At 38.0% G+C, this 72089-nt stretch overlaps 2 protein-coding genes across 5 annotated transcripts in view; both read right to left on the bottom strand.

Moving 5' to 3' along the window:
- Nucleotides 1–8755: 8755 nt before the first annotated feature.
- On the bottom strand, nucleotides 8756–36953 carry Ube2v2 (ubiquitin conjugating enzyme E2 V2). 4 transcript variants are annotated; one of them, XM_055599154.1, is made up of 5 exons: nucleotides 36910–36948; nucleotides 36177–36243; nucleotides 24377–24525; nucleotides 21494–21619; nucleotides 8756–9625 (listed from the first exon to the last, which is right to left on the bottom strand). In XM_055599154.1, the coding sequence occupies exons 3-5, from the start codon at nucleotides 24419–24421 to the stop codon at nucleotides 9479–9481; spliced, it is 318 nt and encodes a 105-aa protein (XP_055455129.1). In that variant the 5' UTR covers nucleotides 24422–24525; nucleotides 36177–36243; nucleotides 36910–36948; the 3' UTR covers nucleotides 8756–9478. The 4 variants fall into 4 exon arrangements, with proteins under 4 accessions (XP_055455129.1, XP_055455128.1, XP_055455126.1 ...); XM_055599153.1 differs by lacking the exon at nucleotides 36177–36243 and having other exon boundaries at nucleotides 36910–36953; XM_055599151.1 differs by lacking the exons at nucleotides 36177–36243; nucleotides 36910–36948 and adding an exon at nucleotides 25136–25274.
- A 24718-nt stretch (nucleotides 36954–61671) lies between these two features.
- The window catches only part of Mcm4 (minichromosome maintenance complex component 4), a 14753-nt gene continuing 4335 nt past the window's right edge, over nucleotides 61672–72089 (bottom strand). The window contains exons 8-16 of the mRNA XM_055599099.1: nucleotides 69715–69935; nucleotides 69284–69404; nucleotides 66713–66972; nucleotides 65942–66307; nucleotides 65198–65325; nucleotides 64478–64685; nucleotides 63453–63681; nucleotides 62868–63001; nucleotides 61672–62025 (exon numbers count right to left, since the gene is read on the bottom strand). Of these exons, the coding sequence (XP_055455074.1) occupies nucleotides 61933–62025; nucleotides 62868–63001; nucleotides 63453–63681; nucleotides 64478–64685; nucleotides 65198–65325; nucleotides 65942–66307; nucleotides 66713–66972; nucleotides 69284–69404; nucleotides 69715–69935 (1760 nt within the window). The 3' untranslated portion in view covers nucleotides 61672–61932. The remainder of the gene's footprint in view (nucleotides 62026–62867; nucleotides 63002–63452; nucleotides 63682–64477; nucleotides 64686–65197; nucleotides 65326–65941; nucleotides 66308–66712; nucleotides 66973–69283; nucleotides 69405–69714; nucleotides 69936–72089) is intronic.

The following is a 72089-nucleotide window of genomic DNA, read 5'->3' on the forward strand; positions in this document are numbered from 1 at the left end:
TAGATTTGGAAAAATTTAAGAAAACACAAATGAAGGACATCATGGCAAGGAAGAACTTAGGAAAGAAAACAGGAACTACAGAGGTAAGCATAACCAACAGACTATAAGAGATGGAAGAAAGAATCTTAGGTGTGAAAGATACAATGGAAGAAATCGATGTATCTGTCAAAGAAAATGATAAATCTAAAAAATTCCTGACACAAACCATCTAAGAAATCCAAGACAACATGAAAAAACAGAACCTAAGAATAAAAGGAATAGAGGAAAAAGAAGATTCCTGTCTCCAAGGCCCGGAAAACATTTTCAACAAAATCATAGAAGAAAATTTCCCCAATTTAAAAGAGAGGCCTATAAGCATACAAGAAGCCTACAGAACACCCAATAAATTAGACCAGAAAAGAAAATCCTGGGCTGGAGAGATGGTTCAGAGTTAAGAACACTCGCTGTTCTTCCAAAGGTCCTGAGTTCAATTCCCAGCAACCATATGGCAGCTCATAACCATCTATTGTGAGATCTGACACACTCTTCTGGTGTGCAGGCAGAATGCTGTATAAATAATAAATAAATAAATCTTTTAAAAAGCCCACGTCTTTAAAAAAAATTAAAAAGAAAAAGAAAATGCTCCCGCCACATAATAATCAAAATAGTAAGTATACAGAACAAAGAAAAAAAATACTAAAAGCTGCGAGGGGAAAAGGCCAAGGAACATATAACAGCAAACCCATCAGAATCACACCTGACTTCTCAACAGAGACTATGAAAGCCAGAAGGGCCTAGATGGATATCATGCAGACCCTAAGAAAAAAAAGTACTTACGGTTGGACATAAAAGTTTTGGATGGGTATGCTAAAATTACACTTTGGAACTCACAGCTGGTCAGTGAAAGGGTTACAGAAGTTTGAGAGTTGAAAGGTCTGAAAGAATTTTATAGAGAGAAAAATGCTACAAATGTATGGTGATGGGACAGTTCAAGAGGGAATGCCTTGTCTAAAAAAAAAAAAGAAAGAAAAAGAAAAAAGAAATATCCCTCATGACTTTTGATGAGGATATAAAAGGCATTAAGTGTTTTATCAGCTAAAACTTGTAATTACAGTGTGAACATGTATCTTAGTGCTGTATGTGCTTTCTATTCTGCCTTTTCTTCTATGCATCAAAGTCATTTAACAATGTGTCAAGGTGTTTACTAAAATTTAGTTTTTTTCTTTTTCCTAACCACAGGGAGGGAATAAAAAAATGTACAATCCAAGCAGAGAAAATGTTTAGTGACATGTACTATGAAAAAGAGGAAAATTAAGGTGGGCGTGGTGGCGCATGCCTGTGGTCCCAGGATGAGTTTTAGGTCAGCCTAGTCTACAAAGCGAGTCCGGGCTAGCCAAGTCTACACAGAGAAACCCTATCTGGAAAAACCAGAGGGGAGGAGCATACAAGACTAACTTAAACTCAGAGGTGGGAAAGACGCTGTACTTTAACTTAGAGGGATTGTTGACAACTTCAGCACAGATCGAATCTCAAGTTGTTCCTTAGTTAAGGAACAACTGCCAACTTTTCTCAGTGTAGAGGCTAGTACTAATGATCTATGGGAAATTAATGGAAAACTTGTAACCTGAGACACTATACTTTAAGAGACTGCATTTCTCCCCCACCCCCAATTAAATGAATATTCAAGACATACTAGCAGTTAGCTAGGACTAAGGAAATTCTGAGCAACACTCATTCTGCTAGTGGGAAGTAGGTAGACAGTGACTCTCACATTGGAGTGCGATTTTCCTTCCTGACTTGAAACAAGGAATAAAATCTTGTTAGGGAACCCTGACTGGCCACTTCCCTCTACACATCACTAATATTTGATGCATAGGAAAAGCTGATTCTGTTGGGAAGGAATTAAAAATGATGTTCGTGTTATCTGATTTCGTCTACAATATGACAATTCATTTAACCTACCTAAACCAGTATCAGATGCAGTACCAATAGGACAAATAATACGTACAAAAACCTAGATACTAAAAAAAAAAAAAAAAAAAAAAAAAAAAAAAAAAATCTTTCCTAGAATTAAAACTATCCACTACACATGACATTATACTATGAAATCAACGTGATTAAAAGAAAACCTAGAATTAAAAGATAGTGGAGGAACCAGTGTGGTTAAAGCATGTGATAACACATGCAGAGGATTGGGGAGATGGTTAAAATGCCTGCTTCCTTTATCTGTTGCCTTTATTTTGTTAGGCCATAATGCCTTCTCCAATTTTTTTTTCAATAATGGATCTAACAGAGCTGTTAGATGTAAATGGTCTATAAGATACACAATGGATAGATGTGATGATATAATCCAGGGATTTCTTCTTTAGAGGCTTTATCACTTTCTCTCCTGAAGACTGTTTTCCTCTCTACTCAGCTTTATTTCTAATAAATTCTAGGAAGAACCATCCTAGTATTTTATTGTATCAAACAATATATAACTTCTATATGAATAAAATAGGATGCCTGGCCAATAAAAACTGTGAACTCAGAGAAACTGGAGGTTTGGCAGATGTGCGTGACCATATTAAAAGATTCAACACTGCCAAATAAACTTTTATTATGGCAGACCTAAGCCAAACTATCTTAGACTTTCAGTTGCTTTGAAATATATATCTGAATATACATCTTTAGCTAGCTTTCAGCAACCCAAAAGCTAATTATGTTATCAGGCAGCATCTAACACATACAGCAGAGTATTCCTCATGCTGCTGTTCCCTGCCTAGATGTGGACCCCACTTTATCAAACACATTATTTCTCTAATAAAAATCTATAAGCATTTCCCTCAGTGGAAAATGTCACTTAGGGAAACATGAATTTGTGTTCCCAGGTGAGGCCATGGTCACATATTTTACACCATATTCAATCTTATTTCCTTGAAGACCAGAAGAGTTTTTGCATTAACACGGATGATCATTATTTATGTGACGAGAAGAAAATAAAATATACTTTATCAGTTATTAAGATTTTCTTTTAATTACATGCTGATCGCCTATGAGACTTTGACCCTACCCAAAGAACTACATAGGTAATTAAAGAATGTTGAGAGCAAGAGAAAGTCTTCCCCAGGAAAGAGCACACCAATTGATTACCCAATACTAATTGGTCAGCCTGGAATATAAATAACATTTGAATAAAAATAACACTATACTGAGGAGTATATAAATAACACTAGGCTGAGGTTGTATTTATGTATTTAGGAATATATATATATATATATATATATATATATATATATATATATATGGGTGCATTGTATACATATGTATGTAACAATAAAAAAGGTATTTTTATATTTAGGAATATGTATTTATGTAACAATAAAAAAGTCATGATTTTGAAAGAGAGCAAGGGGTATATGGGAAAAATGGAAGAGGAAAATGACAATTATACAACAATCTCAAAAAACAATTTTTAAAGTCTGATATTAAAGATTACAGAACTCCATCTTGCATATTACAGAAGTATTTACAAGTATATTTATTTAATGTAATAAGTGCCTTTACACCAAAACAAACAAAAACCAATTTTACAGCTCTCTTCTATTTTTAAGTGGAGAGTTAGTTTGTGAGTTTCAGGCCAGCTTGATCAATAAACAAGTCCCAAGCCAGCCAGGGCTACACAGTTAAGACCTTGTCTCAAAAGCATGGATATAAATATTAAAAAAAAAAATTATCTTAGTATGAGAATGTCCTATTAAAATCTTCGTTCACATTATAACATGAACTTTTCCAATCTTTGTAATCTACTGATCTACTGTTAAGCCCGCTTAACAGCAGGCCTGGTAGAACATGTCAATAATCTAAGCCCATCCTCTTATAAATAGGTAATTCAAGGTCCTGTCTCAACAAAATCAAAATCTTAGGGAAAATAAACAGAAATTTCTTTATTTAGCTGCTTCCCTGAACAGTGATTGAAAATTTTCACATGAATTCAATTTTTTTTTTTAACTGACCACAATTTTTTACAACTGGTTCAGTCTCTAAAGCATAAATTAAAAAACAAAAACTTTGCACCGAGATTTTATTTACATAATGCATACAATGTAATCACTAAATTTCTTCAGCACTGGGCATGTGCTTTTCTTCATCTGGGCATCTGAGGTTGAGAGATGCCCTTGACTGGACTCCACATGTTATCTCCAGTGTCTGACTGCTGGAATCCTACACCTGGAGCTGCTCAAAGTAGGTTCTTTCCTTTAAGTGCAACTGTCTCTTGGTTCATGATTCCTCGTCTTCTTTCTTGTTCTTCTTCCCTCCTCTGCCTCCTCCCCTTTTTTCTTCTTTGGTGGCTCACGTTCTCCAAGCATTGCTTTTACGCCAGACATAACTTAAGTGTATACTTTCCTTAAATATTTGACACCCAGGTTCTTAAAGCAGTCTTGCCTTTATATGAACTTAGGCTCACTTCCAAGGTCACTCAAAATGCTCATCTTTAGCACTCTACAAGTAACTCAAATAACTGTTATTTATCACGCTTGGTGCCATTCTGTGCTCTTCATCCAAAGATATTAAACACAAACCTTTTGCTCCCCCAGTACCTTTTTCTTTCATCATGAAACTGTCACTACTCTCCCATGCTTGGAAAATATCAGCAAAGAAAACATGTAAGAAGGGCAAGTTGTATATATATGCTTGGAACCAAGTCACCAATTATTTCTTCATGGGGAGACCCAAAAAGTGAAAAGAACAAGCCATGGCCAGCTGGAGTTCAGCCTCAACTTCTCCTGGCCCACTAAGTAGTGCTGGCATCAAAGATGCTGATACAATTCTCCACAGAATCTGTATGACAACAGCCTGGAAGCAGAAATCAACCTTGCTTTTGTATATAATCTTTGGCCAGCATTTTGTTTTTTTTTTTAAGTACTTAATTGTTACTTAGACAAAATAAAAAAACTGTCATTAACACCTACATTTGGTAGTAGACCAATCACTGCCCAACTATTACATAAGATTTAGCAGTTATCCAACTTGAGAAAAAAATAGTTGCTAGATCTAAGTTAAGAAAGATCTTTTCAGGCTGGAGAGGTGGCTCAGTGGTTAAGAGCACTGCCTGTTCTTCCAACAGTCTTGAGTCAATTCCCAGCAACCACATGGTGGCTCACAACCATCTATAATGAGATCTGGTGCCCTTTTCTGGTTCGCAGGCACACGTGCAGACAGAATGCTGTATAAATAAATCTTAAAAAAGAAAAAGAAAGATCTATTCAGCTATTATCACTGATTTCATGAACTTGCAAGGGGGAACCTGTGTAAGTCAATATTTTTAAACTATATGGAATAAGGAGATGGGGCAAAACTATTATTTCTTATCTGAGAAACTTTTATTGGTGATATAAACATCATAGCAACCAATTTATATCCAATGGTTGTTTTAAAAATTCCTGTCTCCACTTTCCCACCTCCTGGTAGAGACATGTTTGGTTTAAAGGCACATACTACACTGCCAGCTTTCTACACAGCTTCTGCAAATCCAAACTCAAGTCAGCAGGCTCACTTCCCCAGGCTTTTAATCATGTAACTCATTCCATGAGTTTCTCCAACTCTTTTAATTTTACAAAATGGTGAAAGGAGAGAAAAAAACTCCTAAGTTGTTCTCTGATCACACACACACACTCATCCATGCATGCATACAAAAATACAGGTACACAAAATAAAGGTTTTTGGGGAAAAGGTTCATTCACTCTTTGGTAACTTCTCCAAAGAATATTAACTTTAGAAATCCTGTTCTTGTGGATTCCCTGCTTTTTAGTAAATTCAGTATTAAATGTGAATTAGACACTCGTGTTCCTATCAGTTCTATAATATGCTGTATCAATTCCTTTTCAACGTGTTTCTAGTACATGTACATCTTTCCAAACTCTGAAGGCATTACAACTAGCCAAAAGCTACTTAAACTGAAACAATAAAGTTATATTAGTACTTACCTGAAAAGTAGAGTGTTTGTTATCCTTCCTTATAATAATATCATAACTCTACATACAAATACCTTAGAAGTATTCTTATTAAAAAAACTAGAAAAGATTCCTTACTTTTCAAAATCCTTTAAAGCACGCAACAAAACTGTATCATCTTAAACATATATATGAACTCATTTAAAAAGCTAACATGATTTGGACCAATAACAGTTTAATGTTGTCATTCTATATGACAGAACCTACATATGAACTTATGAGAATGACCTAAGGCCATGCACAACAAGCCTATTAAGAGTGGTTTTCAACAGTGCTTTAAATTTTCAAATATTAATTTCACATGCACTTGCAATATATAACGCTTCAATTAACATTAAAATCAGTCTATTGGTAAAGTAGCTTGTACTGATAAACCAAACTAATTCCCTCTTTATTCACCTACTCAAATGTGGGGTATAATAGTTTTTTTAACGGACAGTATACAATTATAGGTTATTTTCACATCCAGAAGATTAAAATGCCTATGATCTTTCCCAATGTTTGTTACAAAATCCTAGAAAGTTATACACAGATCCCTAAACAAATGCAATAACTTTATTTTAAATTATCAAATAAAAATTACCAATTCTGAAAATAAGCAACCAAGTAATTAAAGCCATTAAGGTACAACATTGACCTACTAGGACAAGAATTTTACTTTTTAACTTTTATTAACATATAGTCATCAAGGGTCATATTTGAAAATCTCTGAAACAAACTTCTATGGCAGTTTCCTACTCGTACAACATCCCTGCAACCCTAGCCACTTCACAAAGAAAAATCTTTAAAATTGATGGCTTATATTTGAAAGAGGCTCTATTAACACAAAAATTTTATTAATTAATGTATCTTAGATTACCATATATTATAATTGTTACATGCAAAATGGACTCTGCTTTGGATTATCTGTTAACTGACTCACAGATTTCTAATAAGGTCCACAATCCCTAAAGCAAGAAAGGGTTGTTTTATAGGCTTGACAATAGATTTGGGTAGAGGTGAGGGCATTCACAATGGTATAGACAAGAAGATATGAGACCAACTATCAGATCCTACCAAAACCTACCAAAAGCATCCCAACACTTACTAGCTTCCAAGTATCAAGAGACACATTTTCAGGTAGAAAAGTAAGTATCAAGACTAATAATGACTCAATGGCATTAGTTCAATTCAACTTAATCTTCAACCATTAAAATATTAGCACAATACTTCAGGATAATATTTCAAGTCTGTTTTAATAAATTACAAACAGAAAAATGTATGTGTATGTTTTGTGTTATTTTTAAATACTTAGAATATGTTTGAGGGGCTGCAATGGCTCAATTGTTGAAAATGCTTGTCAGAGATCAGAACCCTTGGAACCTACATAAAGGTGAGAGAGTAACTTCAGCCTTGGAAAGCAGAGGCAAAGGCTCTATCTCTGCACCAAGCTGATTAGTAAGCCTAGCAGCATCAGTGACCTCTGGTTTAATTTAGAAACCCTGTCTCAAAGCAAAAACTGAAAGAGCAATTAAGGGAGATTCCTGACACCAACCATAAACACATACACACACATACATAGACACACACACACACACACACACACACACACACACACAAAGAAGAAGAAACATCTTCGATAATTAAACTAGCTACATTAAAATTAGTATATTTATGCTGGACATGGTGGTGTACACCTAAACCAGTACTTAGGAGGCTGACACAGGAGTCCTGCTGCAAGCGTGAGACCATCATAGGCTACACAGTGATACCCTGTTTTAATGCCAGTAACAGTGGCAATGATGTTCAGACTGTCAAGAGTTTAGTTAATGCAACTTGACTTAAAATAAAAAGGTTTTAACTTTTAAACAGCTTGATCAAAACATGCCAAGAAACCTGCCCTTGCTATAAAAGTAACCAAAATAGTTTAATAATCCAGTCTACTAATACTTTCCTTTTACTTTCTTTATAAGTAAAGTTGAACATCTAATTTTTTATTTTGACGATCAAACTGTCACTTTGATAAAAGAATAAAAATGAATTTTCAACTTCAGACACATTTTTGTTAAAGTGAAAGTAGAGTAGAATGCATAAAATTAACTTCTGGTGGTCTTAAAAAGTAAAGAAGAGAAGCAATGAGATGGCTCAGCAGTGAAGGCACTTGTCCATAAGCATGATGACTGGAGTTCAATACCAGGAACACATATAAAAAGTGAAGGAGAGAACCAACTCCACAACAGTATCCTCTGACCTTCACACAGGTGAACACACATATGCACATACACACCCAAATAAAATAACAAAGAAAAATATTTGAAAGATAGGGAAAGAAATGTCTTCAATATATTCAATATAATTAACTAAAAGCTTCATAGAAAAAGAAAGGTGCCACAAAAAAGGAGTGAATACTTGAATAATTTACAGTATGTAACTATAAAAATTGCTAAAATGCAAAGATTTTGAATATTACCTATGATGAAATCGAATCTGAAGTGTAGTAACTGAGATTCTTCTTTGTGCAAAGAAATTAAACTTAAAAAAAAATGTCAAAGTAAATGCTCTATAAGTTTGAACCACAAGCTCATAAAATAAAATAAAAGATGTGTTTCAATGAAAATCTGTGCTGTTCTCTCAGTATTTTTAGTTTTATTTGTTTTAAATTCAGTCTAACGTGCAGCCCAGGGTGACCCCAGATCTGTATTCTTTCTGCCCTCCCACCATCATGCCTCGCTTAATAAGCTCCAATTTTTGCCACCTTCATTTGGCTACTTTACATATATCAATTTAACAGAAATAGCACAATCTCTGAGGACACATTTCGTATTTTATTTACATTTTAAGTCTAATTTTAATCTCAAAATCACATATACATACACCTATTTCCTTTTCGTTGACTTCACTTAAAACTTCTAAGCATGTTTTATTACACAAAGACTGTAAACAAATTATCATGTCTGTTACATGTAATAAATGAGAACAGCTTAACAGAAATTCATCAATACCCCCAAACATCTTTTTATAAATACAGGTATCAAAGCAACCCTGAACCTATTTTTGATAGTAGTAGTCAGCACCCACACCGCTTCAAGAATTGACACAATTTGTGATTATTCATTACACCTGTTACTTTAAACAATTCCAACTGCAGCTCTAAGTATGACGGATAAAGCATGCCATTTCTGTTCTTCCTTCTTGAGACTTTACTTTTCAGAACAACAAAGGTGTCCATGGCCATCTGACACTCCTTTGCCATGCTTCTGTCTTGAAAACCTGAATTCAATTTGAATATTTCAGTGTCATGTTTAAATGACAGTGCTTTAGGTAGAGAAAGAAAAAATGGTGCTGCACTTGTTACCTGAAAACATAATAGGTGTACATATATTAAATATATTCTTACAACTGTCCAGGTCATGTTTACCAGCTGAAATTCTTTTACTTAATGTGTGGGTATTTTGCATGGTGATACTTAATCAAAACATTAACATGAGTAGAAGGTTGTTGATTTAAGACAAGTTTGAGATCCACTATTAGTTGTTGTATGTCTGTCCTTCTGGTGGCTGTGGAAGCTTCATATTTTCTTTGGACATCATTAGGCGTCTTAGCTCTTGAAGTACAACTTTAATGCTATAGGAGTTTTGCCATTTTGCTAATACTGGTATGCTCCGTGCATCCACCTGAGAGAGGAGGAAAAGAAAGACAATTAACTACCAAGTGTACAGTATTGCAGAACCATAGCTAGACATGGTAGAGCACACCTGGAATCCCAACAGAGAAAAGAGGATTTCAAGTTTGAGCTAGCCTGGGCTAGATATGGAAACCTTGTCTTAAAAGAAAACATAATTAATAGTATTATTAATAATGATAATGCACTATATACCAATATTTTAAATATACTTTAACAAGAACACTATACTATGAAATTATAGATTTTAAAATGTGTATTTTAGGGTTGGTGAGATGGCTCAGCAGTTAAGAGTACTGGCTGCTCTTACAGAGATCCAGAGTTTAGTTCCCAGCAACCACACGGTGGTTCACACCATCTATAACATGATCTGATGCTCTCTTTTGGCATGCAGGTGTATGTGTAGATAGGGCACTCATATACATTAAATAAATATTTTAAAAATGTATATTTTAACATTAAGGTTCAGAGTTCATGTATTTTAACTTTATGCATTTTTTTAAAATATTCCTTAGCAAATTATTAACAAATTCTAAATTATTAAGTATTTTCTGTATTTCAAAATAAACATGCAGCAATCTTGTTACCAGAATTATTACATGCATATAAACATTAAATAACTATTTTGTAAACATTTATAAGTGCTTCTTAATAATTAAAATATGAGTATAAGGTTACTGATTTAAGACAAACTTTAGATTACTAACATTAGTCAGAACACTGCTTTCTATTTTCAACAAGGAGGGAAAAAAAGGTTAAACTACTTCTACCGATAGAAGTAGTTTATGTAATTGTACATTAAAACTGTGTATAAGATGACATAATATCGTACAGCTTTTAACAGACAACTGTAAGAACGGTACTAAAGAAATTACTGGAGGCCAGGAAGGGTGCTGCATACACATCTTAATCCGAAAATTCAGGGGCAGAGACATGAGTTAGAAGTTAGCATGGCCAGCCTATACTGTGAGTTCCAGGCCAGACAAGAATATATAGTGGGATCCTGTCTCAAAAACATGGGGAGAAGGACAGGAAGGGCAGATGGCAAGAGGGTAGAGAAGAAGAAGAAGATAGTGGTGGGAGGCAGGAAAGGAGGAGAGAGGAAGAGGGAAAGAGGGAGAAAGTGGGGGGGAACTACTAAAGCTAGTAGGTTCATAGTATCCATGTTAAAAAAACAAAACAGTTGCATCTCGTACACTTGCAATGAATCTGAAAACTACAATTAAGAAAATAATGCTACTTTGCAGCCAGTCCTGAAGATACCTGATAAAACAGGGTCAGATGAAAGGGGAAGAGGTTCTCCCCTATCAGCGGACTTGGAAAGGGGCGGGAGGACATGAGGGAGGGAGGGTGGGATTGGGGAGGGAATGAGGGAGCGGGATACAACTGAGATACAGAGTTAACAAAATGTAACTAATGAGAAAAAAATAATAACAATGCTATTTACAATAATAGGATCAAAATTAATACGACCTACATACCAGGAACTGAAATACTATTGATAAAATTGGAAAGACCTAAATAAGTGTACACAGATTAGAAAGTTAATACCTTGAACATGACAATACTCTTCAAGTTGATCTATAGATGCAAATAAATGCTTATCAAAATTCCAACCTGTCAGGCACGGTAGCCCACTTCTGCAATCCTCAGCACTCAGAAGAGCCTAGGGCTATATTTTAAGACCCTCAAAAAACAAATTTTCCCAATTTCCTTTAAAATATTTTTTTGTCCTAGAAATGAACAAGCTAATCCTAAAATGTATATTAGAATGCCAAAAATATGAAAAAGAAAAGTTCTTATTTCAAAATGTTACAAAGTTACAGTGCTGTTTGCAGAAAGATAAATACAAAGTGGAAGTCCAGAATATTTATATAAGCAAAAATTCAAAATACGACATAGATCACAAGTATTAAAACCAGAAAACTGATAGGAAAATATATGGTAGTCAACTTTCACAACTTTCATAATATAATTTTTGACAGTAGTTTCTCAGACATTAATACCTAAAGCACACTTAACAAAAGAAATAACAGACTTCATCAAAATTAGAAATGTTTGGCCAGTCTATGATGACACATTCCCGTAGTCCTAACTACTGAGAGGGTGAGGCAGAAGAATCACTTGAGCTAGGAGTTTAAGATCATCTTGGGCAATACAAGAATGTCCTGCCTCAAAACACAGCCAACAAATTTAAAACAACTGCACCATAAACCACACCATCAATAAAGTAACAAGTATGATACAGAGCACTTCTCCAGTATATAAAGTACTCTTAAAACTAAATAATAAAAAGTTAATAACAAAATTATAATGTATACACTAAAGTAGATGCAAACAGGTAGCTGGTAAGATGTCTCTCAAAGATCAACGGCTCCTAAACTGAAGCCCTTCATTTATATATGGACAGGCCTAATTTCTTTTTATTAAGAGCTCCTTGGAGATGGCAAGATGGCTCAGTGAATAAAGGCACCGTCTGCCCTAGACTCAATCTCCATTATTTACATGATAAAAACAGAGACTCAACCCCTGAAATCTATCCCCTGACCCCCACATGTGTGCTGTGATATGGGTACAAATAAACCACATACATACATATGTATACATACACAAATTAATTCAACTTAAAACATTTATTTTAAAAGTTTTAGATAGGGCTACATATAACTAATGTGTATACTTCAATATAGTTGGAGATTAAGTATAAACCATCTGAAATCATCACCAGAATCTAGGTCATAAACCTATTCCCATCCCCAGTTTATCTCCTGCTCTTATTGTCACTTCTGTATGCAACTAGCTTCTAATGTACACAGTGTTTAAATGTCACTTTCTAGGGTCTTGTGTTTTTATGTCAACTTAACACAGCTATACAGTTATCTGGAAGGAAGAAGCATCAAAAAACAAAACAAAAAAAAAATGTTTCTAAAGATTGGGCTGTAGGCAAGCCTATAGGACATTTTCTTAATGATTGATGGGGAAGGGCCCAGTTCACTGTTGGCAGTACCAGCCCTGGTCTGGTAGTCCTGGGTTCCGTAAGAAAGCAAGAGTGAGCAAGTCATGTGAAGCAAGCCAGTAAGCAGCACTCCTCCATGGCCTCTGCATCAGCTCTTGCCTCCAGTTTCCTGCTCTGTAAATCCTTGATGATTATCTGTTATATGGAAGAGTAAGTGAACTTATTTACACTTATTCACAGTGTTTGACCACAGCAGTAAAAACCCTAGGACAAGTCTGTCTTGTTTTTGTCCGCTTTCATTCTCTTGCTTCTTAAACAGACATCATGAACCGTTTTTTTTTGCTAACTGTCCAGGTCTTTATGGTAAGAAATTGTACATAGTTTCATGGCAACAGACTCAAAAGGCTTTAAGAAACCAAGGCTCTACAAGGCATTTAACCATTTTGGCCATGAGTGAACTTAAACTGAATCTGCACCACATTGAGCATTCAGTTATACTGAAGGATAAGAAGTAAAGAGATTATGAGAAAATATCCCATCATATCAAAATCTGCACCTTATCAGTCTATAAAATAAAATAGCTTCCAACACTCAAGCCCTCACAGCATGAAGTTCTGTAATATATACTCTACCATCTAACTACAAACAAGGAAGGTTTACCAAATAAACAAAAAACACAATTACTAAAACACCTACCATGACTACTTGTGTATGTATTAGGCTCAAAATATATAAAACTATCCTCATGCAGTCAATATGAAATTCTATTCATCAGTTATAAAAGTAACTATCCAGCCAATTATAGTGGTACATCCCAAGTTCCAACTTGGCCTGGATTACAAAGCAAGACATCATCTCAAAAAACAAACAAAAAATTCCAAGTTCTTCAATATCAATGAAGAATAACACTCTGAATCCAACATTTATCTTACTCTAAGCTCATTTCTATATTCCTAGAATTAAATCAATATTTGCTTTTCTGTTTTCAAATCGCAAATGACAATATAAAGAATTACTGAGAAAATATATTGATGAGATACTCTCATACCCAATTAGTGGAACAGACACTGACACAACTCTATACATAGGCCTTACAGCTTAGTACATACTCCACTGCTAGGTGTACTCCCCCAGAAACACTACTCACACTACATTCAGGTCATAGTGGTGGATCATGAACTGAGTGAGAGCTTCACAGACCTTGCTACTTTTTCAGAGGATCTGAATTTGGTCCCTAGCACCCAGAAGGCAGCTCATGACCACCTCCCTTGAGGTGAGAAGAGCCACCTGCTGTGCCATCCCTTCTGGTGGTATCTCACATAAAGGTAAGGGAATAAAAAAGAAAGAAGCCATTGGTTTAAGCCTCACTCTTGCTAGCAAGTACATCAAGCTTGTGACTGCAGCTGCTCGGACATCCAATTTCATGGACTACCACAGCCATTGCTGGACTACCACAAATAAACCATTTAGTAAATCACACACACACACACATACACACAAAAGAAAGAGAAATAGATGCTATAAGTGCTGCTCCTTCATAGAGAGCCCTAATACATGCATACAAGTAAGTTTTAAGATACTAGGAACATTAAAAAAAAAGATAAGGATGGCCAGCTGCTGGTTTCTAGGCAGGGTGATGACCACCGTTGCTTAGCTCCAGCCTGCTGAGCTGACACAAAGGCTTGCCATGGAATAGCCCTGACATAAGGCCTATCCACTCTCCTAAGCAGGTTGTGGAGTTTTAAGTAATAGCTATGAACATGAGCAGATTCCTCACTTGAGCTGCACTTCTTACATGTAACATAGTAAGGCTTGATGTAACAAGCCTAAATGTTCAGTAAACAAAACCTGCAGTATTGCCATCTGATTTCTGAAGAACAATGTAGCAGAACATAGTAAAGATTTTAAATATTCCCTAAGAGTTTTCCAGGAAAAACAAAACAAAACAAAAAAAAGAACTATATAGATATAAATGAAAATTTTTTGAAAAAAAAAAAAAAGGCCCCAAAATGTGATTATCTTAATACAAATTTATTTTACCCAATACAATGTTATACGACCAGTTAAAAATAATTAAAATATCTTCTATGGTATAAAAATAAATAAACAGGAAGGAGGACTTTGGGAAAGAAGGGGACCAATGGGTAGAGCAATGGTGAACAAGTAAGGGCTACCTAAAAACATTAAAAGGAAAAAAAAAAAAAAACAGAAAGAACTACAAGATTATGAAAAGATTCAAAGCCATGTATATTAAGATGCTGTAAAGAAATAACTATATGACATTCTTGCCACTTGGATGTACAAAACTGTCCTTTTCTTAAATGTCCTTCTCCTTCCCTTAACATGGATGCTTGACTGCATTAAAATCTTTCTTAATGAACTGTGCTACACATTGACTCATCCAGAGAACTCTGACACAGTCAAGAATGCAGGTTTCATACTGGAAAGATGTCTCAATCAGTAAACTGCTTATCCTACAAACTCAAGGAGCTGAGTTCAATCCCTAACACCCAGTTTAAAAAGCGAGGAAAAGCAGCATGTACCTGTATCCCACCATGAGGATCAAGTGAGGGTTGAAATCAGCAAACCCAAAGCCAAATCAGCAAACCCCTGGTTCAGTAAAAGGTTCAGAACAATTAAAGATGACATTGGATAGCAACCTCTGCTGCTGCGAACATACATGGTCACACAAACACAACAAAAAAAAAGATGTTTTTAAAAATTATTTTTACTTTTTAAATTGTGTATGTAAGAGCGTGCACACATGAATACATGCATATTAATGCAAGTGTCCTTGTAGTCCAGAAGAGGGTATCAGATCCTCTGGAACTGAAAGGACAGGTGGTTGTTGAGTACGTCCTCTGGAAAAGCAATGCCTGCTTATGTTGGCTCATTTTTCTGTCAACTTGACAGGAGCTCAGATCATCAGAGAAGAAAACCCGCCCATAGGCTTGGCCTTTAGGCACACCTATGGAACATTTTCTAGATTGATGTGGAATGGCCCAATTCACTATGGGTAGAACCACCCCTGGGCTGATTGTCCTGGTTGAAATAAGAAAGCAGGCTAAGAAGCAAGCCAGTAAAAAGCGCTCCTCCACAGCCTCTGTATTAGCTCCTGCCTCCAGCTTCCTGCCCTGTTTGAGACCCTACTTTAAATTCTCTCAGTGATAGACTGTGATGTGAAACTGTAAGCTGAAATAAGCCCTTTCTCCCTAGTTGCTTAGAGTTTCTCAGAGCTCAGTGTTTCATCAGAGCAATAAAAAACTGAGACAAAGCTCTTAATTATGGAGCCATCAATCTCTATAACCCCTTACACTGTGTCTCTTGAAGACTGAAACTCCCTGGTGGTCTGAATAGAAAAATTCAGAAGTAATGAATTTTCTTGACTGTTGCTTAACTATTCAGCTTTATTCTTCCAGCTTATATGTAACTTTCAATTCTTTGCTCTGTTTTGTTTTGTTTGTTTCTGTCCAGAGACTACCTTATTTAGCAAGTATTCCCAATGGAGAACTTAGGAATCCTCTATATTGCCTGAGATCTAGGTTAAGGTGAACCAACTCTGGAGTGACTTTCACAAAGGAAAAATTCACTCAGCAGCACATTCTGAATTCAAAGCACATTAGGCATGGCCTCTCCTATGACATATATTCTAATCCATTCTATTACTTTTTCTCCTTAAGTACATTTTGTCACATTTGCAACCTCATGGAACAGGAACCTTGTTCATCTCTTCCCCAATACAACTGCCACCTTGCTTTCATAGCCTCAAACTTTTCTCCTGCTGAGACCATCTCATTTCTATAATGAGCAGAGTCAACTAATTCACCATTCCCCCTCCTAGTGGTCTCCTTCCTTCCCAAAAGGAAAGTTTTTGGTTTTGGGAGAGGGAGTGGTGTACCACGCCTTAGGAGTGCTGGGATTATGGGTACAATGGCCACCACAATGGGCATTGTTTTTACTGTGGATTTGAGGGCTCAAACTCTGATTATCAGGACTGTACAGCAAGTGCTTTTAGCTACTGAGCTATCTCACTGCCTATCCCTCCATTCCCCTATTCAAACAAATTCTAAACAATTCAAATTGACAGCAGGAGAAAACAGAAATGTCTCTTAGATTATTAATAAATTTTTGCCTGTGTTTATATTTTTTAACTGTTAGAAATGAAAATAAAATATCCAGTGTTTTTTGTTTAAATTCAACTGAGTTTTTATTAAAATTACTTTGTATGGAGCCAGGTGCGGTGGCACATACCTGTAATCCCAGCACTTGGAGAGGCAACAGCAGGCAGATTTCTTTGAGTTCAAAACCAGCCTGGTCTACAAAGTGAGTCCAGAAGAGTCAAAGTTACACAAAGATCCCCTGTCTTGATGGACAATGGAAGTAGGAGAAAACAAGAAACAGGACAGGAGCCTACCATAGAGGGCCTCTGAAAGACTCTACTTAGCAGTGTATCAAAGCAGATGCTGAGACTCATAACCAAACCTTGGGCAGAGTGCAGGGAATCATATTAAAGAAGGAGGAGTTAGTAAGACCTGGAGAAGACAGGAGCTCCACAAGGACCAAATATATCTGGGCACAGGGGTCTTTTCTGAGACTGATAACTCCAACCAAGGACCATGCATGGATATAACCTAGAACTTCTGCTTGGACATAGCCCATAGCAGCTCAGTATCCAAGTGGGTTCCCTAGTAAAGGGAACAGGGACTGTCTCTGACATGAACTCAGTGGCTGGCTCTTTGACCTTCCCCGCTCCCGAGGAAGCAGCAGTCTTGCTAGGCCACAGAGAAGAACATTGCAGCCAGTCCTGATGAGACCTGATAAACTAGGGTCAGATGGAAGGGGAGAAAGACCTCCCCTATCAGCGGACTTAGAAAGGGGCAGGGAGGAGAAGAGGGAGGAGATGAGGGAGGGAGGGTGGGATTAGAAGGGAATGAGAGAGGGGGCTACAGCTAGGATACAAAGTAAATAAACTGTAATTAATATAAAAAAATAAAGATTTAATAAGAAAAATACTCTGTCTTGAAAAATCAAAAAATTACTTAGTAGAAAAGGAATTCTCAATGTAAAAATTGAGATGTTCAGCCAGGGATGGTGGTACACGCCTATAATCTCAATACTAAATATGCATAGGCAGGCACTCTGTGAGGGCCAGGGTAGGCAGGGCTCTGCTATACAGAGAAACCTGCTTCAAAAACCAGAAAGATAGACAGACAGACAGACAGATGTTGATTAATTGATTCAAAAAAAATTGAAATGCTCAATTTTTTAAGAGGCTGCTCCTGGAGAAAACTTGGGATTAAATTCTAGTGTAAGAAACACTGAATATTAGTCTTTACTGCTAAACACTGAAAACTTATTATATTTATAACGTTTCATCTCTCCCATCTTTATGAGAATACTTCAATGCGCCCATATACACACCTAATAAAGTTTTTATTTATACAAATGCTCTGATGCATTCTCAGTGACTTAAGTGGCCAACTCCTTCCATTTTCTTTCATTTCCTTTGCTCCAACTTCAAATATCTCCCGAATAATTCTAATTATTTAGCCACACTCTGAACCACTGGGAAGAGTGTGCAAGTTTTCTCTTCATTATTATTATTTTTGTAAGTTTCTTCATAGAAACTTTTTAAAATTGAAACAATAACATGGATCAAAAGGCAAGATTTCCAAAACTGGCTAAAGGTCGATAGCCACTTGCTATCTGAGCTTAGTAAATGAAACTGAGAGTAAAAGGGAGTTTTTCTTAGGACATAGAATATGCTTTAGAGCCACTGCCATTAAAAGCAGATCCACAGAGGCAATGTCAGTCACATCTCATGCTTACAGAAAATTAGACCAACACCCAAATTTTATGACTTGAACTAGTATTTTGCCTATCTTTCTATTTCATTTTTCTAGTAATTTTATAATGTTTTATAGAAGTACAAATCCGTAACAGATTAGAAGCAATTTCGTAAACAAATGAACATCATGCTAAGCAGCACAGCCTTAGGGTACATTACTGTGTAAAAATAATCATTACAGGGTACTCATTGCCCAAATCTGCCACCCTGAGTTTGACTGCACGAAGCTACATGATAAAAAAAGAAAACTGACTCCTTTTAGCTGTCCTCTGACTGTGACATAGGTCCATGTGCAGCAAACTTTTCAGTGAAAACTTAAAATAACATAACTGCTCAGCAAGTGGCACATAGAATTTTAACACTGAAAATGAGGAATGTAATTTTTATAGTTCAATACGAAGAATCTCAAATTGGCATGCTCATGACAACATACAAAGTGAGACACATGTACATACATGTAGATTTGCACAGTAATAGCACAGTAGCATTAACAGAAAAGACACCTACTAAATTCAAGAAAATGTTACATGGGGCCAAAGCTAAAGGACTTTAAAGCACAAATGATACAATACAATTTAGATTTTATCCTTATTTATGCTCTACTTCACTGCAACCTCTAGGCACCCACTTTAAGAAAAAGTCACAATTTCAATTTTAAAATGTTTTTTTAATTGAAACAAAATAATGGTATTATCCTAGCGACTTGCTTTGTAAAGACTGTAGGAAGCTGGAAATTTGGGTAATCTAGTAGAGGATCCCACATAGAGGGAGAGAACTGACTCCCAGAAAGGTGTCCTCTGGCTTCCACAAGAAAACACCTGCACTTTCACACACAATTTGTGCTGGTTAGTTTTTGTAAACCAGAGACATCTGAGAAGGGGAAACCTCAACTGAGGAACTGCATCCATCAGACTGGCTTGCAGACAAGTCCTTGAGTGCATTTTCTCAACTGCTAATTGACAAAGAAGAGCCTGTCATACCATGTACAGTGCTATCCTTGGGCAAGTGAGAAGAACAAGCCAGTAAGCAGTGTTCTTCCATGTTTCTACTCCAGTTCTTACCTTGAACTCTTGCCCTGATTTCTCTCAGTGATGAACTGTTGTTTCCTGTAAGTGATGAGAACTGATAGACTAAGATCAGAAAGAAGAGGAGAACCTCCCCTATCAGTGGCCTCGGGGAGGGGCATGCATGCAGAAAGGAGAGGGAGGGTGGGATCGGGAAGGGAGGAGGGTGGAGCTTATGGGGGATACAAAATGAATAAAGTGTAATTAATAAAAAATTTTTAAAAAAATGAAATTAAACCGTTTTCTTCCCAAGCAGAACTAATGGCACAACGGTAGTACCAGTCAGACTCGAAAGGTAGTCTCAACAAGGATTATTTCCTGAGCCTCCCTTTGTGCCAATCAGCCAATCTCAGATGTGGAGCTGGTCGCCCACCAATGGGATAAGACCATCCATGTCAAGAACAAAAGATAGAAAACATCTTGCCTACGTGTGTTTTCTAGCAAGAGTTGGGTTCTGGTGCACCATCTGTGCATAAAGAATGGCCATGCCCATCTACTTTTGCTTTATTTACATGTTCCTTTGTGCAAAACCAAAACTGCTCTTTGTTTCTAACATTATTAGCATAAACTTGTGGCTTTTAAAAAGAGAAGAAAAGAGAACAGAAGGGAGAATGCATACATACATACATACATACATACATACATACATACATACATACATAAAGTATTATTAGCATGAAAATATTGGTAGGAAGAGGGAATACAGACACAGAGGAGGTAAACAAGAATACAAAGGGTCAAGAATGTGGACAGTCTTACTTCCTGGTGGGGGATAAAGTTTATCCTATTGTGCGAATGCTATTTTGCTCCCTAACATATATTCTGCAATGAGTATGCGCTCAACATGGCACCTTAAGAACATAAGTCCCCAGTGCTTGGTAGGCAAAGGCAGGCAGACCACTGTGAGTTCAAGGCCAGCCCGGTTTACATAGTGAGTCCAGGACAGCCAAGGCTACAGAGAAACCCTGTCTCAAAAAAAAAAAAAAAAAAAAAAGGGCACAAGTTTCCAAAGTCCTATGAACCTAGGAAAAATCTCCTGACATTAGAAATTCAGCTAGCCTGAGGCTGGAGAGATGGCTCAGTGGACCTGAGTTCAATTCCCAGCAACCGCACGGCAGCTCACAACTGTCTATAACTCCAGATCCAGATCTGACACCATTACACAGACATATATGCAAGCAAAACCACTAATGCACATAAAATTTTAAAAACAAATTGTTTAGAAGGTAGGAAGAGGAGGAGGGAGGAAGGAAGGAAATACAGCTATCCTACTAACTTACATGGGTACAGACAGCTTACTCTCTTTGGTATGTCCTTAAATTTTTAATTCATGTTCAGCCATGAATATTCAAATACTTGTTCCTCAAAAAAAATATTCTTAATAAGTATTCATTCCTTCTCAAAAAAGAAAATACCTTAACCTAAAAATTAATTTTTGGTTTGTTGTTGTTGTTTGATACAAGGTTCTTTGTGTACCTAGACCTCAGTCTATAGACCAGGCTGGCATTGAACTCATGGAGATCTGCCTATCTCTGCCTCTTGAGTGTGCCACCACTGCCCATGGATTTATTCATCAAACAAAGATTTATTCACATTAAGATTGTTGGTGCAATTAATAAAATTCTAAGAAAAGTGTTACCATAACCTGTAGATACCGGAAGATTTTAAGGAAAGGACTGGTGGTTTAATGCCTATATTCCCAGCACTCAGAAGGCTGAAGCAGAAGGACTGATTCAAGTTCAAGGCTAGCCTGGAACTAGCTACAGTGTGACATTATATCTTAAAGGAGATGGGAAGAGGGGAAGGAAACAAAAAGTAACCTAGGACTTTATCTTTCTTGTGTCAGGGCCAGGCTAGCCTCAAACTCCCAATGATCCTGCCTCTACCCTTTTGAGTAACAAACTACTTTACTCTTTTAGCTGAACAAAACCTTTCAAAACTCCTACTATAGATTATATGCTATATAAAAATAAAGTTATTATCATAACTTACCATTCCACTGGAATTATTGATTCCATTCATATTAATTTTTGTTACAAATCTAACTGATGGAGGAGCTTCTGGGTATTTAGATCCACATTCTACTTTCAGGCTATATATTCTGTTTTCATAGTTTGTCTGGAAGGATAGGGAAAAGAAGGGATGATCATAATGACAAAACTAAAATACTGCCCAACTGTCAATAAAAAGAATATAATATGAATATACTTGTTACGATGATGTTTGTGATTGTGTATAAACTTCTGTACAAAGTTACTTGAACTTTGTTAGGAAAAATGCACCAAGAATACTTAAAGATGAAACTAAAATAGTTCTACAAAACAGAATCAGAATAATCAACTTACTTTTTGAAACACAAATGGTGTCTATAACAAATTAGAAAAAAAAAAACCTTAAATTTAGATTTTGCCTTAAAAAAAAAGATATACTGAAAAGTGTGTGGCTTGTATCACACATAATAAAGGTTTTCACCTTCCAGAACAAAACAAACAGAAGTAGGTCCTTCTCTTCTCCTCCAAATCACGTCACAAAACCTGGCAGGCATACCCTAAAGTAGGCCGTTAAACCTCATATCCTATAGCCAGAAAACAAGAAAAATTTTCATCTCTGAAAAGACAGGGATACAGAAGAACCTAACGGGCCTTGTTCAGTACTCCCCACCTGTTTAATACTATTGGATCAGGCTCCCTCTATGCAAACATGCTCCAGATTGTACAATCTTAACCAACCAGTGTAAAGTTCATTACAAAGCCTACCTTGTCATGAAAAACTCTAATGAAATAAGTGTGTATTATACACCTCAGCCATAAACCTTGTAAGGTAGCCAATGCAATGACCCATGGAGGAGAAGGCCATGGCATTGCTTTGCCTGTGTCTCAGTGAGCTAGGAGACAGAAACTACAGAAATAGCCTTCAGCTCCAACTGGGCAAGGAATGATACCAGGAAATGCAAGTAGCTTATGAATCCCACTGGGGACACAAATTCTGAGAAACAAAGTAGGGGCTGTAACACTTCCTCCTCATTGGGAGCTTTGCTAAGAGTCTGCCTGCAGGACCACTGATAAGCTTAGTCACATTCTTCAAATACAAAGACTACTGAGAGCACTGGCTGGAGAAAAATCCAATGTAAATAATTTCAAATTTATACTTTACCAAGTTTTTACTTAAATCTTCAAAACATTCTATGCCAGAATGTTAAAACCAATTGCTTTTAAATTTTTTAGGTAGATTATCATCATAATGTTTACAGGCAATGAAAAACCAGAGTTTTCATCACAAACACCAAGTTATAGTCTTTTAACCAGAAATCTATTTGCTTTCTCAAGTGTCTTATGGAAGAACCTGAGCAGGAGAAATCAGAAAGAGTGTACATGAAGTCTTTAAGCTGTGTACTCTTTACAGAGTTGGTATAAAAGGACTGCAAAGAGAACACCAGCAAATGCCATAAAATACACTTACGCATGTAACACTGCTAATCATATGAAACATTTTTTTTTAATAACCAGGAAAAAAAAAAAAAAAAACTACATTCTACCAAAACAGAACAAGTAAAATTCTTTTATCAGAAGGTAAGAAAGAAAATACCAGACCTCATGCCTGAGGCCATAATTCTAAACTACTCAGAAGGCTAAACTAACGTGATTAAAGCACAAAATCTACTTAGCCTACACTGAGTTCACAGACAGCCTGGAGGATTCTGAGACTGTATCTCAGAATAAAAGTAAGAGTCTGCAGATATAGCTCAGGAGTGGAAAACTTGTCCAGTGTGTGCAATGCCTTAGATTTAACCCCAAGTACCACAATAAGCAAGAAAACAAATCCTTCAAATTTATATTTTCTCATGAAGTCACAAACATTAAATAATACCTATGTTAACGCACTGCATAAGAGCATTGAATAAAAAATGCACTGGACAAAGTTTCTCCATCAGAGAAAAAAATAACTTCACACAAACCTGTGAAAGACCTAAGAACAAATGCACAAGAGGTCAATAGTAACACTGGAAAATATTTAAGAACCTTAGCCAGACAGTGGTAATGCATGCTTTAATCCCAGCATTCAGGAGGCAGAGACAGGTTCATCTATATGAATTCGAGACCAGCCTGGTCTACAGAGTGAGTTCCAGAACATCCAGGGCTACAAAGAGAAATCCTGTCTCAGGAGGTGTGAGAGAGTCCTATTTTTTTTTTTTGTACTGTTGTTGAAAACTCCATGTGATATGCATACTAATTTCCTATGTTCTACCACTGAACTACCTCTAGAAGAGTATTATTTGCTACTATACTTTATAAATCAGGGCACTAAGACCTACAGGATCCCAGCACTGTGAAATATTACTTGTCAACGCAACGTGTCATCTTCAGTTACATAAGAGAGCAGGTAACGTATGATAGAACTCTTCCCAAATATACCTTCCATATCCTCACTTCTCTTCCTTTCTGATAGGGAATGTTCTCTATCCCCATCTCCACCTTCAGAAATTTTACCACTCAATAGTCCTTTATGGTCCCTGCCAAAGGCAACTCCTCCGATGCTCAACATTCCTTAATTTACTCCAGGTAGAAGAAATATGGTGAGCTTGCTCAGCCATATTAGAATCTAGCACTTGGAATGATTTTTATTGCTTCTTTACTAAAACACAACACTTTGAGGGTAACAACCACGCCACTCCTCCTCCACCCCAGTCCTCCTGATAATCAAGATAATACACTTCACCCAGGAGACATCAATAAATAAATGTACATAGAATAGATAAAAATGAAGAAATTCTTTCTGTCAAAAGTTATATTGTCTTTCAGTATCAATAAAATTAAATGTTCACTCAAAATAAACAATAAATATTAACAGTAAACATGTACAATTTATAGCACTGACCCTTGGTGGCCCAATAATCATTCCTGTCCACCTTGTAAGTGTCATGTCTTCATCATCTTCAAGGCCCCAGCTAACCGTACCATCACCTACTCCTTTCTGTCCTTCTTCAAGTTCTTCCAACAAGCGAAAATTACGAGGAACTTTAACGCCTATACAAAAAAAGTCAGTGTAAATGTAAAAATCTCATAATTCTTAAGAAATTCATGTTTAAATTAAGCCATGTATAGATAAGTTTTCACAAATTATTCCACCTAAAGGCCTCAAAAAATATCTGACTTAACAATCCCTCAAAATGAAAATACAAGCATATATCAATTACAAATGGCTTCTTGGTTAGGTGGGACTTTGTGACCACTTCCCTTTCTCCACGATGGGGTTTTGTTTGGTTTGAACTTGAACAGGTCTTGCCCATGCTGCCAGTCTGTGTGAGTTCCTATGTGTCAGAATTCTCTAATGGAGTGTAACAGTATACATCAATCATACTCCAGGGCAGTCACCATGCCCAGGAGTAGTAGGCTGACACAACACAGACTCCATTTTTGTGTGTGGATGAGCTTTTTGTTTCATTTTATTACTTTTTGTCTTAGTTTTTCTGATTTTTCATTTTTTTTCATACACACACACAGAAACCATGACAACAGATGGGGGTTGAAAGGATATGGGAAGGGTTTACGGAGAAGAAGAAAGTATATGATCAAAATACACTGTATAAAAAAAATTTTTTAATTATTTTTTAAGCTGAATGGTAGCAGCACATACCTTTAATCCCAGCACCCAGGAGGCAGAGACAGGTACATCTCTGAGTTCGAGGCCAGCCTGGTCCACACAGAGAAACCCTGTCTCGAAAAAAAGAACAAATAATCAAAATGCCACTACAAAACATTGTGTCAAACATAACCAACAGTACTGAACATGTAAATTCCTTCTTGGTTTTATACATATATTAATCACGAGGAAATCATAAAATGAACATTTTCCCCTAGCTGAGGTTCTTAGCTAAGAACTCTGACATAAGAGTAATGGGCAAAACAAGACAGCTCAATTAGCAAATGGCATACACACTCCAATTATTCTTGATGAGAATTTCATTCAATCTTAGAAATATAACAAAAGATAAGGTTTTCTAGCATACTGAGGTTGACCACTCATGGTCCCAGTAGTTAAGTCTCCTGTCCCTGAACAAAGAAGTTCTACATCTGCCAGATAGTCCCCATCACTCAACCTAGGGCCTCAAGCATCCCACACAAACACTTTGCCACAGAGCTATGCTCCCAGCCCTGTTAAGCTTTGGAAAACAAAAACTTTGCAATTAAATTGCAGCCATCATCTACAGAAGCAATTTATACAAACTCTAGTTTAATAGTAAAATTTTTATTCTCATTAATTCACAGAGTAAAAAAACAGCAGATAAGATTATCTTGCTAAAATGATGAACAATTTAATAACAAACAATTCAAATAAGGCAATTTAAAAATAAACAGCAAGACAGGTGTGGTGGCACATGCCTGTAATTCAGCACTCAGGAGGCAGAGACAGGCGGATCTCTGTGAGTTCGAGGCTAGCCTGGTCTACAAAGTGAGTCTAGGACAGCCAAAGCTACAGACAAATGCTGTCTCAAAAAATAAAAATAAATAAATAAAATAAACAGCAATTTAATTTTAGTTTCCAAAATAAGTATTTCAAAAACATCTAATATTTAAAATATATTTACTTTGTTATGTTTTCCTGTTTTAAAACAGGGTTTCACTATGTAGCTCTAGCTAGCCTAGAACTCATTATTTTAAACTGAAAACATGTTTCATTCACAGATGAGAAGATAAACCATTTTTTAAGACTTATTTTTATGTATATGACTGCTCCATCTGCATGTACACCTGCATACCAAAAGAGGGCATCAGATCACATTATAGATTATTGTGAGCCACCATGTGTTTGCTGGGAATTGAACTCAGGACCTCTGGAAGAGCAAACACACTCTTAACCATTGAGCCATCTCTCCAGTCGAAGAGAAACATTTTAATACAGGATTTTAAATCTAACACATTCCCCCCCTAAAGAATACCCCTCTTAGTAGAATACCTCTTTCTTGGTCTAAAACAGCATCAGCTACATAAGAGTTCAAATAAAGTACTACAATTAAACTTTAAGACACATATGCCAGACACTAAAATGTGACAGGATTGAACTAGACAAAATGAAAAAACAAAATTTAAATCAAACTCTGAACATTTGAAGCATCCGAACTATAACTTCAACCACATGTTAAAAGCCCTCCAATTTAGATAATATACAATGTATACTCTACTATGGCACAGATAATATATTACTATATGGATAGAAGACTTAATCACACAATGGTTAATCTTTATGTGACAACCACAAGGACTCTGACCACCACCCTAAAATTATACCGATTATTCATTCACAAATCTATTTGCTACATATTAATACCACTAGATAAAGGGGAAATAAGCCTTGGTTATGCTAATGAATTTGTCAGAATGGTACATTAAAAGCAGTAAAATATCACCATGTAAGACTGTACTTGAGCAATTTACTTTCTCTTTCTTAAATCACTGGCATAGACCCAATACCACATGAAATGATAACAAAATAGGTAAACAGTTAAAAACTTGCTGAACTTAAAACAATGCATTTATTCTTTTCTCCTATCTGTAAACCAACCTAAGTCAAGCGCTTCTGAGACTGAGCATCCAGGGACGAAATGCCTTTCCCTAAGATCTTAAAACTCAATGATAAAATTGGGTAGTGGATTCCTTCAAATAAAAAACACCAAACTGTTTGTATATGCTATAGATGTTACAAAGAAATAAACAAGCTCAAGGAAGAACATAGCAGTAGCTTAACATGCTCCAGTAAAACAGCTAACAATGTTTAAAGCTAAACTATGAAAGGGGTGCTTTCCTTAGAATAAAGTAGGGGGTACAGGCAAATGACCACACACTCTGGCTTCTCTCTTCTAGTTTTAATTTCTCAGTAAAATTAGGAATGGCCCATACTTTGAAAGATAGATGTGTAGTCTTTGTTAGAAGACTGATTGTAACTGGTTATAACTGCTCTTCTGGATAATCTAGAAAGTTGTAGTTAACTTCCATAATCAGAAGACTATATGAAACAAAATAAACAACTATTCCTTCAAATCATTGTTTATGAGGTAAACACTTTAAAAATAAAGACTTTTTAAGATTTTATTATTTATACAGTATTCTGCCTGCATGTGTGCCTGCTTGCCAGAAGAGAGCAGCAGATCTTATTATAAGCCATCATGTGGTTGCTGGGACTTGAACTCAGGACCTTTGGAAGAACAGCCAGTACTGTAATCTCCAAGCCTTCTCTCTAGCCCAAATTAAAGAACTTTTAATAACAAGTATTTCCTCTGAGGAAATTACCTCATGTCTATACTGCTTAGTCAAGAACAGCTTGTAATTTGGGTAAATAGTAGCACAACAACACACCAATCTGTGCACTTGTACTTTTCAGTAACATTTCAGTCACTACTGAAAGACCTAAGTACAATAACACATATCTCCAGAAATATGCAGTATGTCTGATTATTAGCTATATTGCTATTCTTTAAATTTATTTATTATATATACAATGTTCTGCCTACATGTACACCTGTATGACAGAAGAGGGCACCAGAACTCATAGATGGTTGTGAGCCACCATGTGGTTGCTGGGAACTGAACTCAGCACCTCTTGAAGAGCAAACAGGTGCTCTTAACCACTGAGCCATCTCTCCAGCCCCTATATTGCTATTTTTAATGTGAAGCTAAACTTCAGGTCTTAAGGTAAAATCAGATCCCTGCCATTCTGTCACATGGTAATCATATACAATCATTCTAAAAAGGTCATCGATTAGAAAACAAACAGCACTGATCAAAAGCTAGTGTCTGTCTACACAGGACTCTAAAGATGATACCCAACACCAAAAAGGAGGACAAAAAACACATTGACTGGAAGGAATGGACAGAGTACCATCTTCATCTCCTGGCCCTAAGAACAGCAGCAAGAACTTAAAAGCCTGAGTCCTCAGAGGGACAGCAGTACCCAGACTGAGGTCAGTACCCCCTGACATGGTAGAAGAGAGGCACTGGGGCTTGAGGAGAGGGAGGGCAAAGAATGTGAAATGTTTGCATGAGTGCAAGTTCTCAACAGAAGAAAAAGAAAACAAGAACAGAGATGGGGTTCAGAAAACTAAGCTCAGATACATTCTAGATGGTCCACTGGGCTTTCTGAAAGCACACTTGGAAATAGCAGTACGAACTAAGATAAGCCCTATAAACATAAAAAGGCATAATACTTATGCAAACAAGAGTGCTCACTGACAAGCTGATTTTGAAAACAAATGTGCTTTTTAAATGTAATCAAATTTAGTTCTATTACTACAACGTTAAGTGAAAACTTGTGACAAAGATGGGAGAAACACATGCAAAGTATATTATCTGAGAAGAAATTTCTATCTAAAATAAAGAACTTCTCCAAGTAAACAAACAAAAAGCCAGCCCAATTAAAAATAATCAAAGAATTGGACACAGAGACATAGACCTACAATCTCAGCACTTGTTAAGTGAAGCCCAGAGGGTCAAGAGTTCAAGACCAACTGGCAAAAAATAGATAAAGATGCTTGCCACCAAGAGGAGACCTTTCAACCCCTAAACTCCACATAATGGAAGGAGAAAACTCAATTCTCCACAAGTTATCCTGACTTCCACATTCACGTTGTGATACAGACAGACACACACACTCTCTCTCATGCATACATACATATAAATGTTATAAATGTTGGTTTCAGGTTCAAGAGATTCACAAGAAGCAGCCAGACAGGAAGACAGGAGGGAAGAGGGCATCAAGATGGGTTACCATAGAGAAGAAACCACGTGGGCTGGAAGGACTCTAAAGATGGCATTGAAAGGCTCAGATAAAGAATACAAGCAAGTATTCATAAGATTATGGATGGAAGGTAGCCCAGATAAGGATGGTCAGACAGCATTGGATGGGGGCTGGGAGGTGAATGGTGAGGTTACTGAGTTAGCATAGGTAGAAATATCGCTCAGCCCAAGGGAAATAGGCAATTGTAAAATCTAAGAGGTGTCTTATTATTGGTGATAGCAGGCTAAATAATACCAATGTGATAATCTTAGTGCAAATAATAAATTATATAGCCCAACAGCCCCCTTTTTATTTATCTACAACAAATTAATTTTAATTTTAAAAAGTATTTCAAAGCCAGTTTTGGCTGCATAATAAATTCAAGCTTAATCTAAATGACACCCTGTTTTAAAATTTAAAATTAAAAACAAAAACAAATTTGTTGGACATAAAATCTTTTCAAGAAAACATAGGGCTAGAGAGATGGCTCAGTGGGTAAAAGCACTGTCTATAAGTCCTGAGTTCAATTCCCAGCAACCACATAGTGGCTCACAACCACAATACTTAAATCTGATACAGATAGAGCACTTATACATTAAATAAATAAAATCTAAAAAAAAAAGAAAACATAAAAATGGCTAACAAACATACAAAAGAGTACTCAGCACCAAAGGCGTCAGGGAAATCCCAATCCAAACCACAATACAGCTCTTTTTTTTATATACAGTGTTCTGCCTGCATATGCACCAGATCTCATTATAGATGGTTATGAGGCACAATGTGGTTGCTGGGAATTGAATTCAGGACCTTTGGAAGAACAGCCAGTGCTCTTAACCTCTGAGCCATCTCTCCAGCCCCACCCCACAATACAGCTCTTTTTATGGTACCTCCTAGGTGATCAACTTTGTCAAGATGAAGATGAATATCTCCATTCTAGCCACTCAGTGTGTCAGAAACTCATTAACATGAATGATAAATATAAACTTTGTATTTATGAATGATAAATATAAACTTTATGAAAAGCACACAGCCACATAAGTAGGTATGAAGCTCTGATGAAAGGTGATGAAAGATGGAGGGATTATATGGTCCCAATCAGTGATGGAATGAACAAAGTTTTCCCAGAAAACAAGGTGTCCCAACCCATAGCAGAGTACTGCACATTCTTGTTCTAGACCAAAGAAAACTAAAGAGAGGAAGCACAAGTCTGTTCACAGATGCAGTATGGATACTCTCAACTTGGTGAGAGGGAGAGAGAGAGACAGAGACAGAGAGACAGAGACAGACAAAGATATTCCTGGACTGACAGATACTACCTTGCCTTGGTAGGTGAGGCCCAAAAGGGCTATCAGAACTGAAAAATTTTCAGTCTCTCTAAAGATGATGTTCATCAATATGTTGTTAGGAAGCCCTCAAAGAAAATAAGCAGCACAGGACCAAAGCACCCAAGATTATTTCACATGTCCTGCAACATACATGTTGACATTCCTCTGAAGAAACAAGACACTAGTAAAAATAAGGGTTTGCAGACTTTTGGTGAAGAGATGAAGGAAGCCAAAGAAAAACACTAGAAACAGATGACCAACAGACATAGACTGTCTCACTGCGATCTTCTAAATTTGAGTCGAGCTTGAATGACTCTTTTGAAGTAACAAATAAAAGATCAGACCTTGAATCTCAAATAAAGCAGTAGGATACCATGCCACATCCTATGCACAGGATGGGTAGAACCAAAAGCCAGGAATCATTGATGAACATGTGGAGAAAGAAAGACCATCACACACTGCTGCTAAGACTGTAAACTCAGTTCCCTCTGGAAGAGCACAGCAGCAGTTCCTCCTACAGTTAGGCACAGTCATCACCATTCCCCAGCAATTCCAATTCTAGATATCTACATTAAAAAAAACATATTTCAGAACAGATAAAAATATTCACAGCAGCCAAAATAAATTTTTAAAAGTAGCCAAATGTCTATCAACAGGTGAATGAACAAATAAAATCTTTGGTATAGATATACCACATTTCTTCAACCACAGTATAAAAGTGTTGATGTATTCTACAACACAGATGGCCCTTCAGCATTTTACACAAAGTCTAAGGTTTTCCATCATTATAACCAACTACCTCAACAACTTAATAGCAATTTCAAGAATTATAGTCCTTCCTCAGGTGTCCACATTGCTTTTAGACCTGTGAAATGAGACCCATCAGAATGGAAGGACATGGTGGAGAAAAGCTACTTACCTCATGACCTTCAGGAAGCACAAAACCATAGAACAAGAAGCAACTCCAGTGACCTTAATCAGGCTCTCTTTCTTACTTTCCACCCCACCCCTCATCAAATTATGAATGCATCTTTGGATTAAACCACTGATTACACCAAAGTCAATCAACTCTCAAAGACTAGATCTGCCAAACAAGAACCAAGCATTAAACACATGAGCCTTTTAGAAGGGTAGTCATATCCAAACCATAACAGAATGAAAAAGACCACTTATAACATGGTTCCACTCATATGTTTTTCATACGAAAAAATATAAGGCATATCTGTTAGGACAGAAAGTAATTTGGAAGCTGCTAGACACTAAAAGTAAGATAATGTTAATAATGTGTTTAGAATTACTTCCAAAGAAACTGAAAAGATTTTAATGTGACTGTAGCAATAACCATACACGTTGTGGAATCATCCTGAAAAAAGCACTCTGAAAGAAATGAGAGTGGAAGAGATGTCACTAACAGACCAAAGCCAGGATAATCTGGAAGGCCTCAGTCTCGGATACAGTTATTTTTATTTTGTGTTTATTTTCTATACAATGCGAGTTTTTACAGAAGCTTCTGTGCCCTTGTTAAGGGCAATGACCCATTGTTTTGGGTAGCAAGTAGAAGTCATGATTGATAAATAGGTAGTACAAATGCAGTGCTTTAAATAAATCAATAATTCAGTATCTGAAAAGCCATTCTGTTAACATTATTCTATTTCACACATCTCTAAATACACCAAACTCCAGTAAACTGTACTCATTAAATACACTTAAATAGTACACATCTCAGTAAAGCTGTTTTGCTGGGATTTTGTTTTGTTTTGTTTTGTTTTTTATGGTAGAAAAATAATTCCCAAGAACTGAACTCAAATGATCCTTATCATCCTTATGATCTGGTCAAGGGCCAAAGAAGAATGGTGGGTTTTTTTGTTTTTTGGTTTGTTTTTTTTTTTTTTTCAAAAGATTAGAACTTGGTAACTGCTGCATCTTTCATGGCTAAGTCCTGGAAACTTGCCTAGGAGCAGTGAGGGAATGAAGACAAACACACATACAGAAAAGCTGGACATTGGTAGGCTGTGTGCACTCTGATGGAATGGTATCAACTACACACAACTAGGAACCTCAGTATCTTTATTATAGCAGAGAGAGGAGTTAAGTATTCTCAGGAAGTTTATGGAGGCAAGAAGTGTGAGGATGAAAACACAGGAAGGAGGAAACTAAGTTGCTACTTTTTGTAGACTATCAACATTCCTACTCCCATCCCACCATACACTTTGTCATTCCTGAGGCCTGAGGGGGGTTTCCCGTGGATCTGACCATGGCCATGTGCACATCAATAACACGCTCATTCAGAGCTGTGTCAGCTCTTAAAAACACTCTTTACATGTTCTCTCAGGGCTTTCTTGTTTGCCCTGCTGTTTTCCACTTTCTTAACTTCAAAATCCCTTAAGAAAATCTAATAACTCTGTGGTGATTTGACATTTATTGTAGTTTGAATGAAAATGCCCCCCCATATACTCATATGTTTGAATATTTGGTCCCCAGTTGGTAGAACTGTTTGGAAAAAAAGCTAGATGTGACCTTGTTGGAGGAGGACTGTCACTGAGGGTGAGTTTCAAGACTCCCACTTATTCCCAGTGTGACATCTCTCTGCTTCCAACTTGGGAGATTAAGATGTTGTGGCTGCTACTTGGCTGGCAAGCCTTTGTTCCACATGAGCTAACCCTCTGAAACTCAAAGTCCCAAATTAAACATTTGGTGTGCTGTTTTGTTACAGAAAAGAAAAGCAACACAGAAGTTGATACTAGGGACTGGGCTAATAGTGTGAAATGCTTACTATGTTTTTAGGGAAATGCAGAAGACTTCAGGACTTGGGACTAGGAAAATGGTTGAACACTGTAAGCCGGATTTAACAGACCTTAGGAGGTTTGGAAGACAATAATGCTGAGAAGGCAGAATGTTTCCCAGCTCAAGAAGTTTCAAAGAAAAAACAACAGTAGCAACACAGCAAGCAACAATTCTTGACATTTTGGCAAAGAATGTGGTTGCTTTCTGCCTTTGTCCTAAGAATCTGCCTGAGGCTAAATTAAAAAGGATTGATTTCCTTAACAGAATTTTCAAGACAGCTTAATACTGACTATGTCTTCTGGTTATTATTTAAAGAGTCTGTAATGGAAAAGAGCAAGCAAGGAAAAAACATAAAACGTACAGTTTAAACTGAAAAGAACATATATAGTATATATAGAATATATATTATAAGCTTTGCAACTGGTAAAAAGGCCTGAGGAATTTTCAGCTCCTAAAAGCAACAAAGGAATGCTGCTGAAAATGTAGTAGCCAGGCTCCACCCTAGGTCAGCAGTCACCTGGAAGTGTTGTCCATGTTGTTCTGACTACAGAGTAAGGAGGAATAGATGAATAAAGGGACTGTGGGAATCTTCATCTGTGGTTAAGGAGAGCCTCTGAGCCCAGGCTTGTGGCAGGGGAGTCCTAGTGGAGGCCCTAAGAGGCCACTGTGTGATGCAGTGAAAATGAAACCTGGCCTCGTACTGGGAGACCTAAAATGAAGAGAAGATACCAGAGCCATGGGATGTTCCCCAGTAGACAGGAATTGGAATAGTTACAAGAGAGAGAAGTGTGCTGCAGGCAGCAAAGCTGGAAGGCCAGAGCCCTCTCACAGCAGAGGCAAAGCTACAGGATTTGTTGTTTGCCCTGCTGTTTTCCACTTGCTACATTGGTGCATTATTTCCTCACTGTGTTCCCTTTCCTTTTTAAAATGGTAATGTGTATTCTGTGTCATTTTTGTGTAATTTGCTTCTTGATTTGGGGCTCCAATTAAGAGACTGCCTTGAGTTCAAGACCCTACACAAAAGGAAAAATCTTACTTTTCCCCTAAGCCTCTCATTCATCTGCATTAAAAGAAAGTACAGTCCCATCAAAACACTAACACAATCTAAGTGATTTTTTTTTTTAACGAAGTAATGCGGTACCTAAGTTGTACTCTTGATACCAGAGGGGACTTTAAGTAAAAGCCAAAAGTATGAATATAGTACATGTTGATGTACTATATGTTTATATGTACTATATAAACATGTTGATGTAGTGGGTCATTCATTTGGACAAATGTGTCACACTAAGCTATCAAAGAAGAGAACTGTATGTAAGATATGCACACCATCTTTACAATTTTTCTGTAAATCTAAAACTATTACAAAGGAATACTCAGTTTTTTATTTCTTTGAGACAGGAACATACTACCTAGCTTAAGCTAACCTTACGCAATTCGGGATCATCAAGAACTTAAAATCCTGCTGCCTCGGTGCTGGGATTATAGGTATGCATTACCACAGAACACACAGAACTTTCTTTTATTACACAGTAAATTATAATAATTGAATCAAATAAAATCTTGACTCACAGATTCTAAATATTAATAAACATCCTTTCCCTTGACTAATATTTAAGCTAAGTTCTTTGAAATCTTTGACTTACAAAGAAAGGAAGAAGGAAATTTCAGATCCACTTCCATGTGAGAAGGAACTAAAAATATAAAAGTGGAATTCATCTAGGAAGGAAGGAATGTATGAAAGTCACTTTCTAGACTAAAATAGAATAAAGTTCATCCTTTGAGGAATACTCCAAATTCAGTTATTCATTATGGACAAAGCACTATATTATACAATCTTGCTTCTATTCCTGACCAGTATGTGTGAGTGTGTGTGTGTGTGTGTGTGTGTGTGTATTTTAACGTCTTTGGTTTCTCAATTTTCTACATAGAAATTCTCAGTCTAATTTGAATTATTTCCCTCCAAATTTTTTTTTAGTTGGCGTTCAAGGCCAGCCTGGCTACATGAAACCATGACTCAAAAAATAAATTAATTTCAATTTTCTAAAATGTATTTTAATTATACCAAGTTTTCCCATTTCTTTGGTCTAAAACCAGTGAAAATAACACACAGGATATAGATATCTAATATGCAATACATATGCAAATAATCCACCAAATCTTATTTTCAAGAATAAAACAGTTTAACAAAAATACATGCCACGTATATTATCTACTTACTCTTTTCAAAATAATTAACATTCTTTCATATGCTAAATATGTTAAATATATGTTTAAATATATAATATATATATAATATATAATGTTAAATATCACTAAGTGGGGGCTAGAGAGATGGCTCAGTGGTTAAGAGCAATATCTGCTCTTCCAAAGGACCCGGGTTCAATTCCAGCACCCACATGGCAGCTCTCAACTGTCTGTAATGCCCATTCCAAGGGATCTGATACCTTGATGTTAATGCACATAAAATAAAGTTAAATAAATAAATATTTGAAATATATATCATTAAGTGTTAAATAAATTAATAAATGCAATCACAAATCAACTTTTTCATACTATAATGCACCATTTTATTAGATTTTTAAGGCATTAAGCACAACTCTTAAAAACATGACCCCATTTAATAGAAAATATATTGTTATAGCATTAAAATGTCACTTTAAAAATGATCTTGGCCTTAGTCAGCTCTGAACAGAACACTGATGTACTTATTTTCCAGAGGTAGAATTGCTAAAGATTTTAATGTCTATGAAACTTAGACACAATGAAGATACGAAGATACGGTAATCAATATTTATTACCTTGAAATGTAACAATCACAACATCCACTCAACCTCTTCCATTTCTACAACCTAGATTCAATAAGAACTAAAAAAAAAAAAAAAAAATCTCATGAACCATCATTTTTAAATTATTAAAAAAAAAAAAAAAATCAACGGTCTTAACCTGTTTTAATTTAACACTTTTTCAAGTCATCAAATTTCTAAACCCAGTCAACACTTAAATTTCAAGTATCTGCTAAGAGAAAACTGAACATTGTAGACAGGAGTCGTACACTTTATCTCAGGCACCAAATGTTCTGTAATTAGCTTTCATCTTGCTCGGTGTACTGTAGTTTTTCACTTAACACATAACACGCATTCAGCCAGCTAAGTGAATCAAATCATCGCTCTCTTATTCGGAACAGCGGCCGTCTTCCCGCACGTGTCAGGTGACATCCCGGCCGAGACCCCCCAACTCCAGGCAGGACGCCTCTCGGCCACTGCCTCCCGGATGGGCAATGACACCCGCCACGCCGGGCCGCCCCGGCACACTCCACCCACAGCTCGGCTGCGGCGGCCCGCCGTGCTCCCGCAGGGCCGCCGCGGGCGACGGGCGCGCAGGCTTCCGGTCGCCGCGGGCCGAACACGCGCGGCCGACCTCCCCGCCGCCCCCCCCCCCCCCCCGCCGCCCTCCCCACTGCGCCGCCGCAGTCCCGCGTGGCCCGCCCGACAGACGGCAGCGAGAGCGCGGCGGACCGGGATAGGAACCGACCTGTGGAGACCGCCATCTTCTCCTGCTACTAGACGCAGCCGCCGCACGCAGAACGTCATGCGTCACTTCCGCCAGGGCGCCACACTCCGTCACAGAGGGCCCTGCAGTGGGGACGAACCGGGTTCTTGTTTCCCAGGCGAAATTTGCTCCTGCCTGTTACTGAGACTCTTGATACTACAATTATCCCAGTAAAAGCAAAAACAAAAAGAAGAACAACAACAAACCTCGGGAGGGGTTGAAAGACAAAGAGCACTCCGCAAGAGCTTTAAAAACCTTTGGAAGCGCTCTCCAATATTGTCTCTTAGTTGATTCAATTGTTCATTGTGAAATTCCCCAGTGACTCTTCGTATTAAATATTGAAATACTGTGTAGACAAAGGATAACAGTTACATCACACCAAAAGTGTTATTAAGAATCAATGTAAAGCATGGGTATGCACCCAATCCTGCAATGCTACGCTTGGGCTGGAGCTCTGCTCTGATGACACATAACCACAAGCGATTTAGGAATGTTGATTTATTGGTTATGATCTACCAGTAAGGGAAGCCAGGGCAGAAACTCAAGCAAGAGCTTGAAGCTTCCAAGCTTATGTTCACCTACCTTATTTATAGGCTCAGGCCGACTTACAGATAATACCATGCAAACCCAGCTAGATACTCCTACAACAATCAGCAATTAAGAAAATGGCCCCACAGACATGCCCACAGGTTAATCTGATTTAGACAAGTCTTAAATTGAGATTTCCTCTTCCCAGTTGTGTCAAGTTGACAACAAAGATTAGCCAACACAAGCCCAGTCCTTATCAACTTGACAAACACATCATTGTTAAACCATAATCTTCCTTTCTGGTTTGTCCCCAAGATGTCATAATATCAAAATATAAAATACAGTCCCAGTCTTTAAAAATTATAAGACTCTAAAAGTCTCTTTAAAATATCAAAAGTTACATACCATAGACCACACACACGCAAATTTTATAGACTACTCAGAATGCTGTTGGGTACACATATCAGTAAGACTATTGCTGAAGACATCACATATGTCACTCTCTCACTCTCTCTCCACTGGTCAATATGTAGCTCTCAGCTAGCACTCCAACACTGCCTTCATGCTGTAGTGCTACCTGCTATGATGATAATGAACTAAACCTCTGAAACTGTAAGCAAGTCCCAAGTTGTTTGTTTGTTTGTTTGTTTGTTTGTTTCATAAAAGTAGCTTTGGTCATAGTGTCTCTTCATAACCATGGACAGTACCTGACCTCTCTGTTATATGGATTATAGCACACATATTAAAGGCTTTAGAGCTAACATCCACATGTAAGAAAACACACAGAAACAGATATTTGTCTTTGGGGCTCTGCGTTATCTCTCTCTGAATGATTTTTTTCTAGCTCTATCCATTGACATAATTTTTATACTTTTAAGAGCTTATTGATATTCCATTGTATAACTGTACCACATGTTCATTATCCATCTATCAGTTGATGGATATCTGCTACCAATCCCTGGTTATTATGAATGCAGGAGCAATGAACAAGGATGAGCAAGTATCTCTATAGCAGGATGTAGAGTAATTGCATATATGTTCAAGAGTGGCATAACTGATTCTTCAGGTACAAGTATTTTTAACTTTTTGGAGAACTGCTATACTGATTTTCATAGTGGCTGTATGAGTTTGCACTTCCACCAGCAACAAATCTGTGTTCCCTTTTCCCCAAATCTTTGCCAGCACATGCTGTCACTTGTTTAATTAATCATGGCCATTATGACTGGTATAAGATGAACTCACAAAGTAGTTTTAATTTGCATTTCCCCAATGTAAGGGTGTCAAACATTTCTTTAAGTATTTCTTAGCCATTGTGATTTAGTCTTTTAAGAACTCTCTGCTTAGTTCTGTACCCCATTTTTAAAAATCAGTTATTTTGTGTCTTGATGTTCAGCTTTTCAGTTACTAAGGTGTATGTTTTAGATCCTAGCATTCTATCATATGTATAATTGGTAAAGATTATTTCCCAGGCTTTAGGTGACTGCTTTGCTAAAATGATGTTGTCCTTTGCCATATGGAAACTTTTCATCTCATGAGGGTTCATTTATTAATTTTTTGTCTTGGTCTCTGTGCTTTAGTACCCGGTTCAGAAAGTCTTTTCCTGTGCCAGTGAGTTCAAGACTATTCCCCATTTCTCAACTATCAGACTCAGGGTCTTATGCTGAGGTCCTGTATTGATTTGGAGTTTAGTTTTGTGTAGGGTGATAAATATGGGTCTATTTTTCACTCTTTTACATGCAGTCACCCAGTTTGACCAGAACTAGTTGTTGAAGATGCTGTCTTTCCTCCAGTGTGTGTGTGTGTGTGTGTGTGTGTGTGTGTGTGTTTTACTTCTTTGTAAAAAATCAGGTATACTTTGATGTGTGGGTCTTCGATTCAATTCCATTGATCAAAATGTCTTTTCATATCAATGGCATGCTGTAGTACAACTTGAAATCTGAGATGCAGAAGTTCCTATTATTCCTGGTTTTAGTTGTCAGGGTTTTTTGTTTGTTTGTTTGTTTCCATATGAAATTGAAAATTGCTTTTTCAATTTCTGTGAAGACTTGTGTTGGAGTTTTGATAAAGATTATACTAACTCTGTAGACTTTAGTAGGTTTTACATAGAAGTTTATTCATTTCTTTTAGGTTTTTAATTTGATGGAATACAGATTTTTAAGGTATTCTTTGAATTTCCTTGGTGTCTATTGTAATGGCTACCTTTCAGTCTCTCATTTTATTAATTTAGATATTATCTCTTTGTTTTCTATTTAATTTGGCTAAAGATTTGTCAATCTTGCTGAATTTTATAAAGAGTTAAATCTTCATTTTAATAACTTTTTATTATTGGGAGGTTGGCTTTTATTTTATTTAAATTTATTTTATTTATTCAATCACTTCAGCCCCAAGTTTGAGTATTTCTTGGGGTATACTGTTTGTGGATGTTACTTCTTATTATCCTAGGATTTTCAAGTATGCTACTAATTTATGAATATGAAATCTTTCCTGGCTTTGGATATAGGCTCTTAATGCTATGAACTTGTATATTGGCTAGTTTTATGTCATCTTGACACAATTTATAGTTATCTGAGAAGAAAGAGTCTCAACTGAGATAATGTTTCCACATGGTCAGGCTGCAGGCAAGCATGTATAGCATTTTCTTAATTAGTGATGGATGTGGGAGGGCCCAGTCCATTGTGGGTGAGGCCACCCTGTGGGCTTATGTCCTGGGTTCTATAAGAAAGCAAGCTGAGCAAGTCCTGGAGAGCAGTCAGTAAACAGTCCTACTCTGGGGACACTGCATCAGCTTAGTCCTCCAGGTCCCTGGCCAGTTTGAGTTCCTGCCTGGGCTTCTCTCAATAGATTGTGATCCAGAATATGTATGTCATATATACCCTTTCCCCCCAGATTTCATTTGGCCATGGTGTTGCATAAACAGCAATAGTAATCTTCTAGGACAACTTGTCTCTTAGTCTTGCCCTTATTGTGCCCTATAGGATTGAGTGTGTTGAGTTTTCATTTTCATTCCATTTTTTTTTAATATTTATTTTCTTTCTTGGTTATTCTCTTGGTTCATTTTCATGCAGTCCTGAGTTGCATCAGTTTTCTGTTGTTGATGCTTAAGCATTCTTTAATTAACTTCTTTAATTTTTACAAGTTGGAAGCTTAGTTGTGTGTGATCTTGCCCTAAGGTCACTCCTTCCTTTAGTTTAGTCCATTTAGCAACAGGCTTTAAAAAAAAAAAATTATCTCCTTGAGCACGTGACTTAGCTCCGTTACACTTCCTGGTTCCTTTTCTCCTCAAACTGCACATTTTATATTTTTCTTTGTCTCGCTTGTTCCCTTTTATTATAGATCTTCATAAGAGTGACCACTATAAGGAATGTCTCTGACATGAACTCAGTGGCAGGCTGTTTCACACACACACACACACACACACACACACACACACACACACACACACCAGGAAGGAGCAGCCTTGCTAGGCCACCAAGGAGGATACTGCAGCCAGTCCTGATGAGACCTGATAAGCTAGGGTCAGATGGAAGGGGAGGAGGAACTCCCCTATCAGTGGACTTAGAGAGGGGCAGGGAGGAGATGAGGGAGAGAGGGTGGGATTGGGAGGGAATGAGGGAAGGGGCTGGGATACAAAGTAAATAAACTGTAATTAATATAAAAAATAAAATTTTAATTAAAAAGAGAGTGTCCACTAATAACCATAGGCACAGTCAATCCTAGGCTCTCTTGAAATTTCCTCTGTCAAAATCATTAATTCAAAACTCTTCAATTTAGCCTGAAGCAGATTTTTAGGACAGAAGCAAAAACAGCCACATTCTTTGCCAAAACACCACAAGTGTGCTCTATAGGCCACTTGTTATTATATCCCTCTGAATCCTTTTGATCTGGGCCCCTAGTTCAAATTTCTCTCAACACTCTCTTCCATGTTCATATTAAGCCCCACTTATAAACTTCAACTACCTTTTTACATGTATTAGTGCTAAGCATGCCTGCATGCCAGGAGAGGGCATCAGATCCCAGTATGGGATCCCAGCAGGGAGCCACCACGTGTTTGCTGGGAATCGAACTCAGGACCTCTGGAAGAGCAGGCAGTGCTCTTAACCGCTAAACCATCTCTCCAGCCCCTTCAACTGCCTTTCTTTCTTCTTCTTCTTTTTTTAAAAAGATTTATTATGTATACAGTGTGTGTTTGCATGTACACCTGCACTCCAGAAGAGAGCACCAGGTTTCACTTTAGATGGTTGTGAGCCACCATGTGTTTGCTAGGAACTGAACTCATGACCTCTGGAAGAGGAGCCAGTGCTGTTAACCCCTGAGCCATCTCTCTAGCCCTCCAACTGCCTTTCTAAACCAAAGCTTCAATGCCTCCTATATTTCCCCCTGGACAAACAGCATAGTCATGCCTTTCACAGCAGTACCCCACTCCCGGTTCCAAGTTCTGATAGCCACTGTTCTGTTGCTGTGAAGAGTCACTATGACTGTGGCAACTCTTATCAAAGAAGCATTTAATTGGAGCTTGATAACAGTTTCAAAGGTTTAATTAGTTGTCATCATGGAGGGGCATATTGCAGCAGGCATGGCAGTCATGGTGCTGAAGAAATAGTTGAGAATAATATCTTGATCCTCAGGTGTAGAGGAATTTTAAATCAGAATATAGCTGCTCTGGCAAGAGATCACATCCAAAAGTCTGTGTGATCTGGCTGGAATAGAGACATGCCTTTAATCCCAGAAGACAGAGATGAGCAGATATCTGAATTCAAGGCCAGCTTGGTATAGAGCAAATTTCAGGTAAAGAAAAGCTTAGGCCTAGGCATGGTACTACATGCTTTTAATCCCAGCACCCACGAGACAGAGGCATACAGATCTCTGAGCTCTTTTGAGTCAGTGAGTTGAGAGGTAGTACAGTGAAATTGAGTTTATGGCAGTTTTGTTTGTGGAATTCAGAGGTAGTTTTACAGAGACAGATTGAAAAGAGAACAAAAACTAGACACAGGTGAAGACAGAATGAGCCAGAGAATGAAAAGGAGCCAGATATTAGGACAGATTGCTACAGTTAGTTTGAGACCAAGCAGTACAATTCAGTTAGAAGTGGAGAGAAGCCAGTTCAAATCAATCAGCTAAGAGTGGCGTTCAAGCCAGAATAGCTGAGTTGAACCAACCAGCCAGAATTCAGAAAGAATTAGAAAGGGTAAACTTATTCAGCAGTAAGTTTCAGAGACTGAAAACATTCTAGGCCTATATTAGATTGTATGGAGGATAGAAAATTCCAGGACTAGGCCTAGGTTGGAGATGGAGGTTGGTAAGCCTCTGAGACAACAATTACATCAGGTGAATAAAAGTTACTTTTACATTTGGGCAGAGAGAAAAGATTTGCCATGGGCTTTTAAAACCTCAAAGCCCACTCCCAACCACAGTGACACACTTCCTCCTACAAGGCTACACTCACTCTAACAAGGGCACATCTCTTAATCATTCTAATTCTTCTCAAATAGTGACATTTCCAGGTGACAAAGCATTCAAATATATGAGCCTATGGGGTGTCATTATGATTCAAATGTCTACATGTACATATGAACTCAGAGAGACTTTGACAGAATGCACAATTTCTAACAAGCCAAAATACCAGAACAGAAAAGGTAAAGTAGACAAAAATTCCCACCCTAAACTAAAAAGCTATTCCAATTGATAGTTTCTAGAAAAGCAAAAATCATTTTTTTTTTTCATGGAGTGATACTGACTATATCAACTATACCTCAGGGCAAGCCACATGCTTAGGAATGGCTAACATAAAGCAGGCTCCATGCTTCTGTTTTGATTTTGTTTATTTCTCTTTGTATTTATCTTAGTGTTTTGTTGCTGTGATGAGACACCATGACCACTGTTATGTTGTGCAGGCAATTTAACTGGCCTGCACTTAGGGGCCTTTAGGGGCCTGACAACATCCTATATCACCTGAGTCCTATATCATCACTTGGGCCAGGTGCTTCAAATACAATCTGTCTGCTTCTCCCACCCACTCTCTCTCTGCATTGGTTTCTACCTCTCTCCTGGGCTCCCTTCCCCATCTTGAGAGACTAAAGAATTAAAATTAGGGTTTTTGGGGGGTATTGCTTTAAAGTATAAAATGCATGCCTGAACAAAGGCCAGCCAGGTGGAGACATGTCCAGTCACCTGCAGGGGAGGAATTAGCCTTACTGCATTCTTTTCCTGCCCACTGGAGATACAGTTGCTAGGAAACCAGCCCATAAAGCCAGGCTAGAACAGTTCATGTTCTTGGCACCTAAAGTAAAGCAATCATTTCAAAAGTCAATTTCACTTACCCAATTGTGTAACGCCAAGGCATATAATCCACCACTTCTAGGTTTTTCCCTTAAAAACCCTAGACTGTTCCCCTAGACTGTCCCCAGCACCCCTCCTCTTCAACCAGGGAGGTTGCTGCGACCCAGGCTTGAACTTGTAATAAAAAGATCCTCACGTGTTTTGCAGCAGAGTCAATTCCTGGTGGTCTTTGAGGGTCTCACGAACTGGGCATAACAATCTCTCTGTCTCTCTTTGTCTGTCTCTTTTTCTCTCTCTCTGCTTTGGTTTCTTTCCCCTTCCCTCCTCTGTAACTTTTCTCTACCCCCCCAACCCATGCTCCTTTTTCTCTTCTCCTCTAACCCCTCTATCCCTTTCCTTTTCTCCAATAAATCTCTTCCATATCAGATCTGTTGTATCTGTTGTATGTTGTATGTTTTCAATATATCTTAACATTGGTGGTCCTTAGAAGGCTTGCTTACAGTTTTAGAGGTCCATTGTCCATTGTCATCATGGCAGGAAGTATAGCACCATTCAGGGAGAAATGACACTAGAGAATGGTTTGAAAATTCTATATCCACAGATGGCAAGGAGAGAAATCAGCAACACTGGACCTGGCTTGGGTTTCTGAAACTCCAAAGCCCATCCCTGTGACATACTTCCTCCAACAAGGCTACACTTCTGTCAAAAAGCAGCTTCCTAATGACCAAACATTCAAATATATGAGTCTATGGAGGCCATTCTTATTCAAATCACCACAGTGCTTATGTTTTTGTTTCATTTTTTTTTGTTTTATGAGAAATAACGAAAATGAAGTTGGATGGACAAAGAGGAGAATTGGAGGAGTTGGGAAAGAAAAAAATATGACCAAAATATATTGCATAAAATTTTTAAAAATTGAAAAGATACCCAAATCTCTTATCTATGGAATCTTGTAAAAGAAAACAAATAAGTTAAATACTTTCTTTATTTCTCCAAGAGAGAATAACATGCAGGTCACAGTTATAATCAGATCAAATATAATCTAAAATCCAATGTATAAAAATCTCAGGGTCTGACACCTGTGATTTACCCATGACATTCTAGTCTCCAAAAGACTTACCCACTCCCACCTGTCTGGTTTTGCCACCTGCAGCACAGGAAATTTGTCTTGTAGGCTCAGGCTGGCTTTACTCTACAACTGCCTGTGTCATTGGAGGTCAACCCACGATCCTGACCTCTTCAATATCCTGGGGTCTCCACTGAAACTGAGGCTATACCTTCAGCAGTAACCTAAGTTCACTGAAACTGCCACAAAATGTCAAGCGTCAGTTTGACCCCTTCAGTTCCCCAGCTTTCGTGACTTCAATGCCAGAACCATGTTGGACACTTAGGTTATCTAATTCAGCTGCAGCCTTGGCACCCCTGGACCACAGCTTCTGTTGTGCTGACCTTTAGGAAATATTTTACAGAATGTTTAACTTCAATGATGCTGCTCCCTTACAGTTGATTTTTTCAGCTCTAGCTTATCAGCATTGCTTTTTCCAAGAAATCAAAGGTCTCACTTCCACAGATTAATTGACACATGTCACACAAATGACCCTGATAAACTTTTAAAGAAATTCTCAAACTCCCCCTCTGAAATTTCACAAGCCAGGTCTAAATTGTTTGACATTCTCTCACCGTTATCATCCATGTTCTCATAACAGCTCATTAAGCTCTGAGCACTCAGTCAATCACTTCTCAAAACCCTCATTAATCCTCTACCAAAACAACACAGCTGGTTCCAATATAGCAAGGTCCCCCTCCCTGGTCCTAATTTTTGCTTTGCTTTGCTGTAGCTATGAACATGAACATCATGAACAAAAGCAACTTTGGAAAAAAAGCTTTTATTTAGGCTTTCCTTCTACAATATATCATTGAGGGAAATAAGGGCAGAAGCTGAAGGCAGGAACACAGGGGTTTTCTAAAGAAACAGAACAATAGAATCAATACACATGTGGTGGGAGGAAATTATTAGAGTAGCTTATATGATATGGCCCAAGTAGTCCAACAATGACTGTCTCACATTGGAGAAGCCAAGGTATCCAGTAGCTTTTTACTTCACAGAGTTAGATGTCTTAGTCCTTGGTAGCACTGAAGTCCTTGTGTAATCTTGGAGAGCTCATGACCTTCAGTTTACATTGAAAGCTTGAATAAGCTTGTTTTCATAATAGCAAAAACAAAAACAAACAAACAAACAAAATGAAGCATCAATAGGATACCTGAACTTAACAGTGAGAGTGAAGGCCAGCAGAGATCCTCCTGCCTCTTCCTCCTGAGTGCTGGTATTACAGGCATGTGCTATCTCACCTGGTCCTAAAGGCAACCATTTAATTGGGCCTGGCTTACAGTTTCAGAGGTTTGGTCCATTATCATGGTAGGAAGCATGGCAGAATACTTCCCATGGTGCTGGAGTAGGAGTTGAGAGTTCTACATCTTGATCTGCAGGCAGCAGAAGACTGTGTTCCACACTAGCTTAAGCATATATGAGACCTCAAAGCCTGCCCCCACAGTGACACACTTATTTCAAAAGGCCACACCTCCTAACAGCCACTCCCTATGGCCAAGCATTCAAGCACATGAGTCTATGGGGGCCAAACCTATTCAGACTACCACAGGTCTTACTACATAGTCCTTGCTGCCCTGGAACTCAACATAAATATACCAGGCTACTCTATTGACAAGTACCTGCCTGCCTCTGCCACCTGAGTGCTGACATTAAAGGTATATACAACATCCAGATTTCAAAAATGATTTATTTTTTTATTTATCTGTATGTGTTTACATGAGTTTATATGTGTTAGTATTTATTTAAAAATAATGCCATGAACACAAAAGGTATTATATAAAAGAGATTTACTGGATGGAGGTAGAGAGATAGAGAGGAAAAGAAGAGAGAGACATGGTGGGGGTCCCCAGGAAAGAAAGTAAGGAGGTGAGAGTATGAGAGAAGAGTAAGAGAGATACAAAGTGGTGGGTTGGTACTTTTATAGCTTGTACATGTGCAGCTGAACTGTGTCTGCCACACACCTTGTGGGAGACACATGATGATATCATAGGTTACTAGGCAACCCAGAAGCAGGCTGCCTACTCCCTAACAATTTGTACCACATGCATTCAGGTTTCCAAAGAGGCCAGAGGGCATCAGATCTCCCAGAATTAAAATGGCAGGGAGTTATGATCTGGCTGATGTGGGTTTTGGAAACAGAACGTGGGACCTCTACAAAAGTAGTAAAGTGCTCTTAATCATTGAGACTTCTCTCAAAAAAAAGGATGTCTCAAACATCCTTTTTAAAAAATTGTATTTGGAAAAAAAATTGTATTTGGAAGCCTGGCATGGTGGCCTATTCCTTTAATCCCAGCACTCAGGATGTCATGACAGGTAGATATCTTTGAGTTTGAGACCAGCCTGATCTACAGAGTGAGTTCCAGGACAGCTAGGGCTATTACACAGATAAACCTTGTCTTGAAAACAAAAAACAAAAACAAAACAAATTGGAAAAATAGGGAGATAATGTGAATATTTTCTACCTCCAAACTTGTTTATCTTGTATACTTTACAAAGTCCTAAGAAATTTTTTTTGTGCTTTAAATTATTTTATTTTTATTTTTATTAATTTCAGTTTATTCACTTTGTATCTCCCCTGTAGCTCCCTTCCAGAAATATTTTTTTTTAAATAACACAACTAGGTATTAAATTAAAATGTAAAATGTTAAAGGTATTTAATTAAAATGAAAGATGATTTATAAAAGCTGATAAAAGTCATAATTTATAGTAATAAAGAGCTCTACAAAACTACATGTGAGTTAAATTAGTTACCAAAATAAAGAATAAATTAAAAACTTCTATTTTTATCAATTTAAAGGTAAATTCTTTTTTTTTTAAATTTATTTCTTTATTTCACATATGAGTGCTCTATTCTGCGTGTACATCTGCATGACAGAAGAGGGCACCAAATCTCATTATAGATGGTTGTGAGCCACCATGTGGTTGCTGGGAATTGAACTCAGGACCTCTGGAAGAGCAGACTGTGCTCTTAACCTCTTAGCCATCTCTCCAGCCCTTAAAGGTAAATTCTATACTAACTCCCTTCACGCCTCTGTCTGACCTGGCTTTAAGTTCTTGCCTGTCTCACAATTCTTCTTGAGAAGTTTTTCATCCTTTTAACTCTCATCTTACAGTCCAGGAATTTCTTCCAGCCTTAAAGCTAGAAATCTGTTTGGACTGAGTTAAGTTCTCTATAGCTTAGGGGAACTCCTCAGGCTGATGAAGATCACCAAAGGAAGAAAGATTTTCATCCCAGTGTTCCTGAGATTTATATGGAGATCCATCTTCAATTACTGTTGTTGAGTTTCCCTGTCTGTCATCTGGCTGATTATTCCTGTTAAACATGGGTTCTGTGTCCCTTTCCTTCTGTTTTTCTGACCACTAAATGTTTGAGTGCCACAGACATCAGAAACATGCAAGTGTAATGGCACATGGCTATTGGGAATATGATAATAAAACCTGGTCTCCCATGCAGTACTCAGGCAGACAGGACCAGGGATCTCATGTTGGGAGAAGGAGAGAACACCAGTGAGAGGGGAACTTACATTCAGGAAAGAGGTTTCCGCAGCTTTAACAACTTATCAAACCACCTCTCAGGAAGAGACTAAAACCCAAATAATGTCCACCGTGGGTGTGACCAGGACTGTTCCAATGCGCTTATTCTTGGTCTTCTTTCTACTTAAACCTTGATCTCACTTCAGGACCCTAAAGACTTGAGAAGTTTGCTGCATCTCTTTGTCCTTCTCAGTGTGACACGTTGAATAAAACTCCCTTTTGTGCTTTCCACTTTTAATTGGGAGTTTAATAAAACTCCCTTTTGTGCTTTCCACATTTAATGGGCTTACTGAGAAAAGGTGGACAGGCCGGACTTGGCACAAATTGTGGCCTCCAAGTTCCATAATACCTACATGTTTTGAAGCAATTACTAACCTAAAAAGTAGTCAGGAACACAATTTAAAAAAAAACAAAAAAACTACTTCTCTCCAAGCCACCGAGAGAGAGAGAGAGAGAGAGAGAGAGAGAGAGAGAGAACCTTAACTCTATACAACATACTTTACCTTTAGACCTTTTGTAACTAACTCTTTCTCAAATCTTAAGGAAATATAGAGAAACTTTCTACATTTTCCCCTAAACTGGGTGAACCTAATTTTATGCAATTGTGTCATGTGTGTCTATGATAATTTTTCATATGTTTTGGCTTGTGTCCATAGTTTTTTTTTTCTTTTATCAAAAAGTTTTCTTTCTTTCTTTCTTTCTTTCTTTCTTTCTTTCTTTCTTTCTTTCTTTTAACAAACTGGCCATTTCACTTCTCTCTATTTTCTTTATTTTGTTATGTGCTAAAATTATTTTTCAGCATGTCCAGTTAAAATATATAAGTATATTCACAAATTTAAATATTGTGATCATATATTAAAGTATAAACAAGTAAATACAAACTATTTTATAAATCATGATACTCTAAAATCTTAAAACCTACTAAAATGATAACATTTGATATGGAAAATATTCCGTAAACCTTAAATGCTAATTGTTTATATGAAACATTTGTTGGAGTCAAAAGTGTATGTAATAACATACAGTTTTTGATAATGATTTTCTTCCAAGATAGATTCTAAGTATATATACTTACATAAATTTTTGTCACATTTGTGTAATGGATAAGATAAAATTCATATGATTTTTCAAAATATTCTTAATATAAGAAATTCTATTAAGGCTATATATGTATAAATAAATAGGTATATATGTTTACTGAAGGTCTTTATGTTTTTTCCTTTTACACTTATATTATAGAAAACATAATTCCAATGAATAATAACAGCAAAATTTTGGTTTATTAAAATATATTATATGAATTATGTAGACTGTGTACATGTGACTCATTCAGTATTTTTTTTTTTGTATAATGTACTTAGTATGTAAGTAAACCTTCATGAAAGGGTTGATAACTTGGCCCAGATTCATTTTGGCTCATAGTAAATCTAAAACTTTAGGAAATAAATTTGGTAAAAGACAAGGAGTATGTTCAATGTGACTGTATAGTGTTAGGTTTGGGGTTGAAGCCGAGAAAACTTACACCATATATAGAAGCTTAAAATGAAAGCTTTATTTTCTGAGCCGAGGAAGGCAGTCAGTTTGGGATCTGAACCCCGTTCTCAAAGTGAAGTTGTATTGCATATTTAAAGGTGAAAACTGCAATTAGCTTACATGGGGGTGGGAGAATAGGGGGCACAGTGGAACAGGGTAGTCATGTCTGACTCAAGTTACTTTTTTTCTATCAAACAAGCAGTTCTAGATGACCTTTAGTTTGATTGGTCCAAGTAATGTTTATGGTTAGGGCCAGCTGCACTTATGGTTGAGGAATTTCAAGGAACAACAAGGGCCATGGAGTACACTAAACATAAACATAGTTTTTGGTCAGCCTGACCCTGTACAGGGATTTTTTTTTCCTATATCAGCAACAAGCTGAGATAGACCTCTGTTAGGCTTGAAACAGAAATGGTTGTAGTTATGCTGTCCAAAAGTAGCAGGCCCCATCAATAGGTAAAACATACAGAGATGATTAACGGTTCTAAATCTTTGCAACAATTAACATATATTTTAAATTTAATTTTTTAAACTGGTTTTGAGGACATAATCACACAATTCTGGTGAAGATGTTATCTCCTTGATCCGATCCTAATTCTGGTTCCACAAATGGTCCTTATAGCTTGAGAATAAACTTTATCTTTAAGGGATGATTCATTCCTCTGCTATATTTTTCTTTCTGTTGGTTTTGCCCCCACCCACTGGAAACACTAAACTTTATTTCAAAGGTTACGAGGATAGAACTTATGTCTGAGTTTTTAGATATGTTTTGTATATATGTGACTATGTATATAAATATCAATATTTTAAGGACCTTTAAAAAACTATTACTGCTTCTTAAAAAAACAAACAAAACAAATGTTCTTTTCAAAATCCATATGTTAGCCAGGCCTATAGAAGAGAAATCCATGAATACTTTTAATTGTCATTAAGAAAAAAAACCCAGGGGCTAGAGAGATGGCTCAGTGGTTAAGAGTACTGTCTGCTCTTTCAAAGGTCCTGAGTTCAATTCCCAGCAACCACATGGTGGCTCACAACCATCTATAATGAGATCTGGTGCCATCTTCTGGCCTTCAGGCATACATGCAGGCAGAATACTGCAAACATAATAAATAAATAAATCTATTTAAAAAATACCCACTTTGAGGTTAGCCAAACATCTTAATGTGTTACACTATAATAACAATTAAAAAAAAAAAACTATTCACCTCTGTTTTTATTGTTTAAAAAAATCAGTTTAAATCATTGAGGGCTGAAGAGACAGCTCAGAGGTTAAGAGCATTTGTTGCTTTTACAGAGGACTTAGGTTCAGCTCCCAGCACCCTCTTGGTGGCACAGCTATCTGTGACTCTAGCTCTGGGGGACCCGCCCCCTTTCCTGACTTCCCCAGGCAACATTTCTGCAGGTGGTATGCACACACCTATGCAGGTAAAGCACTCATACATACCACATAAGAAAATGATTACAGCTAAGGTGGTAGTGGCACATATCTTAAATCTCAGCACCTGGGGCCAGAGGCAAGTGGTTTTCTGAGGCCAGCCTGTTCTACGGAGCAAGTCCCAGGACACCTAGGGTTATACATAGAAACTTTTTCTCAAAAGAACTACATGATGATAAAAATAATAACATCATAAATAAATAACAAAATCTTTTCTGGTCTGAATGCCTCATCTTCCTTTTGATGCCATGTAAACACCACTAAAAAGTAGATGCATTCTAACAGAAATAACAAACTCAAAGTACCTGTAATAATGGCTTAAATATTTAAAAAAATATTTAATTTAAATTTGTGAAGAAAGCACAATGATGAATGTACTTTAGCTGTATTTTCAACTGTGGGATCTCTCAGATCATGTTTTCTGTGTTTTAGATGAGGCTTCTTGTGCTTTCATTTAAGATTATTTCATGAAAATTCTTTTCCAATAGTAGTAATAATAATATAGTAATAATAATAACATCAAGATTCAAATATGTTGTAAGAATTATTTTAAGATGGATATGATAATAACTAACTACAATAATACAAAGATTATTAAATTTAAGGTCAACTCAATACTCTGAGATAAAATTAATATTTGATTCTCTACAACAATATTTTTAAGTATTGATTTGTTCTTAGCAATAGTTGCCAAAAAATAACTTAAAACAATAAAAAGACATTGTTTATTTTTTTACTAAATGGATACTTAAAACCTGTGATTAAGCATGTTTCCCCTTTGTTTAAATTTTGAGTAGTGAGTCATTAACCATAAAAATTTCTGTTTAGAGAGTTATACCTATGTAGAATATTCCTACCAAATTAGATAATGATTGCAAAAATACAAATATTTAAAATTATTTATGATATTTTATCTATTAGACAAACAAGTGGTGTTGTAAAAATACTTTTAACTATTGATAACAGAAATTCAAAATTAGTTACAGAGTTTATCTCAAAGTATCAACAAAACCATATGATCTTATTAACTAAACAGCAACAACAAAAAAAGACATCTCAGAGTCCATTTCAATCAAAAGCTCAGAACTGTAGACAGTTCCTTATAACTCAGTCCTGAACTCTATACTGGTATTTATAACTCAGTCCTGGACTAGAAAACTCTCACACCATCTGAGAGCACAGTTAAGTGGACTTGGATGATGCTGGATGACATTCAGCTTCAATGCCACTGACAATCAAGTACCTCCAGGAACTACACATTTCTCTCACTTTTTATGTTTCTTAAATACTTTTGTAATTGTTTTAAAAATTGTTTATGATATTTAACATCTACCTAAATATTTTGAGTGATGAAATAATAGTAATCTTGGTTTTAATAAAGTTACAAAATATGACATTATGTTTTTTCATTTGAACTTGAAAGTCATAAATCAAGGCAAAGCTTAAAATACATTGATGGGTACATTGGAGAGATGGTTATAGCAAAGTGGGGAAAACTTTTCTATAGGCTTAAGATCTTTTCTGATTTTTTTGTTTTGTTTTGTTTTTAACTCTTGGGTTGGTAGAAGCTTGTCTGCTAAGTTAATAGGTTCCACCAAGTTTTTATCTATTAATCACAGGATGTTAGTTATAATACAGAGGTGGGCAAAGAATAACTGCTGTTCCAGGGGCTAAAGCTAGACCAAGATAAGGTAATTAGCCGCTGGTCCTGTAGCATTCCAGTGTCCATGACAGGCTCTAGTAGGCCCAAGCATGGCAAACATGATGCTAGCAGGTTTTACCTTTCCCCCTTCCCTGTCCCTTGCTAAACTATTAGACTGCATTCCTAAGGCAAGTCAGCCAAGGTCTCCTTACCTTATTTGACCACTTTGCTATGCCCAACTCATTTCTGAGGCTGACCACCAAGGTCCAACTATCAAAACAACAAGATCCAGCAATCAAAATTTATTATTTTGGCTACCATAATTAAAACACCCAACTCATCCTACCTCATTTTAACACAGACCTTTCTCATAAAATTAACACTTGCAAAGCTATTCGCTGTTTCTGCCCAATTCAGATTCAGCCACCTCTTTGCCTTGCTTAATAAAGGATTGCTTTGTATTTGGTTTGTGCTTGGAAATCAGTGTTTGGGTGTGTTCTGTGCCTAATCCTGGGTCTAAAGGGGAGCACCCTGCAGTACCACAGGTCCCTTCATTTTGGTGTCCTAACTTAGATTGGCCAGTAACCCCTCCAACCTTTTTCCCACATTTTCTAGCCCTCCCTCCCCGACGCCCAATCTCCTCATCTAACTAACAGTGGCTGAACAGTAAGTGCCCCACCCTCACTGTCCTAAATTGTCCTCAGATCACCAAGTGATGGCCATTGAGTGTCTGGCATTCCTGCTCTGTTCTGTGGGATTGGGGATACTGTATCCCACCATGACCTTCATTGGTTATAACAGATTCCCTTGGATAGCTGTTAGGCACATTTCATTCAGTTTGGCTTGACTGGTGGTATTCCTTTCACTCTTGGTGGCTACTCTGCCAGAATCCAGAATCCAGAGTCTGTCCCTAACCATCCAAAAACCCTGTCCACAGGTCCCAGATTTGTCCTTGGACCTTTTCGTCCACTTCTTGGTAACAGAGCTTGGGTGACGACCCCTGCCTCACAGAAACCTCTCTATTGACCATTCGAAGCCCAGGGGATGCCTTTGGCTCTTGACCTCGGACCCCCAGCCATCATTAGTAACGGAATCCTCTCCCTCCATTCTGACTCACATTTAGGATGTCTTCTCAAAAATCTCAAAAGGCTACAATTCACTTTACACCTGCCTAACAGACCCCCTTGATCCTAACATCATACAGGATCTTTACAACTTTTGTGTGCACATAGGAAAATGGAAAGAGGTCCGTTATGTTTCTCCTTTCTCTGCTCTTCACTACAAGCTTTCTTTATGTGCCTCTTGTTCACCCTGTCATGCCCTCCTTGCCTTTAAGTCTTCTACCCACCCGCCTGATTCTTCTGTTCCTGAAACTAAAAGCCTATCCTTTGATCCTGCTGATGAACCTCCTCTCTATACCTGTTCTCTGTCCACCTCCTCACCAGTTGACTTTTCTCCAATCTCCTACAACCACCACTTTCTCCTCTCCTCCATCTGCCTGGACTTCACCAGAACATCTCCACACCATCAAATCCTGTTTCTGCTTCCTCCACTCCTCCTCAGTCTGGCTCTCCCTCAGAATCTGATGCCAGTTTTCAGTCTTCCCACACTTGTTCCCTTGGTAAACTGTTGCCTTCGGCTGCTGCATAGCCTTGTCCCTTAAGAAAGTAGTAGGTGTGGATGGCCCTCCTCTTGCCTATGTCTTTTTTTTTTTTTTCTTTTAGTGAACCTGCTCAGGTTGAAAACTGTCTAGCTTCCTTTCTGGAGGACCCCACCACCTTCATCAAGCAATTGCAATACCTAATCCAGTCTTAGGAGCTCACTTTCCATGAACTCTTTATGATCAAATGCAGACATGTCTGAAAGAAAACCCCTGAGCATGCAGGTCAGATACACCAAACAAACCAAACTCAACCTGCTGGAGCTACAGCAGTCCCTGATATAGATTCTAATGAATTACAGTAACAGACATATTTGTCAAGCCAGAGACCATTTTAATACTTCTCTCCTCTCTGCCTCTGAGGGAGGCAGGTTTTTTTTTTTTTTTTTTTTTTAATGTATACGATGTTGTCTGTATATACAGTAGCATGCCAGAAGAGGGCACCAGATTTCATTATAGATGGTCTGAGCCACCATGTAGTTCCTGGGACTTGAACTCATAACCTCTGGAAGAACAGCCAGTGCTCTTAACCTCTGAGCCATCTCTCCAGCTGGGAGGCAGCTCTTAAACCAATTAACAACAACAACAACAAATCCTAGAAGTAGGTCAGGACAAATCTGAAAATCTTTCTCAGTTCCTCCAAACACCTTATATAGGTCCTGCTCCAACATACAAACCTGGGCCTAGAAACTCCAGATGACCAACAACTCCTTTTAACCTACTTTTTGCCTAGTTTTACCCAGACATAAGGCCAAACTCAAACATCTGGACCAGGGCCCACTTACACCCACGCTGAGGCTCTGGCCCTGGCAACCAAGGCCTTTCATATTCATGATTAGCACAACTAAAAACACAGATACCAACTCTCAACTAAGGCTATCCACCAGGCTCTCTGATGCTGAATACCCGAAGAAAGGGGAAGCCAGGTCAGAAGGAACACATGCTTCAAATATGGTAAGGAAGTTCATGGAGCTATGCCTGTTGAAACCCATGCAGACCTACCCTACCATGCCCTAAATGTCACTAGGAGTGGCACAGGCATCTGAATGCCTCTAGGGTACAGCCTCCTCATACCTCCAGTAGACCTTCAGGGCTTGGCAGCCAAGGACTGACAGGACACAGGCTCTGCTATGTACCTGACTCCTGACTAAATACATACCAATTACTCCAGGAGCCTAGAGTCTTGCTTCTTGTGTCAAGTTGCCTCATCATGTTCCTCCTAGATCCTGGGGCCACTTTTTCAGTCTGAGAGAATTCTGGGGCCCCACTCAAACCTCTCCCTATCCACAGTTGGAGTCCCTAACCAGTCCTCCAGACCCTACCAGATTCCTCCCTGAACTTGTTCCTTCAATGGCTTTTCTTTTTCCCATTCCTTTCTCCTCATACCTTCATGTCCTATTCCCTTACTAAGAAAGAATGTTTCCTCCAAAATTGGCATGAATTTTGCCTTTTACCCAGCAACAGCTCTCAGGACACTCCTGCACCCCCCCTCCTTTCCTTGGCTTCCGTTTGTATACTTTCCTAGTCTCCAAAATCTCAACACCTATCTTGCCCTCTGCCCATTTCTTTAGTCAACCCTACTGTATGGGACACCTCCTCTCCTTCCCTTGCTGCACTCAAAGACCCTTTGCTTACATCTCCAAATCCCGATACTCCTACACTTAACAACCCTCAGAGGCCTCAAACCTATTACTCAATCTCTTTTATCCAAAATGTTTCTATGTCTCACTTCTTCACCCTTTAATACTCCAATATTGGCAGAACTTTATGGAACCTTCTGCCTAATCTAAAACCTTCACTCCATTAATGCTTCCATTTCCACTTCCTTCCTGTTATACCTAGTCCTTACACCATCCTATCTACCATCCTCAGCAACACTACTCATTTCTCAGTCCTAGATCTTAAAGGTGCTTTTTTTTCTCCCCCCTCAAAACTTCTAGATGTTCATTCTCAAGATCTTTTTGCCTTCACTGGCAGACCTCTATACTTAACAACCCTGACAATTGACCAGAGATTCAGAGACAGCCCCCACCTTTTTGGCCAACACTTGCCTACAGACCTGGCCGGCCTTCCCCCTTTCTTTCCTGCCTGCTGCAGTATGTAGATGACCTCCTCTTTTGCAGCAGTCCTTCCCAATCTGACTCACTCCTCAATGTCCTCAGCTCCAGAGGTTACTTTCCAAAACTCAGTTCTCTCCCCAGTCACCTTAGATTCTCCCTCCAACCCATAAACACCTCACTTTAGACATTATTATATATATTTTAAATATTTATTTATTTATCATTCATACAGCATTCTGCCGCCATGTGTGCCTGAGCACCGGATCTTATTACATATGGCTATGAGCCACCATGTGGTTGCTGGGCATTGAATTCAGGACTTTTGGGAAGAACAGCCAGTGCTCTTAAACTCTAAACCATCTCTCCAGCCCCATATTATATTATTATATTGCTTAGTTGATAAGGGTCCTTGCCACTAAGCCTGAAGATATCTGAATTTGATCCCTGGGACTCACATAATAGAAGTAGATCTGCAAGCAGTAGAACTTCTGCAACAGTCCCCTGATCTTCATACACTGCTATGACACACAAAATAAATAAATGTAACAAAAGCTTAACACATAATGGAAACCTCTTGTTAAAATTCATAGAACTATTGTTTGGGATTGATCTTCTAACCCAACTTGAATCGTTCTGCTTGTGTTTGGACCCTGGTTCCAGGAGTAGGAAATGCAGAGGAAGAGGAATCCGCTGTGTCCTTGCCCTTTTACTGTGTTGTGTAGAGAGTATAAAAAGGACAAAGAAGTTCTCATTTACAAAATCTTGACTCTCTGGATGTAAAAAAGCTTGTCAGCATATTAAAAAAATAGCAGACTAATATATTTTCTTTATTTTGTGTTAAAATAGCTACTTCTGAGCATCATGACCTACTGGTTGGTAGAGAATAAAAGGATTCTGGAACAGAATGCTCATTTTTCAGCATCTAGATTGTAGATGTTTCCAGTTTTGGAAAAGTTCTTACTTAAAATATCTAGTGATTCTAGACATTTAAAGGTACTTGCTATATTTGAAAACAGAAGTAGTAGAATAATATTTAGGGTAAATAATTGTTATATATATATATTTTTTAAAGATTTATTTATCATGTATACAATGTCTGTGTACATATACAGAAGAGGGCACCAGATCTCATTATAGATGGTTATGAGCCACCATGTGGTTGCTGGGAATTGAACTCAGGACCTTTGGAAGAGCAGACAGTGCTCTTAACCTCTGAGCCATCTCTCCAGCCCTGTTATATTTTTTTAAACTAGGGAAATATTGAAGGGAGGTGGGGAAAAAAGAAATACTGTTTGTCTACATTAGAACTTTTTTGGCTCTTCTCTACCCTGTATGTGTTTAATTTGCTGTGTTATTTATTGTATCTACTGGACAAATGAGTGCTAATTTGATAACCTGTGGTCTCTAAGTATTAAAGAGGTTGCTAACAGTAGACAATATTAGAGTTAGAAAACTATTAGTCAGGGTTCTCTAGAGGAAAAAAGAAACCTTCTAGAGTCAATCTCTCTTTATATATATAGAAAAAGGAATTTATTGGAATGGCTTACAGGCTGTGGTCCAGCTAGTTCAACAACGGCTGGTTAGGAATGGTAGGTCCAAGAATCCAGAAGTTGTTCAGTCCATGAGGCTGGATGTCTCAGCTGGTCTTCAGTAACTGCTGCATTCCTAAAGAGGACTCCAAGGGCAGGGAAAGAATGGCTAGCCAGTGAGAGGAAGCAGGCAAAGAGAGAAGCTTCCTTCTTCCATGTCCTTTATATAAGCTGCCAGCAGAAGCTGTGGCCCAGTTTATAGGTGTCTCTTCCCACCTCAGGAGATCTGGGTTAAAGGTTTATCTTCCCATTTCAAAGATCTGGATTAGAAAGTGGCTTCTTCTGTGCTGGCTAGTTTTAGGTCAACTTGACACAAGGTAGAATCATCAGAGAGGAGGGGACATTGATTGATAAAATGTCTTCATAAGATCAGTCTGTAGACAAGCCTGTAGGACATTTTCTTAATTAGTAATTGATATGGAGTCACTCCTGGGTTGGTGATCCTGGGGTCTAAAAAAGAGCAGGCTAACAAGACAAGAATTTTAAAACTGTAATAGGATGCTGGGATGTTGATCTCCATAGTAGATGACTTCCAGCTGGGATGAGGGAGGAGGATTCAGTTCTATTTAGGAGGGGAGGCCACTGAGAGTTTGGCCATGCCCCAGTGAGTATATAGATAACACAAGTTGACCTCCCCCCCGACCCCGGGGGAAGGTAACAAAGGTAAAGGGAGGACAGGGAAGGATTGGAAGCAAATGTGATAGGGGTGTATGATGTGAAATCCCCAAAGAATCAAGAAAAATATTATGATGAAAAAAAAAAAAAAAAAAGCAGGCTGAGCTGGGTGATGGTGGCACACACCTTTAGTATTAAAACCTGGGAAGCAGAGGCAGGTGGATCTCTGAGTTTGAGGCCTGGATGGTCTCCAGAGTGAGTTCCAGGACAGTCAAGGCTACACAGAGGTAATCATCTTGAACCCCCCCCCCCCCCAACCAGGCTGAGTATACCGTGCCATAGGAAGCAGGACTGTTAAGCCCTACCCCTCCATGGCCACTGCATCAGCTCCTACATTCAGGTCCTCACTGTTTTTTATGATGAACTGTATGATATGGAACTGTGAGAAAATAAACCCTTTCCTCCATAAGTTGCTTTTGGCTATGGCGTTTCATCACAGCAATAGCAATCCTAATTAAACATCCCTCACAGGTGTGCCTAGCCTTTTGGGTTTTAGTTAATTCCAGCTGTCGTCATGCTGACGACCATGAATAGCCACCACAGTATACTTTGTGCTAACATTCATAGAAAGGCTGATTTCTGAAAGGGGCATTATGAAAGTAGCACATGATCAGAGAAGAGTTGGGTTAAGGGATGTTTTAGATCAGAATGCTAGCATTAGAGGACACTTTCAGATCTAACCATTGCTATATCTGTGATTTAGTCAACAATACTGTTACAATGTTTTTATCTGTTCTCTCTCCCTGTTTATGTGTGTGTGTACAGATGACCAGAGGCCAAGAGTCAGATTTTCTGGAGCTAGAACGAGAGGTATTTGTAACTCAAGGTGCTTGGAACTGAACTCCAGTACTCTGTGAAAGCAGTAGCTTTTTAAATCAGTGAGCATTTTCTCTAGGATCCCATTACAATGTTTAAAGGAAGTAATTCACAACTGGTTTCACAGATTAAGCCAAGTTTTAAAATTAAGTTGTTTCAGTGTTTTGTGATGTCTGAGTAAGTAGTTTAAAAGAAATGTCAAGGGGCTGGATGGTTCAGCAGTTAAAAGCATTGTCTGCTCTTCCAAAAGTCCTGAGTTCAATTCCCAGCAACTACATGGTTGCTCACAACCATCTACACCCTCTACTGCCCTGTTAGCATGTAGGTACACATGTAGATAGAACACTCATGTACACAAAATAAATAAAATCTTAAAAAAAAAGTCAAGAGCTACTTTATACATAGTGGCCTTAGAATGTGTTTTCCTGTTACCTTCAGGTGCATGTACCCATGAAAGTCTAGTTTGTATCTGACCAACTACAGAAATGTACCTGTGGAAGTTTGAATAAGAATGGCCCCTCAACCATCATATATTTGCATGCTTAGTGATCAAAGAGTGGCACTATTTCAAGGATTAGGAAGATGTGGCCTTGTTGGAAGTAAGGCACTGGGGGTTGTGGGCTTTGAGGTTTCAAAAGTCCATGCTAGCTAGGCCCAGTGATTCTCTGCCTGTGGATCAGGATGTAGCTCTCAACTGCTTCTCCAGCATGTTTGCCTGATGCCATATTTCCCACCATGATAACGGACTAAACCTCTGGAACTGTAGGCAATCCTCCAACTAAATGCTTTCTTTTGTAAGAGTTGCTTTCGTCATGGTGTCTCTTCACAGCAATAAAACAGTGACTAATAATACACAACTGAAACATTTTAAGTTTGAAAAGCCTAGTTATTAAGTCAATACTCTATCTTCTCTGTCCATTTAAAGAGAACATTCTGCAAGATTCTGGAAGCCCAAGGAGTAGTGTCCAAAAGCACTGGGCCAAGATAAAACTCTAGTAATAAGATTCAGTTTCATTAAGAACAAAAAACTATGAATTCTAGCTCCTGAGACTTCACAAAAATCATGACGTTTCTTATGTCCTCATCTGCTCAGACCTGATTCCACAGGGTGTCTGTAATGGTGACACATTAAAAACTACCTTCTATACAGCAACTCAAACCAATGCACAAGAGTGAAGCAACTAGATAGGTAAATAGCTATAGCCTTTGGTGATGTGCCAAATCAACCACTGCCTCCTTTGAAATACATCATTTCAATACCAACATCTCAGTGCTACATAAGCATTCATTTTTTAGATCTTTAAACCAGTGAGAATTCCACGTTACATTAAAAATTCTTCTTCATATAATTCAAACTGTAGTAATTTACAGTATTTACTGTAGTAATATTTACACAAAACATTTAAAGCAACAATGGCTTTGAGACTAATGATCTAAAAACATTAATGAAATTCCTGTCTTGATTTCTTTTATAACCTATAAAGCACATTATGATTCCAAGAATGAAGTATTTAGCAACAGTCTGTTATTTATGAGAAATAATGTTAAACAAACAGGTACTACTTTTTCTATCATTTATTTAGGAAAAAGTTTTACATATTAGGAAAACCCAGAAGTCAATCTGGAATCTAATATTTTCAACCATGTTCTTGCTCTAATAATAAAGAGAAAGTCTCTATAAAGAAAGTTAAATCCAGGTGCTATAAATAGAATAGCTCATCATCACATTATAGTAAACCATGTATCCTGGCCAATTTGATACCTCCAATCACACAATTCTCACAATGAGGAGATGACTTGCATTACAGCATGCATGGCACGCTTAGCCACCCCCCCCCACCCCCCCACCCCGCCCCCCCCCCCCCCCCCCCCCCCCCCCCGGCAACACAACAAAAGCCAAGCTCCCAGATTAAAAAACCTCCCAAACTGGGCTAGGGTCTGTGTACAAACAGTGATAAGCAAGGTGCTTAAAGAACATAGTGACACAACAAGAAAACAATCTTTACTGTATATGTTGATAATTTAAAACGTTAAAAATGTATTTACTAACAAAATACAACCTAGAATAGAAACTTTTTATATAGTGGAATACTGCCTTTCAGATTCTATTTCCATCAACAACAGCATCTGACTCTAGACCAAGAGCTCACAGCAAGCGGACAGTTTTCCCAGTCACTGTTAAGAAGTCATCATCAGCCAAAGCATGCAGGGCTTCTTCAAACATATCTTTGGTAATTGCCTAAAAAATAAAAGTGTCATATGTTGAGTCCTTTCTGTTAGGTACACATTCTTTAATGTTAAATAAACTAGTCTTTGCCTTTTTCGTGGCTATGGACAAGGAATTCATTTTGCTAAATTACATTTTATATACATCTTATTTATTTTGTATTCCTGTGTGTTTGTGTGTAAATGGAGGTCAGAGAACAGCTTGCTAAAGTCAAGCTATTCTTTCTACCACACAGGTCCCAGGTATGGAACTCAGGTCATTAGGCTTAGTGGGAGCCAAGTACCTTCTATACCCACTAAGCCGTTCTATCAACCTCACTAGAATACGTATCTTTTCTTTTCTTTCAATTTTTATTTTATGTGTAATAGTGTGAAGTCACATCCCTTGGAATTGGCATTACAGACAGTTGTGAGCGGCTATGTGGGTGCTGGGAACTGAACCTGGGTTCTTTGGAAGAGCATGCAGCGCTCTTATCCACTGAGCCATCTCTCCAGCTCCCTAGAATACATTTCTTATGCTGCAAATCAGGGAAGGCAAACACTTCTTTAAAGGACCAGGTATTGACATCCTTTCTAAGCTCTGCCTTCACTAAGCCAATGAGTTAAGGACAAGTAAAGAAGTGTTATAAAAATAAAACAAAAACCAAGCAGGCCTTGAATTTGACCCACAGTCCTTTTCTTTTCTTTTTAACTAACAATTCATCTTTAATAGCAAAAGATCATGCAAATACTTCATCCCTGAAACAAATCTAAACTCCAAACAGGAATACTAAGACTTTAATTATGTATTTCTTAATGATCTGTTTATGGAAGAGGCAATCTTATTTACATTTATTATTTATTTATTACACTTACTGTGTCAGATTGTCCCCGAATATCCTCAAAAAGTTGTTGATATTTTAAGGCTGGTGTTTTACCCTTAGATAAAATAAGTTTTCTCAATGCTTCTGCTAATTCTTCTTTTCGTTTACGAGAAGTTGCACTCATTCCTATTACAAAAAGAAATCAATAGAAATATTTCTGCCACAAGGACCTGAAATGTTACAGATTTCCACAAATATTCCTTTAGGAGGCTGCCAACAAAACTCAGAGGACCACAGCCAAATGCCAGAGCATATTCAAGAGCACAAAATTTTGTTATTTCAATTATTTTACCTATCAATAGCTACTTGCAACTTAAAGCCTTATAAGCTGTGTAGTTAAGTATAATCATGCTTACTAGGAGATCAAATTCTTTTTGAGCCAGGGCCTTACTATGCTGTGTCAGCTTGCTTAAAATTCCTGGGCCCCCATGATCTTCTCACCTCAACCTTCTGCATTGTTAGAACAGATGTGCCCACCTGGCTCTCCCTTGAAATGAATTTTAGTAGGTACCAAACACAAGAGGAGGTAGAACCCCTTTTGATTTTAGTTCTTTTTTGTTCAAAGCAAGAAACAAACCTGTAGTAAGAATAGATATATCCACAATGCCAGTACGGGGGTCAGTGGCAGACTGCTTCAGAGCCTCTCGGTGAAGGCGTTTTGCCTCTTCCACATCAATTGCTTCAACTTTGTCAGAAAATCTTACTTTAGCATGGGCTTCTGCTAAACGAATTAATGACTCCAGCTGCCGAGGGTAAGCAGAAACCATTCCCCGGCTACTACCGATCTTCCTCATGTTTACATAAGCCTAGTGAAGGTAGAAAAAAATCCAAAGTGAAACAACTGATGACAAGAACCTTAAGTGTCAGAGATAAGCTTGCATAGTTAGGGTTCTGTTAAGTAATTGAAAGCTTTTCTGCTTGCTATGCAGGGTTACTGTAGGTAATTCTAAGTTGGATCTAGGCTGGAGACTTCAAACTCATTAAGGGTCAAAGCCTCACACACACATTGAAACAGAGACCTAGAGGATTGTTATGTCAATGTATCATGATGTCAGAAATATTTGACAGGAAGACTTCTTAGTAACATCTTGTATATATAGGGAGGTATGAAGAATAGAAATTAGAAAGCTGGCAATGTGACTTAAAAGAACAAATGCCTAGACCCCATTTGAGTATAAACCCTAGCACCAAACACAGACACACAAAACAACAACAAAAACAAACACACTAGCAGAGCAAAGGTATCAGAGGGCCTGTAGGAAAAGACCTGGCAAATGACACCCAAGAGATCCATTTTGCAAGGCATGTAAAATAACTGAAGATAATGTTTATTAATTAATTCTTTTTATTCATAGTTTCATTTATTTCATAATACGAATTAAAAGTCACTACCATCTGTAACCTTCATCTAGCCTTTTGGAACCCAGCTAGGATGCAAACCCATCAAAACACATGCCATCACAATCCTCAGCATGAACAAGGCATCTTGTAAGAATGTGTCAATCTAAATTACTACCCATTTTAATTTTTAAACACAAGCAAAGCGAAGTTAAGAGAGATAATTCATCCAGAGTTACAAACATGTTTCATAGTCCTAGTTACCTCAATGAGAGCCTGGCTGGCCTCTTCACTCAGCCGGGGCATGATGGTACTATGAGCATACGCAATGTAATCCTTCAGAACAGCCATGTCCAGGAACTCCTCCTCCACTTGCTCTTCACTTTGGTAGTACAATGACACCAGGTGATGAGCCAGCCGCCGATCATATGCCTCATCCTGAGGGTCCAGCATGAGGAAAATAAGATCAAACCTAACAAGACAGGAGGGAAATCACTGTCTTTTTTATTTGAGACACCAACATACCTAGGACTTAAAAGGTGTTTAAACCATTTGACTGTACTGTATATATGCCCACAGAAATCCACCACATATCCAGCTGCCTATGTAAGAAGAAAGTAGAAAAGTTAGTACTTTCCTCTGAGAAATGTTACTGTAATCCAGGGCTATTTAGATATATTTGGATAAAAATACCTTCAACTGTTTTCAGAAGAGCTGTTTCATAAGGATGTAAAGAGTGTACTTCAGTGATATAGCGCTTGCCTAACACAGAAGAGGCTTTTCATTAAATCCCTAGCACCAAACAAATTTAGTCAAATAATTAAGATACATAAATCTTGCCAAGAGCCCTAACTATCCAAATCTGAATCACTATTTTATGTCAGTGAAGAGACCGTTAGCAGTTGCTGACTTGTTTTCAATCTCCAGCTGTCAGTTTTATGAATAAGCAAACAGAAGCACTCATTATACAGAATGTTTTAGTACCTTGACAACAACGTGTGTGGTAGCTGGATATTTTCAATGGTTGTTTTTTTAGGATTCCACTGAGACTCGATAGGATTTGCTGCTGCCAGGACAGAAGTACGCGCATTGAGCTGACAGATGATCCCAGCCTACCAGAGGAAGCAGTGCAGTTATGACTCCCAAAAGGAAAATAACCATCTTCATCTGACCTCTGGCTAACCCTCATTTGACCTGCTGTTTAGTCTCATTCATTTTAGTGCACAAAGATGGCTCTCTGTTCTCCGATTCATGACTAAGATTGAGCTTTGACATATTCATTCTGCAGTCACATTTTTCGTTGAATTAAATTTTATTTTATGTACTGGGTGTTTTGCCTGAATGCATGTTAGTGCAGTACACATGTGCTTGGTACTCCTGGAGGTCAGAAGAGGGCATTGGACTCCTTGGGACTAGAGTTACAGATGGTAGGTAGTTGTGAGCTGCATGTGGGTGCAGGAATCAAACCTGGTCAAGTAGCCACTGCTCTTAACCACTGAGTCATCTCTCCAGACCACTGCGGCCATTAGAAAGCAAAAACTTAACACTGGTAATAATTTTAACATTAACTCACATTAATAAGTACTAAATATTAGTGAATAAAAGCAACTAATGTAAGAGGTTTCAAAATAGAACTTTTAGCTGAGAACTGTTATGAGAAATACTGATCACTTTCTCAAGAGCAGATGTCATCTGAAGTCTGCAGTCACAATGGACATTACCACTCACCTTTGCAATGGATAGAGTCTGTTGTTCCATGACTTCATGCAGTACAGACCTTGTACTTTCATTCATCTTGTCAAATTCATCAATGCAACATATGCCATTGTCACTCAGGACAAGGGCACCTGTCTGTAGGACTAGCTGCCTGGTCTCAGGGTCTTTCATCACATAGGCTGTGAGGCCGACAGCACTGGAGCCCTTTCCAGACGTGTACTGGCCCCTGGGGACCAGGTTGTATACATACTGCAGCAGCTGGGACTTGCTAGTGCCAGGGTCACCACAGAGAAGGATATTGATCTCAGCACGGAATTTGCCCCTTCCGGTGTGACTGAAATCCTTCCTTGTTCCACCGAAGAGCTGAAGCAAGATTCCCTAAAAAACATTAAATACATCTAAACATTCATTTGCTATACAGTAATAGATTTAGCTTAGGTTTTAGAGATAATTTTCTGTTTTATAAGTTAAAAGTATTACCAAAATCATTCAAGAGAGCTCTGGCCACTTTACTCAAAATAAACCTAAGGAGACATCATTCTAGATCTTGACCAGCACAAACTCCTGTTCTGACTCCACATAGCCTCTTAGCTTTATGAATATCAATGCAGAGATGAGTCTATACCCAACAAAATAGTAATACTCAACTACTAAGGCCTTGCTCTGTCGCAGAGCAAACAGTTCCTTTTTGGGAGACATTAATAGTGGCAAATAGATTGTTAAAAGTTACTTGACTCGAAATAACTCTAACTCTCAATATCAAGTTAAAAACTCCACTGTTACCTTCTTTATATCTTCATGTTCATAAATGCTGGGAGCCAAGGCTGAAGCAAGCCGCTCATAAATGTCTGGCTTTCTGGAAAGTTCCTTAAGCAATTTCACGCGTTTCTCTGAAAAAAGTTTCTGTTCTGCTTCTTCATCAAGGCCATGCAGGCGTTTTGCATCCGTTTTCCGATAATGAATGACATCAATGTGGGTTTTATAGACAGACTTCACGTTGCTCACTCTTGGATTGACTCGAATAGGTACCGCTCGATATATGCCTAAGAACGTAAAAGCAGCACAACTTTACCTCTCTGATTCTCCTTCTGCAGGCTCAGTGGTCAGAACAGGCAATGTGCAGTACCTAGGGGCCTCTTCTCACTTAAGCACCCACTACCTGTTAGCCCGCCAGGTCAAGGTCGACATTAAGAAAGTCAAGAAACAGAAGAAATTGGCCAAGCTGGGAAGAAACACAGGATTTTAAGAACAGATTGAAAATCCTATTTGTATCCATCTGTTCAGTGTGAGCTTACAGAACTATCTAACTACTTAGCACACAATTGTTCTAGGTGCAAAATAAAGGCAGGCTATTTAAAAAAAACAAAACAAAACCCATCATGGTTGTATTTAATACAGTAATGTCATTTCCCCAAGCTAAAAGCACAGAATTTACTTAAGTGATTGACTGGAACAAAAATGCTAAAGCCCAAACCAAAAATTTGGAATAAAAAACTCTAAAAGTTCAAATCTTTTAAAAATAATTTCATGAATAGCAAGCCAGCCTACTGATTCAAAGGTAAAAGAAAAAGTACAACTTAGGGCTAACACTAGTAACAGGATGTTTTCTGGTGTCTTCTCATATCAGAACATTTACTTAGCATGTATAAAGCCCTGGGCACGATCCCTGGCATTTCATGCCACCCCAATTGTCCTCAAAAGCACCCACCAAAAAAGGTAATTCAGAGAAAATATTTTAACTATTCTAAATGCATACATTCTTTAAGAATGTATAAGAAGGGATTTTTTTCCTAAACTGATATATCTGATGCTTTTCTTTTTTGGGTTCTAAACTAGCCCTGAACTCCATACTAATTCTATTTCCTGCAGTTTAAACAAACAAACAACAACAACAACAACAAAAATGTTATTATTTGTGTATAAGAAATATGTGTGCAGACACTCATGTGCCAGGGTATGGCATGTGGAAGTCTGCAGACAGCTTTTGGGAACTGGATATCTTATTCCATCATGAGGGACTCAGGGAAGGAACTTAGGTCACCAGAATTGCATGGCAAGTACCCTTGCTTGAATACCCAAGGGGCCATTTTACTAGACCTTCTATTTTTTTGAGAACTAAGTCTAATCTCCTTCTCATCCTTACAGCACATATCATGGTCCTTTAACAAGACAACATAACTCTCATTTAAAACAGAAAAAAAAAGAGCTAGTGAGGTGCTTCAGTAGGTAAAGGCACTTGCTATGAAGCCTGATGACCTGAATTTAATCTTCAGGTACCAATGTGAAAGAACAAGAGCACTCCCAAAAGTTGTTTTATGATTTTACCCCAATATACAAAAACAACAACAAAATCCCCAGCATTTTATATAACATTTTAAAAACATAAGCCAGATTATACTTTACCCACAGAGTAATGTGGAATAGGTCATTATTAATGACATTTTGAAACAGGCCAGTTTTGTTCTAGGTACCTACTATGAGAGAATACTGATCACATAATTGAGGAAACTAACTAACTGGATTAAATACCTTACTTACCAAAGGCAATTGGTGGACAAAACTGGGACTGCATGTCTTTCTTATGTTGGGGAAGAAACCCTGACTCATTGAGTAGCTGGGACAGTGAGCTTCAGACTCAGGAGCCAAGGATCCTTTGATTCAATCCCCAATGAAGAACAATGGCATTATTCAACCCACCACCCCTGATCAAGTAGCCACATTCCTCCCAAATGTAGAAAGTCTGTCACACCCAAATGACATTGGAGATAGTTTATTTTTGTGTGAAGAGACAGCATTTAGAATCTAGAAATACAACTTAATGCAGCAATGAACTACAACACCTAGCTTTCCCATATGTACAAAGTGTTGTGTCCTGCTCTATTCTCTGAGTAATATTAACTCTTAGCTAAACATGTAGGAAATAAGTAGAACTGTATTCATTACTCCCAAGCTCGTGCTCTGTCCCTGAGTTATTAACCACACTCCTGAAGCTGCTCTCATGGCATCAACATTATCACTGAGACACTTATAAAGTTCTGAGCTCCTGGGCATGGTGGCACACACCTGTACTCCCAGTACTCTGGGAGGCAGAGGCAGGCAGATCTCTGAGTTTGAGGCCAGCCTGGTCTACTAAGGACAGCCAAGATTACACAGAGAAACCCTGTCTCAAAAACCAAAACCAAACCAAACCAAACCAACCAACAAAAACAAACAACAACAAAATCAAACTGAGAGATCTACATTGCAAGGGCTCACCTGGACCTGAGTTCTAAAATATGCATCTGAGAACTTAAAGTAAAGCAGTAGTAAACCTAGTACTAACTTTGTCATTTTGTTACAAACTTACAATCTTACCTGTGACATTCACTCTGTCCCCTGGCTGAACCTTGTCTACAAGATCATTGTGGGCAAAAAGGACAACAGTGTGAGGTGTCTGCCCAGCAGGCATATCTTCAGGAGACTCTTGAAGTTTGATCTGAAGGAATAGTGAAAAGAGAACTTGAGGAACAAAAGAAGTATCATGAAAAACAAACCAAACTCAAAAGAAATCATAGGCCTTTGTATATAGTTTAGACATAACATTTGAGATGTAGCACACCAATACTGAAGCCTCTGTGCTCTAAATTCTAATCATTAACAAACCCAACACTATCAGTGGCAAGAGCTAAATTCCATTTAGGAAGATTGAGGGTAGATTAAATTTGGCTGAAGATTCAGACAAAGGCAGAACACAGGTAGCAGTTTGTGTTGGGGAACCTCATCCTGGGTGCAGAGTGGCCACATACCATCTGCTTGTCAGAGAACAGGGAGCGGTTGTGGATCAGTGCCATGCTATGGGTAGTGTGGCAGTGTGCGCAAGTGCAGGGCTCAGCAATGCGGCCTCGGTCCATCTCCACCCGAGTAGTGTAGGCACACACTTGACACTGGAAGAAGGCCTCCTGCATCTCAGGAATCAGTTGAGATGTCCTTATGACCATGCCATTGATGGTGATGAGCTGATCGATATCTGTAAAGGAAGAGAGGTTGGTTTGTCCACCAGACACTTCCCTCAGCCTACCTAGGCCTTGATCTGTCACTAAAGCAGAATCTTCGAGACAGGCTGTGTAGCCTTGACTCTTTTGGACTTGATTTGTAGACCTGGCTGGACTCAAAACTCACAGAGATCCACCTGCCTCTACCCCATCCCACAAGTGCTGGGATTACCGGCGTGCGCCACCATCTTAACTCAAGTAAGAGTAGATGACCAAGGAAGAGGAACGGCTGCTTGGTATCCTCAGGACTAGCTTAGGATGTCCTTTCCTATGGCCAGCCTGCTTTCTGAACACTAGCATACTTCTAAACCTTTTAACTTACCATTTCTTTACTCTGCTTTCTTATTTATGGTTTGTGTTGAGCACATGTATGCCATTTTACAAGTGTGGAGATTGGAAGACAATTTATGAGAGCCAGTTCTCTTCTACTTATATGGGTCTCAGGAAGCTAACTCAAGTAGTCATGCTTGGCATCTTTACCCAATAAGGTATCTTGTTGGCCCACTGCTCTCCTATATTTGGCCCTTTCTTTCTCACGTGTGGTGCTTAGCAGGCATCAACAGGAGAGGTTGACATGGAGGTATATTGTCTCCCAGCCTCTCATCTCTCTCCGAAAGCCACACAAAAGGCATGAAATCTTAGTTAAAAATCTTGTACTGACAATGCTGTGGTTAGGGGTGAGGGTCTGCTTGGCAGCCAGATAGCCTAGGCTACTTAGGGAGCCTACTTAGTGTAAAACGACAAAAAAGGTGGATAGTGCCTAAGAAACAATAGCCTACATTTCCTCTGGCCTGCACAGCATGTACTTAAATAAACATATAACACACAAGAATAGCCCGGACTCTTGACCAGAACAAGATGGACAAAGCATATATGACCATGAGGATAACCTAGGCCTCTCTCTCTCTCTGTCACTTACAGAATGGAGCAAGGGCATAGTTGTCATCAGTACTCAAATCTTTACTTGTAATTAGTGGCCAAAAGAAAAACAGCACTTTGCCTCTCAGCAGTAAGTAAAATAAGCTTCTTTTACACTCTTACTTTCTATTTCTACTCTTGCTTATGCCTCCTCTATTTGTTCCTTTCCTAACACCTTTGCCACCCAGATAATTCACCCTGTTGTTTCCAAATGAGTTGCACTGATCTGCATGTCTCTGGTTAGCCTTTGCTGGACTCAAAGGCCCTCCTGTCTCACCATACTTAGTGCTACCTATTTTACTTGCCTCTCTCCACTAAGCCTTTTTTTCCCCTTAAAATTTAGATGCAATTTACCAACTTCTGGAATCAGCTGATCACATACCAATTCTTGGGTTCCAAAAGTAAGATTTCTACCTAAGAGCTATCTACTCCCACTTTTCTTTTTTACAGTATAGCACAAGGATTAAGTTATCTACCACTAATATTTATACCCCAAGACTTAACTATGAGTTCTTTTTAAAGTATGCAATGCCTCCTCTTGTGATCTCCAACATTCTGTCAAAAAGGTGATATAGTCAATTTTATAAAATTCTTTAGTAAATTCTGAAATAAAGACCTGTTCACGTTAATTGACTATATTATTTTGTTACTAAAAATATTTTAAATTTTAGAGTATTTATCTGCAAAGGTATTTTTATTTTGAAAAACAATTACTGTCTTCACACATGACAAAAACATCATTCTGTCCTGTTTAAAGCATCATAGACTGTACAGATAAGGATCCTGTCCCACACTTGAGCCACTGTCAAGTCTAAATGCATTCATACAATGTCATATGCTTCACTGAATTACACGAGTGGAAAAATCTTTCTCTTCTAAAAATTTTCTACTTACTTTAAAATAAAACTTCATTGTCATTCTAAACTGTCTAGAACTAAACTATTTGGTCTCAAACACTGTCTCCAAAATCCCTACTTTAGCCCCCTACACATGCTAGCACTCACATACAGTATTTTCTACTTTCATCTCTGCTTTCTGTTACCTACAAGAAATGCTGCCACATTTACTTTTTAAACACTATCATCTAAAATTTCTCTTCCACAATCAACTTTTCCTTTATAAGTCCAAGTCTTTTTCTGGTTCCTTGGGGCATAGACACTTTTCTTCTGCTCATGTTTTATTTGCCTCTTATGCTAGAATTCTTTAAGGTT

The sequence above is a fragment of the Psammomys obesus genome, unplaced genomic scaffold (genome assembly GCF_907164565.1).
Source record: "Psammomys obesus unplaced genomic scaffold, mPsaObe1.curated_primary_1811, whole genome shotgun sequence".
Taxonomy (NCBI): domain Eukaryota; kingdom Metazoa; phylum Chordata; class Mammalia; order Rodentia; family Muridae; genus Psammomys; species Psammomys obesus.

Excerpts from the sequence above, each read along its gene's own strand:
- Ube2v2 (XM_055599151.1), bottom strand. The coding sequence starts at position 25,271 with ATGTTTGACACAATGTTTTGTAGTGGCATTTTGATTATTTGTTCTTTT. Across the intron at positions 21,620-24,376 it reads TGATTATTGGGCCACCAAGG|ACAAACTATGAAAACAGAAT; the intron begins GTCAGTGCTATA and ends CTATCCTTCCAG. Across the intron at positions 9,626-21,493 it reads TCAATAATTCCAGTGGAATG|GTGGATGCACGGAGCATACC; the intron begins GTAAGTTATGAT and ends CTCCTCTCTCAG.